The 72,089-nt window shown below is 39.6% G+C and overlaps 3 protein-coding genes across 5 annotated transcripts in view; all 3 read right to left on the reverse strand.

The window, feature by feature from the left end:
- Positions 1-39,199: 39,199 nt before the first annotated feature.
- LOC138910752 (uncharacterized) lies at positions 39,200-40,194 on the reverse strand. The gene is made up of 2 exons (XM_070201921.1): positions 39,682-40,194; positions 39,200-39,496 (listed from the first exon to the last, which is right to left on the reverse strand). The coding sequence occupies exons 1-2, from the start codon at positions 40,192-40,194 to the stop codon at positions 39,200-39,202; spliced, it is 810 nt and encodes a 269-aa protein (XP_070058022.1).
- A 371-nt stretch (positions 40,195-40,565) lies between these two features.
- Positions 40,566-41,165, reverse strand: LOC138910753 (uncharacterized). The gene is made up of 2 exons (XM_070201923.1): positions 40,941-41,165; positions 40,566-40,886 (listed from the first exon to the last, which is right to left on the reverse strand). Exons 1-2 carry the CDS (start codon positions 41,163-41,165, stop codon positions 40,566-40,568), a joined length of 546 nt encoding a protein of 181 aa, XP_070058024.1.
- Positions 41,166-59,112: 17,947 nt separating this feature from the next.
- LOC104117022 (uncharacterized) overlaps positions 59,113-72,089 on the reverse strand; it is an 18,000-nt gene continuing 5,023 nt past the window's right edge. For 2 of the 3 annotated variants that reach the window (XM_009628000.4, XM_009628002.4), the window contains 9 exons: positions 65,093-65,178; positions 64,920-64,970; positions 62,934-62,981; positions 62,643-62,763; positions 62,368-62,548; positions 60,416-60,553; positions 60,216-60,328; positions 59,607-59,678; positions 59,113-59,455 (listed from right to left, as the gene is read on the reverse strand). In XM_009628000.4, the coding sequence (XP_009626295.1) occupies positions 59,331-59,455; positions 59,607-59,678; positions 60,216-60,328; positions 60,416-60,553; positions 62,368-62,548; positions 62,643-62,763; positions 62,934-62,981; positions 64,920-64,970; positions 65,093-65,178 (935 nt within the window). In that variant the 3' untranslated portion in view covers positions 59,113-59,330. The remainder of the gene's footprint in view (positions 59,456-59,606; positions 59,679-60,215; positions 60,329-60,415; positions 60,554-62,367; positions 62,549-62,642; positions 62,764-62,933; positions 62,982-64,919; positions 64,971-65,092; positions 65,179-72,089) is intronic. The other variant, XM_070191938.1, reaches the window with a different exon arrangement.

Raw genomic sequence — 72,089 nt, forward strand, 5'->3', positions numbered from 1 at the left:
GTCATCCTAACTTGACAATCAAATGGATCCTGAAGACTATGTGAAATTAGACCTATAATGATGTGCCAACTACCTATCCATAAATGATAGGCAATTGGTATACAAAAACATGATAAAATGAGCCTAGGTCGACTATACAAAAATGCACAAGTGAACCTAAATCTACTATGTGGTTGAGTTGAAAGTGCATGGTCTATATACAATAAGACCTACATCTACAGTAGAATATCCCCATGGAGAATGACAAAATGCTAATGGTTGCATGGGGAACTATGATGACCTGATAGGTCATCTTATATTTTAGAACCTAATTCTGCGTTCTGAGGTCTCAAAAACCTCATCGTAGCCTTCCTCAACTTACATGCGTAGTTCGAGTATTCTTCCGAAAGGCTTGTATGTTAAAAACTAATCAAAATGAGAATTTTTGCCTTAAAAATTAATTTGATTTGACTTCGATCAACGTTTTGAGTAAACAGACCCGGATCCGTGTTTTGATGGTCCTGGTAGGTCCGTATCGTAATTTGAGACTTGGGCGTATGCCCGGAATCGAATTCTGAGATCCCTAGCTCGAGATATGGAATTTTGATTAAAAAAAATTAAAAGTTTGAAACTTTAATGATTTTAATAATTGACTGATATTTGATCTTGTTGATAGCGGGTCCGTATTTTGGTTTCGAAGCCCGGTACAGGTCCATTATTATATTTATGACTTGTCTGTGAAATTTGATGAAAAACGGAGTTGGTTGGACGTGATTCGGACGTCCGGTTGTGAAAATAGAAGTTTCAAAGTGTTCTTGAAAATTTCATTTGATTTGGTGTTCAATTCGTAGTTCTAGTCGTTATTTTGGCGATTTGATCGCGCGAGCAAGTTCGTATGATATTTTTGGACTTGTGTGCACTTTTGGTTTAGAGCCCCGAGGGCTCGGGCGAGGTCTGGATCACAAATGCGAGCTCGCATCTGCAAAGAGGCCATCGCATTTGCGATAATTGGGCTGGGGGTGGACCTTCGCATCTGTGAAGTTTTGGGTCGCATCTACGACCCTCTTTTATCCGCATCTGCAAACATTTGTTCGCATCTGCGATGACAGGAGGCGTAGGGCAGTTTCGCATTTGCGAAGCATTTGTCGCACTTGTGGGGCTCGTATTTGCGAACCCCAGGTCGCAGGTGCGACGCCAGAACTGTTCAAATGATTTGAAAAATGGGATTTTCACTCATTCTTCAAATTTTCAAAACAAGAAAACCCTAGGGGCGATTTTTCCAAGACTCTTTCTTCTCCAAATCATTGATAAGTGATTTTGACCCATTTTCTTTAATCCTTCATTACATTTCAGAAGTTTTTAACCTAAAATCTAGATTTTTCATGGTGGAAATTTGGGGGTTTGGGTAAAGTTAGAGATTTTTGTGATATTGGGATTTAGACCTCAAATTGGGGTCGAACTCCAAAATAAATTCCGTAACCGGGCTTAGGGGTGAATGGGTAATCGGGTTTTGGTCCGAATTTCGGTTTGGACCAAGCAAGCCTGGGAGTTGACTTTTGTTGTCTTTTTCAATAATGACCTAAATTGAATTCTTTACAATCTTGGGTAGTTCCTACGGCTTAAATTGAATTGTTTGATTGGTAATTGCTATATTTTGTTGGTTCTGAGGCTTGCGTGAAAGGAAAAGTCGTGGTTGAGCTTTGAGTTTGGTCTTCGGAGCGAGGTAAGTATCGTGGTTAACCTTGACTTGAGGGAATATGACTTGTTTGTCTATTTGCTACATGTTTAAATGTTAGGGAACAACGTATATGTGAGGTGACGAGTACTTATGCATTGTAGTCGGGTTAAAGCATGCGGGCGGGGGCTTGGTTTCTTGCAATTATAGCTTCCTTGTTTCATGTTATCCATGCTTAGACTAGTATTGTTATATTGATCGTTCTTATCATGTTTACGGATCTTATGGTGATAATTGAGTATTGATTCCGAAGTTGAGGTTTATATTGTGGAACCAAATGATGAGGTAAGGCTTGTACTTGTTATTTTATATCCATGTTGTTATTTGTTTATTGCATTATGGTAAGGGAGAGTGTTAATGCACGAAGGGTGATGCTGTGCCATATTATGAGTGTTAATGCACGAAGGGTGATGTCGTGCCATATTGTGAGTGTCAATGCACGAAGGGTGATCCTGTGCCATATTGTGAGAGTTAATACACGAAGGGTGATGTCGTGTCGTATCTATTAATTTATATTGTGAGGCTGAGAGTAAAAGCACTAAGGGTGATGCCGTGCAATTTTCTTCATTGTGTTTAGTTGTTTTTCACTTGTTAAAAGTATGTCGACTGTTCTGGTTATCATTTTCGATGTATCTCCTATATCATATGCCCCTTTAGCATGTCCCCCTCCCAATAGTACATGTTTAGCTGTTATTGTTATTTTCTTGTACATATATTGTTATCTGCACAGGTTTGTTATATGGGTGTCTTGTCATAGTCTTGTCACTACTTCGTCGAGATTAGGCTCGACACTTACCAGTACATGGGGTCGGTTATACTGATATTACACTATGTACTTCCTGTGCAGACTTTGGTATTGGTCCCAGCTGATCGAGAGGCATAGTAGCTCGGACTGGTTCATCGGAGACTCAAGGTAGATCTGTTGATGTTCGCAGTGTTTGAAGTCCCCGCCTATCTTTTCAGTTTTCTTTTTACTGTTTCTTTCGTTCAAACAGTTGTATTTCTTTCAGACTTTTACTTGTAAAATCCTAGAAGTTCGTGAGTTGTGACTCCAGATCTGGGTAGTAATTTATATATTGAGGTTGTTATAAATTTCCGCACTTATTTTAAGTCGTTATAGCTTAGTTGCTGTTATTTACTGAAATGTATAAGAATTGGCTTGATAAATTCTTTAACGTTGGCTTGCCTAGCAAGTGAAATGTTAGGCGTCATCACGGTCCCGACGGTAGAAATTCTGGGTTGTGACAGGAACTATCTTTAACTTTGCTTTGCCAATGAGGCTAGAGAAAGCCAAGTTGAAGATTATTATCAAAAGAGCCCATGTATATTATTGAGGTTGCTGCTTCTGCATGATGTTCTTGACAGAAGATATTGAGCAGTTGTTGGTTGCTTTTATCCATGAGGCAGTGAAACAGATAGGTTAAGATGGTAGATTCTGGGTGCTGAGGCAGATCCCTTTGTGAAGAGGCTGCTACAGTATGTGAGTTTCTGCATCTGAGGGCTGATGAAAAAGCAGTGCAGGGTAGCTAGATGTGTCCTGTTGGGTACCTATTAAATGTATGCACAAGTGTGTGATTTAGGAACTGATATGCCTTGAGTCTTTGACATGCTCTCAGTAGATTGAGCACAAATTGTGCTAATACCACACTCTGAGAACATCTCAATGGTAAGGACATATCACTCAATATGGTACATGCAAAAATAAAAAAATTGGTTAGCTGTTTTGAAGCTGAAGCTATTGGAACTATGTTGAGGTTCCAGTTGATGATGGATCAAATGTTAGTGTCATACAGCATGTACTGGTTCTGTATCAGTGAATTGCAGAGGATTGCAGTGTTCTACATGTTGGGATTCCTGTTGTACAGTCTGAGTTGAGGAAGTCCATCTCCAAGTGTTGCCCTATTGTTTCCTCCTTGTAATGAAAATGAGCATGAAAAGGCAAAAGTTAACTGGGGGGAGCTATGAGTTGTAGGGTATGAGGAAGTCTATTTGAGGTAGTCAAACTAGGACCTGCTTTAAGACATTAATATGCCCTTAGTAGAATGAGTACATATTGTATTGATACCACACACTGAGGGTATGTCAATTGGTTAAGTAAGGCATATATATAAGTACCTGCAAAAAGAGAACAAAGTTAGTGTAATAGCAACTTTTTGTGCTTCTTGTTTTGCAGCAATGATTCTCTCCTCTCATTTCCTTTTGAAGGTTGAGAGTTGAGTGTAAGGCCATTCTCAGTTTCTTGTGGCTTCTGAGAATTGTATGTGTGCTTGATCTCAGGATCTTGTGGGTTCTGGGATCTGTGTGCTTGTTGGTTGAGTGTGGTGTGTGGGGGTAAGGATGGTTGTTACTAAGGCTGTAGGGTAATTGAAATGGACTGGTGGTTAGAGGTTGGGTGGATGGCTATGTCTTGTTGGTGTCAAACTGGGTGAGTGACTTCCAGTTGTAGGTGAGGAATGTGGGCAGTCGTTTGCATTGGTTGATCATTGGTGCAGTAGATTGGAGGTATAGATAACTGGTGAAGTGTGTTGGAGATTGAGAGGACTTCTGTGTTAGTATTATGATAAGGTGTTTGGTTTCATGGCTATAGATGCTCTGATTATCCTTTAGTAGATTGCGCAACACAGTTGTTGATACCACACTCTGAAGGACCACCAGAGGACTTTTCAAGGGCCTGGTATTACCTGCAAAACAAAAACCAAGGTTAGTATACCAAGCTGCACCAGTGTTCTCCTCTAGAGGGATTTGAGCAAGGTGTTTGTTCTGCTTGTGATCATATGGGGCCATAGGTGTGGATAATTAGACAATTAGGTCTGCTCCCCTTGTTTCTCTGATTTTACCCATATTCATGAGAAGATTGTGATGGTGCAGTGATTCTGCTTGTTTTCCTGTGTCTGAAAGCTGGAGTGCTGATGGAGTCTTGTAAGATCTGTCCTCTGATGTGGTTAAGTAGAGCTGATGGGAAGTAGAAATGTGTCATTGCTGGTAGCTCGTGACTTAACTTGGATAAGGAATCAGTTGGGCAGTTAGCTTCTCTATACACATGTGAGGATCCGAATTCCTCACACTGTGAGCTGAGTTCCTTAAGTTTCTGCACTTTCATCCTGAGTCTAGGGGGATTCATTTTTGATTAGCCACTGGATAAGAAGAGTTGAATCTACCTCAAGGTAGACTTTGTAAAATCCATTGTCCAAACACCATTGCACTCCTATGATGGTTGGTTCTATTTCAGCAAGATTGTCAGTACCTTCTCCAAGGGGGGTAGCAATGGCATGGATGAACTCACTGGTATAATCTCTGATGATAACCCCTACCCCTATTCTGCCTGGATTACTTAGAGCACTCCCATCGCTATTGACCTTCACAGAAGGTGATTCAGGTCTTTGCCAGATGACTTGAGTGACAGAGGTGTGGTGTTTAATATGTTCCACTATTGGATATAGTTCATTCCAGTTGAAGGGCCAGGATATATAAGGCAAACAGGTCCTCATCAGCATTGAAACATTTGAGTTGATAGATAACAAGACCCTGACCATGGATGATGCCTTTCCTCCATATTTTTTACTGCATCTGTTCTTCCAAAGGTTCCAACAGATAATAATGGGCATGGTGTCGAGGATTAACTTTTGGACTTCATTATGACTTTTTTGCATCCACCAGGTCATCAAGAGCATCTTGAGAGTCTTGTTGTCAGTTTGTATTCATGTTATGCCACCATATTTTCTCCAAACATAGTTGGCAAAAGAACCTCTGCCGAAAATGTGATCCACAGTTTTATTGGCAGGTCTAGTGCAGCAAACACATCTGGTTACAGTAGGGTTGCTAAATAAAAGAACCCTCTCATCAGTTGGCAATTTATTTCTAAGAGCTCTCCACAGGTAGAAGGACCACTTAAAAGGTATTTTCTTGTGCCAGGTCATTCTGTTGGAGAAGTTAGGTTGCTTCTTCTTTCTGATGAGTTCCCAAGCAGAGGCACAAGTGAATTTACCATTAATAGTTGGTGTCCAAATGGCTTCATCTAAGGTATGAGGTTCGTAATGAATAGGGGTTTGAATGATGTCTTGGATCTTGTGGTATGTGGCATTTTTATTTAGTTTCTGAAGATCCCATTGACCCTCCCTCCAAAAATAGGAAACAGGGGTGTTACAAGGCCTGCCTCCACCAAATTTATGGTCAACCAAAGGTCCTATTCCTAACCAATTATCCCACCAGAACAGATTATTTCCTTAGTGAAATCTCCATTGAATAGCTTGCTCAGCCTCCTTTTTGTTAATCATCATCTTGTTCCATGCTTGTGACTGGCTAGAGTCCCATTTGTTGGATATGGGATTGGACCTTTGACAGTATTTGGCTCTAAAGAAAATACTCCATAGAGACTGAAAGGTCCTGAGGTGCCACCATTGTTTGAGCTCCATTGATTTGCAGACATCCTCAATTGTTCTGAATCCCAGACCACCCTATTTCATTGTATAGGCCAGGTTCTGCCAAGAAGCCCAATTATACTTCAATTTGTCCTTTTCCAGACCCCAGAAGAAGTTTGCTGCCAATTTCTCAATCTGCTTCATAACAGTTTTTGGAGGAGACACTACAGATAAGAGGTGGATTGGTATTGATTGCATCACATGTTTTATCAGAGTAGCCCTGCCACCCAGGATAGCATTTTTCCATGCTAGCCTTTGATTCTACCTACAATCTTAGCTGTGAGATTATTGTAGTGAATGATCCTCTTCCTACCTATATACAAAGGGCATCCCATGTAAGTTAGAGGAGATTTCCTCTTTGAGAAACTTTTTTCTGCTCTAATCCTTCTGATAGCAGACTGGAAAGCTCTAGGTGAAGTCATGAAATAACTCTTATCCTTGTTAATTTTTTTTCCTGAACTTTCTTCATAGCTGTTCAAGATATTCATAATTTTTTGAAGTGATACTCTACCTCTTGAGGTAAATATGGTAATGTCATTTTCAAAACTGAGGTGATTAATCTGTGGTCCTCTCTTTTGCATATAGAAGCCATTAAAAAATTGATCATAGTTGAGGTAATTGAGTATCCTGGAAAGTAGTTCAGCTCCAATAATGAACAGGGAAGGAGCTAGTGGGTCTCCTTGTTTTAGGACCCTAGTAGATTGATAGAAGCCACACCTGGTGCCATTACTCATGACTGAATACCAATTATTGGACAGAGTTCTCCAGATCATGTCAATGATTCTTTCAAAGAATCCCATTCTTCTAAGCATGATACATGTGAATCTCCATGTGACTCTATCATAGGCTTTGGTCCCAACATTGGTCCCAATGTTAGGCTTTTTGATGCCATGCATAATTTGCTGTGCGAGCATGATGTTTTCATAAATGTTTCTCCCTTTAATAAAGTCTATCTGACTGGCTAAGATGATTCTGGGAAGAATTGGGGCCAATCTAGTACTAATGATCTTGGAGATGATCTTGTTGATGAAATTACTGAGGTTGATTGGTCTAAATTTTGTAAGGGAGTTAGGAAATTCCACTTTTGGAAGTAGGACAAGACATGAACTTGTCATGTATATGGGCATGGTGTTTCTTCCATAGAAAGCCAATACAACCTTCATCAAATCAAACTTGATGATCTCCCAACAAGCCTTGTAAAACTTACCATTCATACCATCAGGGCATGCAGCACTTGTAGGATTCATGGATTAGACTATTTTTTTTAGTTCATTCATTATAGGTTCTGTGGAAAGGGCATTGCTATCTTTAGGGGTGATCATGGTTGGGATGCATGAGAGTATATCTTCTCTGATAGTACCTCCTGGATCAGAAAAGAGTTCTTGAAAATAGTCACACGCTACTTGGCCTATAGCCTTATCACCCTGTACCCAATTTTCTTTTTCATCCTTGATCTTGCGAATGTATAACTTTCTTCTTCTACCCCTCATTAGGCTTTGAAAGTATCTGAAATTTTCATCCCCTTCTTTGAACCATTGTAAGTGAGTTTTCTACTTGAAGACTGACTCTTCCAGTTTCATGTACTTGAGATATTGAGCTTTGAGTTCCTGAAGTGTAATTTTGTCATTCTCTGAATTACTCTATGCCCATGTCTCCTCTGCATCTTTGACTTGCTGTTCAAACGGTTTGGCTTTCTGAAAAATATCTCTATATTCCTATCTGGAACATATGCTCAAAGCATTGCTAAGTGCTTTGAGTTTCTAATGGAAGACCTATATAGGATTGCCTATAACTTCTCTGGTCCATATCTCCTCCACTAGTGGAATAAATTTCTCATTGTCCACCCAGCAGTTGAGGAATTTCAAGTATATCTAGCCCATTTCTTGCCTTACATTGATCTCCATCAGGAGAGGGTTATGATCAGAACCTACTGAAGCTAGATGAGAAACAGTAGTGGCAGGGAAAGCAATCAACCATTGGTCATTCACTAGACCCTTATCGAGTCTCTTTTAGACTATAGAATTTGGTCCCCTTCCATTTGACCAGGTGTATTTGTGACCATAGTAGCCAAGATCCACCAGACCACTATCTTCAATCATGCTCAAAAAATCCAAGCTTTTACTCATCTGATAAGGAATACCTCTAATTTTCTCCTCTACAGATGCTATAACATTGAAATCCCCTATGACACACCAAGGGATGGTGTATATAGAAGATTTATCCCATAAGGGTCTCCTCAACACTGATTTGCATTTGGCATAGATAAATATGAGGTTAAAAGTGTTTCCATCCTCCGCATGTTTCATCTCCATAGATATTTGTTGTTCATCAGAATCTAGAACCTTAGTTGTGAATTCTTTATCCCAGAATACCCAAATTTTGTCATTGACATTGGAAGTTGCTTGGTGCATAAAGACCTGAAGTCTAAAGTAGTTGATGTAAGTGTTATTCAAGAAGGGTTCAAGGATAGCAATGAGAGATAGTTGGTGAAGTTGCTTTAGGATTCTGAGTCTTTCAATAACTCATGAGGTCTTAATACCTCTTGCATTCCATATAAGTGTACTAATCATTGAGGTTTTGATGGGGTTGTGGATTTTGGTAGTATATTGGTAGCTACAGTTGTTTTACTTCTGGTAACTCTTGGTGAGGGTCCCATTCTGATGATAGGTTTTGTGTCATGATGAGTTCCTATTTATCAGATGATCCATTTACAGCTTCAATGAGAAGTTCACAAAGGTGATCATTGTGATCATTTTCTTCTTCCGGCCATTCCACAGGTTCATCCTCAGATTGGATGGGTCTGTATTCATCATCTTCGAGGTATCTTATAGAACAATCAATGTTGAGAATCTCTTCTCCATAAATCTCTTTTTTTGGACATCAGAATCCTGCATTTGATTTTGCTCAGCTGATGTCATTTTTCATTTTTCCTTCTCATTGCTCTTCTTTTCTTCTGACTTGGATAATTTTTGGGTTTTGGTATCTGAATGGAGAAATCAGAAGCAGCTTTTGCCTTGCCTTTAGCCAGTTGTTTAATGATAGCTGACTGATCTTCCTCAGAGCTACTGATTTCCATATTAGTCTCCTCACCTGAATGAGTATCTAGAGGGTGATTGGAGGTATCAGTGAAGGTATGGTCCATCTTGTGCTGGTTTAGATTAGGTGCATGTACACTTTCATGTATAGCATGAGGAATCCCACCCCCTTTTGGGTCCCCCATCCTAGCAGAGCTAAGTTCTTCCTGACAGTTCCCCTTTACTCCTTCCATTTCAACAGTAGAAGTCAATGTAGGATGAAGACTCCTCTCATGTGTAGTTGTAGGAGCACTAATAGAGGATTGTTTTTGCATTGTGGTTGTTTCTTTAGTTTGTTGTTGTGTCTCTTTGGTTGATTGTGCTTGTGTTTCAACTTGTGAGGTTTCACTAACCTTTTATGATCCTATAGCTATCTTTGGTATGGATGTCTGGTGTCATTTTTTATTGTTTTGCCCTTTGAATTGTATCTTCCTCTGTGTTTGCCATCCTTCCTTTTAATTGATTGTGATATACTATTGATGTTCATTTCCTTGTGGGTTCTCATCAGTTTTGTTTTCCTTAGTCTGACTGGTGGTTGGCCCTCCTTGTTTCTATGGTCTTGCTGGATGTTGTTGGTGTTTAGCTTTGGCCTCCTTGCTTTGGTTCTCCTTCTGAGTGACTTGATTCTAAGCTGATGGTTAATTTTTATGATTTTCCCGGTGGCCTTCAGCTGCATTCTGGTCTTTTTCTTCTTATTTACCTCATCTTTCATCCTGATAGGGCAATCATGTGAGTTGTGATCCATATGTTTGCAATAGAGGCAGTACTCGAGGATATTTTCATATTGTACTTTAAGCCACCTTCCATCATCATTCTCGTCTTCATCAAATCCTAACCAGACATGATGGGGTCTTGGCTTTGTCAAGTCAATTTGCATCTTAATCTTAGACACACTTCCTCTGGTTTTTTGAAAAGAAGCCAAGTCCAAGTGAAGAGCCTTTCCTAGTGGAGATAGTAAAACTGTCAAGAGATCCATATAATAGAAGTCCCAAGATAGTTCTAGCACCACCACCCATGAAGGGACAATTGGTGAATCTTCATTGGGGTTGAAGGTGGGAGTCCATGCTTCTAGTTTCATCATTTTCCCCTGTATATACATGAACTGTCTAGTCCATACTGTGACATGATCATACTCATTGACCAAATCTATGTAGACTGTTCTAGCATTGTAATGTGCTATATTGACCCCTCATTTTAGCTCAGTTTGTGCCACAAAGCTTCTTCGAATGATCTCCACTCTTGGCATTGTGTTAGACAATTTTCCAACAACTGTGAACCTACATCTTGCTACTAGTTTTACCATGTAGTCATGTCTGTGAAAGATGACTGCATGTTGGCCTTGCTTTGTGGTGAATTTGGGTAGTGTGTATTTGATCGGTTCTAACTCAGCTTCATGCCTCGCTCTTAATTTGGTAACATATGAGTGTTTAACTATGGGTGGATATGGTGCAGGAGAGTTAGGTGGTTGTTTTGGTTTGATGTTGAGATCCTTAGGTTGGTTACCAATGTTGACATTATTCGGTGTCTGATTAGGTGTAGATTGTTGGTTTGTGGGCTTGGTGTAGGTAGGTTTGTCAAAGTTGGATGAAATCTTTGGTAGGGTATTTTTGTTGCTGACTATTTGGATATTGGATTTTGCCTGAATTGGGAGGGTAGCTTGAATGCCTTTGTCTTTTAATTGTTGTGGACATATAGGAGAACTTCCATGGTGATTGTGTATGGTCTGTGCACCTTGGTTTAGAGCTGTGGAGTCAGGTTGTTGTGTGACAGCATGAATACCTACTGCAATGGAATTGCCTAAGTGTGTGGCCTTTTCTTGCTCAACTTCCATGACAGTAGGGAGTTTTTGCATCATTCCAATATGAGGTTCATCAATTTCGATCATTTGGAGTGCCGCAGGATTATTGGAGAGATCAGTGGATTCAGTTTTCTGGATGACTTGTTCTGAAGCTTTGGCCATTTGTTCCTCTTGGTGCCTTAAGACATCGGCAGTGCCTGTGACAGTCTGAATTTGGTTAAAATTGCTAGTGTCATTTCGTCGAACATTTGGAGTGCTAAGTTTAGTTGTATCATTCTGTAGCAAAATTGACACATTTGAATCGGGCTCCTGCCCACATGAGGTGGTCATTATGTTCTCCTCAACAAGACAAAGAGACATGCATTGAGTTGGCTTGGTTGAATTTCTATTTTCCTCCGACCGTAGGTCACCAGATGCATGTTCCACTTCCACGGTGGAGTGGTCCAAAATCTCTTCTGTAGCTTTTGACGGTTTTTGGGAAGATGATTCTATAATTGGTATCACCCGATTTGCCCAATTTGGTGTAGTGGCTTTCCATCACCGGGTGGAGGAGATGTGGCCATTTCCGGTGCTACAATTTAGGGGAATTTTTAACCTAGTTTGAGAGAGAAGGGGCATTGGTAGTACTTAAGGGGGCGGACTATATGGTAGACTACTTAAGATGTGATTTCGAGACTTTTACCCACTTTTTCATATTTTGAGCCATAAACCTCAGATTTTGGAGATTGTTTATGAGACTTTCACCCGCTACTTGGAGGTAAGGATTTCTACACTATTTTTGGTAATATATCTTGTTTCCTTGTGGATTATTACACATAGATTATAGTGTTTGAAAGAGAAATTTGGGGGTTTTGTCTATAATTTTGGAGAGTGTAAATTGGGGATTTGGGAGTCAATTTGGGACTCGATTTTGGAATCTAATCACATATTTGGACTAGTAGAGTTATTGGTAGTTGGGATCTACCCCTTAACTTAGGTTTTGACCGTGTGAGCCCGGGTTGACATTTATTGACTTTTAGGAATTTGATTAAAGATTCGAGCTTTATTATTTGGAATTGATTTCTATGACTTTGTTTGACATTATTGGGTTGTATTTGACTAGATTCGAGAGTTTGGAGTCAGATTTCGATGATTTGGCTATCACGACCAAAACCGAAGGGGCCACGGCAGGCACCCGGTGTCTAACTCAACCGAGTACTAATGTAACGTATCTTTCGTATTATACTATCATAAGTAAATGAGCAGGAAAGGCCATCATGAGATAACCATAATAAAATATAAGAGAATGCTTGATATAGGACGACCCAACTTGGAATACAAAGTTATACATGTGACATATGGGCCTATAAGACCAAATGATAACTTGTACACTCAAAACATAGGCCGACAAGGCCATACAATCTTTCATATGTCTGACATCTGTCTACAAGCCCCTAATAGAACATTAATGTCATAAAGGTCAGGATAGGTCCCTGCCATAGCAATCAATACATGTCCAAAGCATATTGACCAAATAGGCAACTCCGGATCAAGTGGAGTGCACCAACACCTTCTGCTGAGCGGATTGCCTACTAGGAGGACTGTCAACCTGTCTATCAGGACCTGCGGGCATGAAACGCATTATCCCCATGCAAACGGGACATCAGTACGAATAAAGTACCGAGTATGTAAGACATGAAAAGCAGTATATAAAAGATGTGAAAGAAACATGGAGTAAAGGACTCAACCTGAAAGTCTAAATAGCCCTGTGAATTATGAAATATTTATAATAACATGCATATGCATATAAATGTCATATCATACATGGGTATATGCGTACATAAAATCATCAAGCCTCTGAGGGCATCCCATCATATCATCTTGGCCTCAGTGGGCAAAATCATCAATGTATACCAGGTAATCAGGTGGTGGTGCGTATATAAAGTCATAACCTTTCCCCATACCCTATATAAATATAATAGACGCATATATAATGCCATATGGTCATGGATCAATGTGCATGTATAAATGAATGCAATGCATAATGAAGTAAGTCAATAAGATCTCTCGGAATGTCATAAGATCAATATGCCTTTAGATAAACTTATCAACTTACGTATTTTATGAGACCCATGAACAGATGATATAATAATATGACACATGGGGAATCAAGAACATAGTCACCCCTAGTACTTCTATGAATAGAGTCATTTATAAAAGTTGTGCGTTTGCTTGTTTCGTTTGTATCATATGGATCATGCCAAAAGGAAAGAAGGGATAGTCTTAACATACCTTTGTCGTTTACTTAACCTCATGGAGTTAGTTCAAACCGTTAGTACTTCAATCTACAACAACGATATGGAAGCATTGTTAAGCTTACGAAAGCTAGAGTTCAACACAAATGAGCAACTAGCTCGTCTACGAGTAATTGGACAGCACCTCCCCTTATTCTTTTCCTTTCCTTAAATTAAACAACAAGACCAGCATGCCCAAAATGTCAATAAACATATTACATCAATATCCCACCTTAAAATCCATTGCAATACATCACTAAAATAGTCCACACAATCACACACAACAACCTAGTGCTACTTTGCACTTTTCCATCCCTAAAATTTAGCTAGATCTTGAATACAATTCAATACTGACAACCACAATATACTCAGGTTATACAAACTAATGTTTAAGCCACAACACAACATAAAAACGAACTCATAGCAATCCACAAATTACAGCAACTCAAAATTGATTTTCAGATTATTACTTCATCAATTCTTACTCTCACAACTTAGTTAAGGCACCAATAAGCTTAAAAACAACATTTCCAAGCCAATATTCACATGTAACAGCCATATAATAACATAAAACTACTCCAAACAGTCCATAACACCTCAACAACTTCAACTCAATTTCCAGCCTCTACTTCACAAGTCCTTCACCAAACAACCTAGCTAGAACTTAGATAAACTTAAATAAATGAAAAAGATATGATTTTCTTAGCTAGATAAGATCTTGTAGGGATGAAACAATGGTAGTATCTTTCCCTTGATGAGCGTTAACTTGCATAACTTCAGATCCTTCAAGATTGGAGATTACCCTTTAACTTTAATTGAAAGAAGAACAAGATTCTCGGCAACTTCTTGAGGGTTTTGGAGTAGATAAATTTGGGACAGAATTTTGTGGCTCTATTTATGTTTATACTACTTGGAAATTATGAGGATAGGTGTCTTGATTCAACCCCTGAATAGGACATCTTGTCTAACCTACACATGTCCATTTAGGTAGATTAATTTGGGCCTTCCCTTTTTGCAAGTAGGTGACACACCTACTTATCACCTGCTTGATTACTTAATAAGTGTCACATGCTTCCCTTATTCACTTATACATGTGTCTTATTCTCGTTTAATAATCATGACATGTGTTAAGTAGAGCAAGCTAGTAGGATGGGTAAGAAAGTAGCTCAAGCAAGTATCCCCGTAAGCAAGCAGCTCAATTTTATGTATACATTATCTCATTTGTCTTTTTCCAAGTCTCATTCATCTTAAATTATTTAAGACTTCAATAAACCTTCCTTAGCCTTGTAGAAGGATTTCATCATTTTTTATCTTACATTAGATAATCTTATAATGACAGTGACGACTAAAGTACGGGGTGTAACATTGGCGAGTTTTGATTGATTTGTATCTACCGGGTAGAGGTAAGTCTCTTGGCTAACCTTGTTAAGAGGGAAACCACCTAGGATTGACGTGATTGCTTTGTGTTTGAGTTATTGGGATGGTGTATATGCGGGGTGGCGAGTGCATATGCACGTACCAAGTTTATATTACGTCCGGGATAGAATTAAGATACTTTATGCCTTGTTTTGATTATGTGCTCATATTGATTCATGATTTGTTTGGCTTATATGACTACGTTGATCTCTTATTCATGTTAGAGATCATGTGTAGACTTATGATTATTTATGAAGGCATGGGAGCTTATTCTTGACATGTTGAATTGTTTGAATCATCCGTAGTCATATAGAAATTCCATTAGCACATATACGTATGATTATTATTAAGTCCTTTAGCATATTTTATTTATAGTTCTATACATATGCATACGTATTACATTTGGATACTTATTTTGGACTGAGATTGTGGCACGAGAGGTAAAGTCGTGAAGATGAAATATATTTATGGCACACAGGACATGATGAATGGATATTTGATTATGAGTGAGCTATCAAGATCCTTTTTATGCTTGGATAAGGATTCATCTCTCCATAGTCGGGTGATAACCCATGTTACTTTTGACCGTGTGAGCATGGTCGATACATGAATTGTGTATCGGGTCGATACATGAATGTTTTATGGAGTTTGGTGATACATGGATAGTGTACATGGTACATGAATTTTGTACTAGTTATGGTGAGTGATAGAGTCTTGAGCATGCATAAACATCCCTGACTCATTTAGAAGCATTCATATAAATGATGACTATTGCATTTCACTTATATATGCTAGTTGGGTGCCTCGACTCCGTTGATTGAAGCATGTCATCTTTAAATACCATATCTGAGGAGTATACTTATCATCTCTTAAATTGGAAAAGGCATGTTGTATATCTTTCGATTGCCTTACATCTTTGATATTTGTTGTTCATGAGATTAATTACTGTTCAGACCTAATATATGTTATTTATATCTGTGTTACAAGTATCCAGATGCATATAGATATGGTTGCTTATCGGACGAATAATTATGCTTAACGGTTTGGCTTATCGGTTATCGCATTATAAATGTAGTAATCTGCTAGCCATCCAATAAGATAACGGATGGATTGCTATCGGATTAACGATTATCGGGCGGTTTATCGACTAAACTAAATAAAAAATATTTGAATAGTCCTAGTACACAAAACAATCTCTGGAACAAAATCTTTGAATACTCAATGAAGATATCTCAATCACTACACCCAAATGAAGATGCAGCCTTAATTATCAAGCCAAATAATAGGAATGGAGCAGAGAAGAAAGGATTGTGATCACTTTCCAAAGTGTACACGTTCTATGGAGGCCATTCTTTTATCATAGCATCTTGTTGCTCTAGCTTCACAACTCGATCATATGCTATTCTAATGTATATTCGAGGCACTTTCTCTGCACATGACAATAAATCCCACAGTATATTACGTACATGTTGGATATGAGACTATCTCAATCACTGCACCCAAATGAAGCATCAGCCTTAATTATCAAGCCAAATAACAGGAATGGAGCAGAGAAGAAAGGACTGTGATCACCTTCCATTAGCCATTTTTTTTATCATAGCATCTTGCTGCACTTTCTCTATTCTAATGTATATGTTGTTCTCATATCCAGCATGTACATAGTTGTCACGACCCAAAACCTAACCCGTCGTGATGGCACCTATTGTGATACTAGGCAAGTCGATATTTCCAAAACACTTTCAACATCTAACATAAATGAATTAATATATTTAAAATAACCGGAGTCTTTCATTAAAAAAATGAGGTAAAACCCAAAGCATAAGTGCGGAAAAATAGCCCGACATCGGGGTGTCACTGAGTGCATGAGCATCTATACTAGGAGCAGTCTAGTACAACATCTAAGGAATAAGAACTAAAATGAGAATAAGATAATGAAGGAAAGCCAAGGTCTGCGAACACCATGCAGCTACCTCGATAGTCTCCGAAATCAGCTGCTCAAATATCAACACCCGCTACGACCGGGAACACCTGGATCTGTACACGAAGTGCAGGGTGTAACGTGAGTACAGCCAACTCAGTAAGTAACAAAAATAAATAAGGAACTGAGAAGGTAGTGACGAGCTAAACAATTACAATTCAATTTCAATAATTCCAGCTTTAATACAGTTAAAGTGAAGGTAATCCGGATATAGAATCTTTTAGAAATCTCACAACAATGACAGATTGCAACTAAGTGCATCAACAAATGAAAAACAAGTACAACCCCTTAAGGCAACAGTCACTCAACTCGTCACAACAGTTCAATCACTCGGCTTTCAGCCCTCAATACTCACACTCAATAGGTACCTGCACTCAATGGGGGTGTGCCGACTCCGGGGGGGCTCCTTTCAGCCCAAGCGCTATATCCGCACGGATAACTCACATGCTATAGTATCAATATATTGATTCGTGGGGACAACTCACGTGCTGCACAGACAACTCACGTGCCATAGTATCAATACCTCACACACAGGCCCTCGGCCTCACTCAGTCATCAACCTCTCTAGTCTCTCGGGCTCTCGAAAATCACAAAGATCGGCCCAAACAAAGATAACATAATGTATTAACAAGAATCAAGAAGAGAATGAGATATGATACGCAAGTAAAACCATGACTGAGTACAAGACAGCAATTAGCAAATAATTCAACAAGTACGCGACCTCTGCGGGTCCCAATGGTACAATCACATAGCCTAAGCATGATTTTTAACATGATTTGCAGTCAAATTTCTATATCACGGGGATAGCATATAGCTAGCAACAAGTTATTCAACTTTACAGTTTCACGGAATGGACCAAGTCCCAATTCCTACGGTGCATGCCCACACGCCCGTCGCCTAGCATGTGCGTCACCTCCAAAATACTCACATGATCCAATAATCGGGGGTTTCATACCCTCAAGACCAGATTTAAAATTGTTGCTCACCTCAAACCGCACAAAATCCTACTCCGCAATGCCTTTGCCCCTCAAATAAATCTCCAAATGCCCCATATCTAGCCACAAGCAGTACGATATAATTAATATAGGATAAAGAATCAATTCCACAAGAAAAACATGAAATTATAAGCCAAAATCCGAAATAGGCTCAAACCGGGCCACCGGGCCCACATCTCGAAATTCAATAAAAGTAATAAAAACCAAAAGCCCATTAACTCACGAGTCTCACCATACTAAATTCATCAATATCCGACATCATTTGGTCCTCCAAATCCCCAAAATCCACTCCCTAATTCTCAAGCCCTAAACCCACAAATTTCACTTCAAAATCTCGCTAATTAGGTGGGGAAATTAGTGGGGAATCAAGATTTCTGATAAAAAACGAGTACAAGAAGCTTACCTCAATAATCCTCTTGAAAATCTTCTCCAAAATCGCCTAAGTCTGAGTCTCAAATGGTGAAATAAGGCTAAAATCGCGAACCCTTGCTTTTAAACCTTCTGCCCAGATTTTCCGCATCTGCGGACACAGTGCCGCACCTGCGATGCCGCACCTGGGGAATTTCCCTCGCAGGTGCGGAAATGACTTAAGGGACTCGGTCCGCATCTGCGAGCAAGTGGTCGCACCTGCGTGTGCGCACCCGCGGACAAACGTCCGCTTCTGTGATCTTTCCCTCCAGCTCACTCTCTGCATCTGCGGAGCTTCATGCGCATCTACGGGCTTGCAGATGCGGAAATTCCCTCGCACCTGCGACCCCTGACCATCTCCTCAATTCCCGCTTCTGTGCTCCTTCGTCTGCACGTACGAGTACGCACCTGCGGTCTCCCCACCGTAGGTGCGAAACCACAAGATATCAAAAGGCTTCAGCCATTTGCCTAAGTCCAAATTCAACCCGTTAAGCATCTGAAACACACCCGAGGCCCCCGGGACCTCAACCAAACATACCAACAAGTCCTAAAATACCATACGAACTTAGTTGAGCCTTCAAAACATGTCAAACAACAACAAAAACACGAATCACCCTCCAATCCAAACTTAATGAACTTCAAAATTTCTAAATTCTACAAACGATACCGAATCATACCATAACACGTCCGATTGATCTCAAATTTTGCACACAAGTCATATTCAACATTATGGACCTACTCCAACTTCTGGAATTGAAATCCAACCCAGATATCAAAAAGTCAACTCCCCGATCAAACTTCCCAAAAATTTGACTTTCGCCATTTCAAGCCTAAATTAGCTATAGACCTCAAATTCACAGTCTGGACACGCTCCTAAGTCCAAAATCACCCAACGAAGCTAACGGAACCAACGGAACTCCATTCCGGAGTCGTCTTCACATAGTTTCGATTATGGTCAAAATCCTAAGACTTAAGCTTCCGTTTTAGGGACTAAGTGTCCCAAAATACTTCAAAACCAAAAACAAGACCTCCCGGTAAGTCACATAAGCAGAAACAGATACGGGGAAAGTAGTAAATAGGGGATCGGGGCTAGTACACTTAAAACGACCGGTTGGGTCGTTACATCCTCCCTCTCTTAAAATAATCATTCGTCCTCGAACGAGCATAGAGACATACCTGAAGTGGTGAAAAGATGAGGATAACGGCTGCGCATATAATGACCGGTCTCCCAAGTCACCTCCTCGGTCGGCTGATCCCTCCACTAAACCTTCACATAAGCAATATTCTTCGACCTTAGCTTTCGAACCTGCCTATCCAAGATCGCCACCGGCTCCTCAACATAAGATAAATCCTTGTCTAACTGGACTAAGCTGAAATCCAACATGTGAGATGGATCGTCGTGATACTTCTGGAGCATAGAAACATGGAATACTGGATGAACTCCTGCTAGACTGGGAGGCAAGGCAAGCTCATAAGCAACCTCCCCAACACGTCGCAATACCTAAAATGGGCCGATAAACCTCGGGCTCAGCTTGCCCTTGTTTTCGAACCTCATAACACCCTTGATGGGTGACACTCGGAGTAAGACCCGCTCTCCAACCATGAATGGAACATCGCGAACCTGTCGATCTGCATAACTTTTCTATCTGGACTGGGCTGTGCATAGTCTATCCTGAATCAGCTTAACTTTTCCAGAGCATCCTAAACCAAGTCTGTACCCAATAATCTAGCCTCGCCCGTGTCGAACCAACCCACTGGAAACCTACAGAGCCTCATATGGTGTCATCTGGATGCTCGACTAGTAACTGTTGTTGTAAGCAAACTCTGCTAGAGGCAAGAACTGATCCCACAAACCCCCAAACTCCATCACACACTCACGGAGCATATCCTCTAATATCTGAATTGTGCGCTCGGACTGTCCGTCCGTCTGAGGGTGAAATGTTGTGCTCAACTCCACTCGAGTCCCCAACTCGTGTTGTAAAGCCCTCTAGAACCGTGATGTAAACTGTGTACCCCAGTCAGAAATGATAGATACTGGTACACCATGAAGCCTGACGATCTCGCGGATATACACTCGAGCCAACTGCTCAGAAGAATAGGTAGTCTTCACAGGAATGAAATGAGCTGACTTGGTCAGCCAGTCCACAATCACCCAAACTGCATCAAACTTCCCTGAGTCCATGGAAGCCCAACAATGAAATCCATAGTGATCCACTCTCATTTTCACTCCGGAATCTCTAACTTCTGAAGCAACCCAACTGGTCGTTGATGCTCAAACTTCACCTGCTGGCAATTTAGACACCGAGCTACATACTCCAATATGTCCTTCTTCATTCTCCTCCACTAGTAATGATGTCTCAAGTCCTGATACATCTTCACCGCACCCGGATGAATAGAATACCGCAAACTGTGAGCCTCCTGGAGAATCAACTCACACAAACAATCTACGCTGGGCACACATAGCCTGCCCTACATTCTCAATGCACCATCATCCCCAATAGTGACCTCCTTAGCATCACCGTGTTGGACTGTGTACTTAAGGACAAGCAGATGGGTGTCATCATACTGACGCTCCCTGATACGATCATAAAGAGAAGACAGAGAGACCACACAAGCCAATAGTCGACTCGGCTCAGAAATATCCAATCTAACAAACTGGATAGCTAAGTCCTGAACATCCAATGCCAATGGCCTCTCTACTGCAGGAATATATGCTAAGCTCCCCAACTCTCCGCCCTGCGACTCAAGGCATCGGCCACCACATTGGCCTTCCCGGTATGGTACAAAATGGTGATATAAGTCCTTAAGAAGATCCAACCACCTCTGCTGATGCAAGTTAAGATCCTTCTGTTTGAACAGATGCTGCAAACTCCGATGATCAGTGTAAATCTCACAATGGACCCCGTACAAATAGTGCCGCCAAATCTTCAAAGCGTGAACAATAACTTCTAACTCAAGGTTGTGGACAGGATAGTTCTTCTCACAAGGCTTCAACTGGCGCGAAGCATAAGCAATCACTCTACCCTCCTACATTAGAACACACCCAATGACGATCCGTGAGGCATCACAATACACTGTGTAAGAACTAGAAGCTGGTGGTAGAACTAGAACTGGAGTCGTGGTCAAAGCAGTCTTGAGCTTCTGGAAGCTCTCCTCGCACTCCTCCGACCACCTGAAAGGAGCACCCTTTTGGGTCAATTTAGTCAAGGGCGATGCAATGGATGAGAAGCCCTCCATAAAGCGACGGTAATAACCAGCCAAAGCGAGAAAGCTCCGAATCTCTGTGGCTGAGGACGGTCTGGGCCAACTCTGAACTGCCTCTATCTTCTTCGGGTCTACCTGAATACCCTTACTAGACACCACATGTCCCAAGAACGCCACTGAACTGAGCCAAAACTCACACTTGGAGAACTTTGCATAAAGCTTCTCCTCCCTCAACCGCTGTAACACAATCCGTAGATGCTGGGCATGCTCCTCCTGGCTACGAGGGTACACCAGGATGTCATCAATGAATACAATAACGAACGAGTCAAGATAAGTATGAAACACATTGTTCATCATATGAATGAACGTTGTTGGGGTGTTGGTCAGCCCAAAAGACATCACAAGGAACTCATAATGGCCATAACGGGTCTTGAAAGTTGTCTTAAGAATATCTGAGTCCCAAATCTTCAGCTGGTGATACCCTGACCTCAAATCAATCTTGGAGAACACCCTCGCTCCCTGAAGCTGGTTAAACAGACCATTAATACGCGGCAATGGATACTTGTTCTTGATTGTGACCTTGTTCAACTATCTGTAATCAATGCACATTCTCATAGTACCACCCTTCTTCTTCACAAATAGAACTGCTGCACCCCAAGGTGACACACTAGGCTGAATAAACCCCTTATCAAGGAGTTCTTGAAGCTGCTCCCTCAACTCCTTCAACTCAGTCGGTGCCAGACGGTACGGTGGAATAGAAATGGGTTGAGTGCCCGACACCAAATCAATACCGAAATCAATATCCCTATCGGGCGGCATGCCCGACAGGTCTATAGGAAACACATCCAGGAAATCTAGCACCACCGGAATAGAATCAATAGCAGGGGTCTCTGCACTAATATCCCTCACAAAGGCCAGATAAGATAGACACCCCTTCTCAACCATCCTCTGAGCCTTCAAGTATGAAATAACTCTACTAGGAACATAGTCTATGGAGCCGCTCCACTCAACCCTCGGCAATCCCGGCATCGCCAACATCACGGTCTTAGCGTGACAATCTAGAACAGCATGACATGGAGACAACCAATCCCTACCCAAAATCACGTCAAAATCGACCATACTAACCAGCAAGAGATCCACTCTAGTCTCCAGACTCCCAATAGTCACAACACATGATCGATATACACGGTCCACAATGATAGTATCGCCCACTGGAGTGGATACATGAACAGATGAAACTAGAGACTCACGGGGCATATCTAGATAATGAGCAAAATACGAGGACACATATGAATAAATGGAACCATGGTCAAATAACACAGAGGCATCTCTATGGCAAACTGAGACAATACCTGTAATCACAGCATTCGAAGCAATGGCATCTGGTCTGGTAGGAAGAGCATAGAAATGGGCCTGGCCGACCCCTGATCGGCCTCCCCCTCTAGGGCGACCCCTAGCTGACTGAGCCCCACCCCTAGCTGGCTGGGTGGGTGGTGAAGCTGCTGGTGCTGGTGCCATCGGCTGAGAACTCTACTGTGGAGTCTCACCCAACAACCTAGGGCAATCCCTCTTAATATGAACAAAATCTTCGCACTCGAAACAACCCCTCCTCTGACGGAACAGCTGCTCCTGATACCCTGAAGAACTACCCGTGGACACCTGAGCTGATGAGGCAGGGTGAGAACTCTGTGCTGGTAGTACACTAAATGAAGACTGGCCCTGCTGATAGTTGTGTGCACCATGGCCAGATAATGCACCACAGTGAACTGGGCGAGCCGTCTGAGCATGTCTGAAAAGACGACCCCTACCGTGGTGGAACTGCCCCCCAGAAGGAACACCGCTGAATCCATCCTGTCCACGAGCCCTCTTGGCCTCCCTCTCAACCCGCTCCTGGCTGCAAACCATCTCAATCTGACGAGCAATGTTGACAACCTCGTCGAAAGTAGCACCAGACACTCTCTCTCTCTTGTCATAAGCAATCACAAATAAAAAGTGAGGCCATCTATGAACCTCCTGATCCTCTCTCTGTATGTGGGAACCAACCAGATAGCATGACGGGCCAACTCTGAAAATCTCATCTCATACTGTGTCATGGATATATCACCCTGATGAAGCTGCTTGAACTGTCTGCGCAGCTCCTCTCTGCGTGACTGAGGCACGAATTTCTCCAGGAATAGACCGGAGAACTGCTACCAGGTAAGGGGTGTTGCGTCGACCAGCCTACGCCTCTTGTAAGCCTCCCACCAATAGAAGGCAGCCCCAGAGAACTGAAAAGTAGTGAACGAGACCCCACTGGTCTCTAGAATACCTGTTGTACGGAGTATCCTCTGACACCTATCCAAGAAGCCTTGTACATCCTCTCCCTCGGTACCACTGAAAGATAGAGGCCGGAGTCTCCCAAACCTCTCCAATCTATGCTGTTCATCATCAGGCATGACAGGAACTACATAGTCCTGAGTAGCTGCATCCGGATGGGCTGGTGGTTCCCCTTGTGTCTGGAGTCTAGGCATCTCCCCCGGCCTAAGAAGTGGCTGTTGCGGTCGGAACAGAGACCGCCTGAGCAAGACTGATACACGCGGTCAGAATCTGAGTTAAGGCCTCCTAAAGGCCTGGAATCATAATGGGCACGGGTGGTGCCTGAGCTGATCCCACAGGCGCATCCACAACTGGAGCCTGCTCCTAAACTGGGGCAACTGGCGGATCTGCAGGTGCTGCCCTGGTTGCGGTGAGAGCTGTACCTCTGCCCCTACCGCGGCCTCTACCGCGACCTCGGCCTCTCGCGGCCCTAACTGGTGGTACCGGCGGCTTTCCATCCTGTCCCGTAGTACGCGTCCTCATCATCTGTGAGAGAATTAGAACAACAGAAATTTAGTTACCAGAATCAAAAGATTCGCACGACAAGAATTCAAGAATGTGAAATTTCCTAAGGGTTCGGCAGCCTCTCGAAGATAAGTACAGACATCTCCGTACCGATCCGGAAGACTCTACTAAACCTGCTCATGACTTGTGAGACCTATGTAACCTAGGCTCAGATACCAACTTGTCACGACCCAAAACCTAACCCGTCATGATGGCGCTTATCGTGATACTAGGAAAGCCGACATCTCCAAAACACTTTCAACATTTAACAGAAATGAATTAATATATTTAAAATAACTGGAGTCTTTCATAAAGAAAACGGGGGAAAACCCAAAGCATAAGAGCTAAAAAATAACCTGACATCGGGGTCTCACTGAGTACGTGAGCATGTATACTAGGAGCAGTCTAATACAACATCTAAGGAATAAGAACTGAAATGAGAATAAAATAATGCAGGAGATCCAAGGCATGCGAACGCCATACAGCTACCTCGATAGTCTCCTGAATCAGCTGCTCAAATATCAACACCCGCTACAACCGAAAACACCTGGATCGGCACATGAAGTGCAGGGTGTAACATGAGTACAACCAACTCAGTAAGTAATAAAAATAAATAAGGAACTAAGAAGGTAGTGATGAGCTATATAATTACAATTCATTTTCAATAATTCCAGCAAAGAATAGACATGCTTTCACATCCGGCAGTTTAAGTCAACTCAGTTTAATACAGTTAAAGTGCAGGTAATCTAGATATAGAATCTTTCAGAAATTTCACAACAATGACAGATAGAAACTAAGTGCATCAACAAATGAAAAACAAGTACAACCCCTCAAGGCAACAGTCACTAAACTCGTCACAATAGTTCAATCACTCAGCTCTCAGCCCTCAGTACTCACACTCAATAGGTACCTGCACTCACTGGGGGTGTGCAGACTGAGGAGGGGCTCCTTTCAGCCCAAGCACTATATCCGCACGGACAACTCACGTGCTATAGTATCAATATGTGGATCCGCACGGACAACTCACGTGTTGTACGGAAAACTCATGTGCCATAGTATCAATACCTCATAGACATGCCCTCGGCCTCACTCAGTCATCAACCTCTCTAGTCTCTCGGGCTCTCAAAAATCACAAAGATCGGCCCAAACAAAGATAACATAATGTATCAACTAGAATCAAGAAGAGATTGAGATATGATGCGCAAGTAAAACCATGACTGAGTACAAGACAGCATTTAGCAAATAATTCAACAAGTACGCGACCTCCGCGGGTCCCAAAAGTACCATCACATAGCCTAAGCATGATTTCTAACATGATTTGCAGTCAAATTTCTATAACACAGGGATAGCATATAGCTAGCAACAAGTTATTCAACTTTACAGTTTCACGGAATGGACCAAGTCCCAATTCCTACGGTGCATGCCCACACGCTTGTCACCTAGCATGTGCGTCACCTCCAAAATACTTACATGATCCAATAATCGGGGGTTTCATACCCTCAGGACCAGATTTAAAACTGTTACTCACCTCAAACCATGCAAAATCCTACTCCGCAATGCCTTTGTCCCTCGAATAAATCTCCAAACGCCCTGTATCTAGCCACAAGCATTACGATATAATTAATATAGGCTAAAAGAATCAATTTAACAAGAAACATACAAAATTATAAGCCAAAATCCGAAATTATCTCAAACCGGGCCCCGGGCCGACGTCTCGAAATCCGATAAAAGTCATAAAGCCCGAAAGCCCATTCAGTCACAGTCTCACCATACTAAATTCATCAAAATCTGACATCATTTGGTCCTCCAAATCCCCAAAATCCACTCTCCAATTCTCAAGCCTTAAACCCCCAAATTTCACTTCAAAATCTCGCTAATTAGGTGGGGAAATCAGTTGGGAATCAAGATTTGTGATCAAAAACGAGTACAAAAAGCTTACCTCAATAATCCCCTTGAAAAGCTTCTCCAATTTCGCCTAAGTCCGAGTCTCAAATGGTGAAATAAAGCTAACATCGCGAACCCTTGCTTTTAAACTTTCTGCCCAGATTTTCCGCATATGCGGACACACTGCCGCACCTGCGACGCCGCACCTGCGGAATTTCTCTCGCAGGTGCAGAAATGACTTAAGGGACTGGGTCCGCATCTGCGAGCAAGTGGTCGCACTTGCGTGTACGCACCTGCGGGCAAATGTCTGCTTCTGCGATCTTTCCCTCCAGCTCACTCTCCGCATTTGCGGAGCTTCACGCGCATCTGCGGGCTTGCAGATGCGGAAATTCCCTCCCACCTGTGACCCCTGGCCATCTCCTGAATTCCTGCTTCTGTGCTCATTCGTCTGCACATGCGGGTACGCACTTGCGGTCTCCCCACCGCAGGTGCGAAACCACCAGATATCATAAGGCTTCAGCCATTTTCCTAAGTCCAAATTCAACCCATTAATCATCTGAAACACACCTGAGGCCCCCGGGACCTCAACCAAACATACTAACAAGTCCAAAAATACCATAAGAACTTAGTCGAGTCTTCAAAACACGTCAAATAACAACAAAAACACGAATCGCTCTCCAATCCAAACTTAATGAACTTCGAAATTTTCAAATTCTACAAACGATGCCGAATCATACCAAAACACGTCCGATTGACCTCAAATTTTGCACACAAGTCATATTCAACATTACGGACCTACTCCAACTTCCGGAATTAGAATCCTACCCCAATATCAAAATGTCAACCCCCCGGTCAAACTTTCCAAAAATTCAACTTTCGCCATTTCAAGCGTAAATTAGCTACAGACCTCAAATTCACAGTCCGGACACGCTCCTAAGTCCAAAATCACCCAACGGAGCCAACGGAACTGACGGAACTCCATTCCGGAGTCGTCTTCACACAGTTCTGACTATGATCAAATCTTAAGACTTAAGCTTTTATTTTAGGGACTAAGTGTCCCAAAACACTCTGAAACCAAAAACAAGATCTCCTGGCAAGTCACATAAGCAGAAACAGATACGGGGAAAGCAGTAAATATGGGATCGGGGCTAGTACATTCAAAATGACTGGTCGGGTCATTACAATAGTATACTTTGGGATTTATTACTCTAGAATAATTTTTTGAATACTCAATGAAGGTAAAAGTGTAAATATATAAATTCTTAATGGGTTAACATTTTATCCGATAATAAAATTGAGTAATCCACCCCCAAACGTTAAGCCATTAATTATAAAATCTCAATTCGTTTACCATACATTACCTCGATAACCCGATACCAATAAGACAATAAGCCATCGGTTCGGTTAGGTTAATGGTTACGGTTCGGTTTTGAGCAGCCCTACATATAGCCTCGCTACTAATTCTTCAATGTTAGACTTGATACTTACTGATTACCGATTGTGGTGTACTCATACTATGCTCATGCACATCTTTTTGGTGTAGATCCTCATATGGGTACTAGCAAAGCCTCTCCTTGAGCCTAGGTGGTCGCTTAGAGACTTATGGTGAGATGCACTCCATGGATTTATTTTGTAGTTCTCGAGTCCCTATCTTTTATTATTTCTTATATATTTTGTTATCTCAAACAGTATTGATCATGTATTCAGACTTATATTTTTTGGTAGTTGCTCGTGTATTTGTGCCACCTAGTCCTTGGAAGTTATACTATTTTGGTCGTGTTCGAACCATGTGATGATTGTATCAGATGTTATGCTCGTTTGAGACTATTTATGTCTTTATTTATGTTGTGACTCTATTAACTAAAAGAATATGGACTATTTTCTCTTGATTGTGATTCAAATTGCTTAGCAAGTATGGCTAGGCTCTATCACGTCCTAAGGTGGAATTTTTGGTCGTGACACTTCTTATTCAAGGCATATGCTACCACATTCGCCTTACCCGAATGAAACAAGATAGTGATATCATAATCCTTCAACAAGAAATGCAAATCCTTCTACTTTAACAGATGTTGAAGACTTCGATGATTAGTGTAGACCTCACAAGACAAACCATAAAAGTAATGCCTCTAAATATTGAGCGCATGCATAATTGTTGCTAACTCTAAATCATGAATCGGATAATTCTTCTCATGGGGATACAACTGGCGCGACGCGTAGGCAATCACCCTACTATCCTGCATCAATACACAACCAAAGCCAACGTGTGAAGCATCACAATAGAAGGGATGCATCCCCGATACTGAGGGCAATACAAAAACTGGAGTTGTAGTCAAAGCAGTCTAGAGCTTCTAAAAGCTCTCCTTGCTCACATCAGACCATCTGAACGGTGTGCCCTTCTGAGTCAACTTGGTCAATGGAGATGCAATAGATAAAAATTCCTCTACAAAATGATGATAGTAGTCTACCAAACTCAAGAAACTCCTTATTTCTATAGCAGTAGTAGGTGTAGGCAAACTTTGAACCACCTCAATCTTCTTAGTATCAACCTTAATACTATCTCTAGACATAACATGACCCAAGAATACAACTGAATCCAACCAGAACATACTTTTGAATACTTAGCATACAACTTATGATCCTTCAAAGTCTGAAGTCGTACTCTCAAGTATTACACATGCTCCTCTCTATTACGAGAATAAACCAAGATGACATCAATAAAGACAATGACAAAAGAATCCATATATGGATGAAACATACTATTCATCAAATGAATGAATGTTGTTGGAGCATTAGTCAAATCAAAAGACATCGCCAAGAACTCATAATGTCTATAACGATTCCTGAAAGTCGTCTTAGGGATACCTGAAGCTCTAATCTTCAACTGATGATAGCCCGACCTCAAAACAATCTTCGAGAAGACTCTAGTACCCTGAAGCAGATCAAATAAATCACCAATTTGAGGCAGTGGATATTTATTCTTGACAGTAACATTGTTTAGCTGCTTTAATCAATGCATATTTCCATAGAACAATCCATCTTCTGCATAAACAACACCGACGCGGCCCAATGAGACACACTCGGTCTATTGAATCCCTTATCAAGCAACTTTTGCAACTGCTCCTTCAACTCGTTCAACTCAGCTGGAGTCATGTGATATGGTGGAATAGATATGGGTTGCGTTCCCGGCACCAAGTCAATACCAATATTAGTATCCCTATCGGGCGGCATACCCGGCAAGTTCATAGGAAACACCTCTAGAAACTCCCTCACTACCGATACCGAATCCATGGAAGGAACCTCTGTTGCATTTCACTTATATATGCTAGTTGGGAGCCTCGACTCCGTTGAGTGAAGCATGTCATCTTTAAATGCCATATCTGAGCAGCGTTATGAATATATCTTGAATTGGAAAACCATGCTTTACAACTTTCGACTGATTTTATATCCTAAATACCCGGTGATCATGAGACTATTCACGGTTTTAGTTCTAAGCTATGTTATTTATATGTATGTTGTAAGTATCTTGATTTCTTTAGCCTCGTCACTACTTCGTCGATGTTATATTTGATACTTACTTGGTACCAATTGTGATGTACACATACTATGTTTCCGCACATCTTTTGTGCAGATCCTTAGGTAGGTGCTAGTGGGGCCTCTTGTTGAGCCTTTTGATCACGTCCAATCCGCACTCCAATTAAGGGAATATGAAACGGTCATTACAATATTAAACCCAACGCGAGTCGGGGTCGAATCCACAAGGAGTTTAGATTGGGTGTTAAGGTAAATACTTAAGAGAGCAACTCGAAATAATTAAATTAACTTTCAAACAAAAGTGTGTATGTTTACCAAACAACTACTAATGATTTTGACTAAGCTAGCAAACAAGTGATAATTAAAATATTTTTGAGGTTTTATCAAATAGAGAAAAGCCTAGGGTTGTAACCTTGACCTAGGTATAAACCTAATGGGTAGAGTAAATTTATACTTTCATAGTAGATCCTGGTTGTTATGACTCTCAATACTCAAGTACTCATTCAATACATCTCGGTTAAAGAGTGATTATTCCCAAATTAGCTCTCTAAATTCCAAATGGGTATCAATAAAAGCAATTGAATATGAGTGCAAGTTAGATTATCTCTATCTCTATTTCAAATCATTTAATTAAACTAATCAATACTTCAACTAGTTCAATTTCTTGTTAGCCAAGTTTTCCTAAACTAAATTCATCTTTTTCAAATAAGAACAAAGTCAAATAGGCATGAATCAATTAATTCTAACTTTAAAGCATAAACAAGGCTAAATAATGCTAAACCAATCAATAGAAGCATTAATAGTAAACACCCGTAAGTTTTACATACTAGGGTTGGATCACAACCCTATAAAAAACTAACTACTCATGCTAATAAACATAGAAAGACGAAAAGAAGAAGAAATTAAGGACATAACACTAAAATAAAAGGAAAAAGTAATTGATCCTCTCTAATTGTAACTCAAAATTTCTCCAAATAGCTAAATATAATGACCTAGCGGCTGCTACAATGAAACGATGTCCTAAAAAAGTCATAAGTCCTATTTATAAGGCTCCCGAATTCTCTGACAAAAATGCCTTTCATAGGGTTCTGCGGTCGCACTTCAGTTTTGCGGGCACACTTTAGCTTCTGCGGCCGCACTTGAATTTGTGTGGGACATATTTGAGGAGGATTCAGACTTGTTCGATTGCACATTCTCTAATCTTTCAAGTTTGTTAGTGCAAACCTATTTTTCGGATCAAGTGCGACCGCACATTTTAGTCTGCGGACCACACTTCTGCCAATAATCTCTTAAGCTTCAGTTCTTCTTCTGTGGCCACATTTCATCTTCTGCAGACTGCATTTGCTTTTGCAGTCGCAGATAGAATTCTTCGGACCACATTTCTCTTTGCACTTTTCCTCTTTGTTGAAATTTGATAGAACACCCCCTTTTGTGTTATATTTCATCATTGATCTTACATTCACCAGCACGCCTGCAATTCAACTATCTTTATTAGATTAAGTGACAAATATTAGCACATTCAGACTAAAAACTATAGTAAGAAGATACTAATAAGTGGTTAAATCCACACTTATTACCTTGGTGTTAGATCAGAGACTTAGGGAGAGCTGCAACTCATGGATTCATTTCGCAATGCACGAGTCCTTGTCTTTATTTATCTCTTGTCTATTTTCTTTCTCTTAGACAGTTTCGATTATGTATTTAGACTTGTAATAATCAGTAGTTTCTCTTATACTTATGCAACCTAATTCTTGGGGGTTGTATTGTTTGGGTTGTGTTCGAACTATGCTATGATTGTATCAGATATTATACTATTTTGATATTATTCCTGTCTTTATTTATGATATAACTCTATTAATTAAAAGAATCTGGACTGTATTTTGTTGATTGTGAGTTGGCTAGGTGCAATCACGGTCTAAGGTGAGATTTTGGATAGTGACAATAACCTCAGTATCCACATATCCTCGCCATCTCGCATATACGTCACCCCCAAAACACTTAACTTTTAGCATATCAATCAATGCAAGGAAAAATTCCCTCAAGTCGAGGTTGAGCAAGAAACCTACCTTTTTCGGGCTAGTCTTCAACCCCAAATCACACTTATTCCTTTGTTCTTGACCTTTAATTGCCCAAAACCTTGCCAAATATCGATCACAGAGGAAGCAATTCCAACAATAAAGCTTCGATCTTTGAAGAAATTAAAAAAACAAACTCAGAAAAAAAAAGTCAATGCGGGCCCACATGGTCAAAATCTGCAACCAAGACCAAATTTCGGTGACCCATTACTCCACGAGTATAAATATATCCAAATCCGAGTCCAAATCGATGTTCAAAACCTCAAAATACACTCTCTTAGGTTTCAAGTAAAAAATCCCATTTGCTATTCTATAAATCCTTAATTTATGTGTAACATGGGTAATCATGATATATAATCAAAACCAAGTTAGAATCACTTACCCTCATGATTTGAGTGAAATCCCTCTCCAAAATCGCCTCAAACCGAGTTCCCTAGCTCCAAAAATGGCAAAATAAGCTTGCCTAATATAAAATACAAATCTAGTCGCTAAAAGTACCTAATCTGGTAGCTAAAAGTGCATAACATAAACCAGCATTATTTTGCACTTCAAAACATGCTCCGGGTGGTCCGAGCTCACCCGATCCCCCAAGGTCTCAAAACACATACGGTATCACCACATCTATGAATCAAAAGCCAAACCACATATAGAAACTTTCTTTAGTCATAACGCCCTTATTCATTCAAAAGAGCATCTAAATCACCCTTAGACACTTCGGATCACTATCAAACTTTGCACATAAGTCCTAATTATATACATTGACCTACTCATAGGATTGGAACATCAATCAGAGCCCAATAAGATCAAAGTTAATTCTTGATCAAACTTATGATTCTTAAGTTCTTCAAATTGCCAACTTTCGACAAATGGTGTCGAATCCTTCTAGGTATATCCAAAACCCTCTAAACATATGTACAAGTTCAAAATAATCATAAGAACCTATTGAAACCATCAAAATCCGATTCCGAGTCCGTTTACCCAAAAGTCAAACTTTAGTCAACTCTTCCAACTTAAAGCTTCCATTTAGGAACTGAGTGTTCCAAATCACTCCCAAACCTCTTAGGACTAAAATCACCCATACCCGCAAGTTACAGAACATCAAATAGACATACGGGAAGTCTAAAACCAAGTAACGAGGCTCTATAACTCAAAACAATCGGTTGGATCATTTTATTCTCCTTCATTTAAACATACATTCGTCCTCGAAGGTACCAAGAGTCATTTCAACGTCGCCAACTAGATGTATAAACTCATCATACACATTCCCAAGGGAGATCTCATGTCACCTCCATCCATATAAATCCATTAACATATCGTGAATGTAGATTCCTCCTTCAACCTTAGCTTATAAGCCTTTAAACCCAACTTCAATACCTGAAACTTCCTCCAAGACTCGATTCATATATATGTTCATTGTATCAATCCCAATAACCTGTATTGAGTCATAAATGTACTTCCAAGATATAACCACATGATATATCTCATAACGCGTATATCCATAGCAATATTGTTTGACCGTAATAACTACTCATTGCCAAATCTGGTACCAATAATCCCAGCTCAAATAGATCCTTGCCCCAACCCCTCCAACACCTCTAATAATGAAATAAACCTATAGAAACTCATAACCACCTATCATATCAACAAGTCATGGATTCCTCTCGTGTAGCAAGAACCATTGCCTGTTCTAGGTTGCCTAAACGTATTTTTCTTCCAAATATAACTTACCCAAATTTGATTGGGCTAATTCTTGGCCTGTGAGCTTCATCTCACGTAGTACAAGATTTAAGATCAACAAGTCATGCATAACTCCACGTGGAACCTCAACTGACATAGTTTGTGCACCATACAAGTAATAACCCAAATAAAACAAATTTGTGAAAAAGCAACTTATCACCCAATGACTCCTCGAGACTATGGTGTTCTTTCTCAACGAGTCTGTGAGTATCTATACAACTTACTCTAGCTGTCCATTATGTAACAATTAAGCAAACTCAATCCAACTCAATCTGTGCACACAAACCATATGTCGTAACTACCAAAATCACATGGTGAGATATCACTTTATTATATCCGACAGTAGAAAATATCCTATATAAATATCACCCTTCTGAATGACATATTCATATGACATCTTGCGCTATATAAGAAAATTTGACTCGCCATAGAATCTGCATCCTTAGCAGTCTTGCCAGTAGACACTCAAACTAACTCCATATTCTTTTGAAGTGTGTAATAAGCATTCCATAAGCTCATAAGGACCCATTTCGACTTTGAAACATGGACACACAAGTAATTTCCAAACCATTGATATCAACTGGGAATATATACATGCAACTTGTTACCAACCCAATTATCAGAAAACTACATTTCAAATCTTTTTCCTTTATATTCCTCAATCAGTGTTTGCCACCCGTGATCTGCTATAGCCTCGTGGATACCAATGCATCGACTATACAAATCTTTGAGTCTCTAAAGTTCTTATTTAGCTTGCTCATAATCCCAACCTACAAAAATAATATCAATAATCCCTTGAACCCTATTTCTTAAACCAAGATCTCTAGAAGGGTAATCTTATTATACTCAGGAAGAACACAACACATCGAATACCGCGAACCTCGAGCTCTATCAAGCACAAATATTCTCAAGTCATCCATCCAAGGCCCATACAACACATCTCCATTGTCCGCAATAAAAGACATAGTCCCATGTCCAATCACTATACCTCAAAAGTGCAGGATTCCTCATCCTAGTAATCTTCTACATGCCCTCTCAAACACAACCATTAAGTTATTCTTGCAAGCATATAGAAATATGCATTTCCATTAATCCTTCCATGTTAGGCAACTAAAATCTGAACCTCAACGACTAACCATCACACAATTATTGTAGAGCTTAGTCGAATTGTCCATAGACCCCATCAACAAGCATCCTCTACGACATATTCCCTTCCTTGGTGATACAAAAATCAATACTACTATACTTCTTGAGTAACTCAAATCATCCATGTTATCTCTGATCCTATTCCTTCTGCCCAAAGATGAATTGTGACTTTGCAAAGCAATCCAAAACATAAACGGCTCACCCATCCATCATGATGCCATACCTAAGTACGAGAAATCCATTATCAACTCTGAATCACAAGTAGTGTAATCCTCCTCATAAGTACTCCATATCCTCACAGCATACAACTTGGCTCAACCCATGAATCAATCACCACCATGCAACAAACTATCCAAGCATGTAGGCAACATTAATTTTAAAGTCATGGTCAAAGTTATCTCAAGCTCTTAGAAGCTCACTTACACATAATCAAGCCATTGGAATCGAGTAAAATCCAACCAAGTCACACAGACCACCAAACCCAAAAGTTCTTTCACAAAAGCATCTGCAATGCACAATCATACTAAGAGACAGATCATTTCCATTACTATGTTGACCTAAGTCACTTTGATACAGACCCAACCCAACTTCTTCATATTATTCTTGACCTGCCATCAAGGCATCACTTTTTTTTCCAATACACAATGGTCTTTAAGAGAAAACCCATACCAAGTGATCGATCCTAATATAGAACTACATAATTTCACTATCCATAAGACATTTTATTTGCATTCTATAGCCAAAAGTACTTCAAGCCAAAATGTTCTCTCTAACAAGATCCCCCCCCACCCAAATGAAATCTAAAATTGTTCCTTCATCTCTCGAATGTTGCATTGTAGAATCAAAGATGGTACATAAGTACTACAAGTCCCTATCATAATCCAATGCCAATATCAAATTCTTAACCCAACAAAATATCTGGTAAATCTTTAACTATCACATCCTGGAACTTGAACCCACTAGAACCATTCTTGAAATCCACCTATTCTGCGCTAGTCCTTGATGCATAGCCAAACATGCTGAACAGCTTGTGCTCGATAGCACAAGATTCTCTAAAAGAATCCACCTCGTCCTTAAGAAATCGAGGGAACCCTTTCTCCGTGCATATTATACCCGCAAAGAATATCAAACCTAAGTAATTCAACAGTCTCCACATATAACAAAGTGCAGTACATCACACATCCAGCAGTTTCCTTGCCCAAGTCATCCTCGATGTCACCCTTCCCAAGTCATAACTAATCCACAAGCGTACTTCAGTCCAGGAACTATAACATGACATGTCCATATCATCTTATCGTCGATGGTAGACTCCCCCACTTAGCTCAACCCCATAATCACATTATCCGAGAACCTATAATAACTTTTTCTCCTTAACTACCATGAACTCGTTGTGTTACTCAATTGAATTTGTCATATGCTCATATGGTACTAATAATATATCTTCCAAATGCATACTCATTGTCACGACCCAAAATACCGCCGAAGCCATGATGGCGCCTAACACTGCTTGATAGAGAAGCCAACAACAAATATGCGGATAAACTTCAACAACTGAAATAAATGATTTTAAATAGCAGAATAGCATAAATAATTGAAGTCCAATGACAATACAACTGAAACCACACAAAATGTGGTGTCACCGAGTGCATGATCTCTATAGCATACTAACTACAATGTCTGAACAAAATACAGTAATGTCTGGAAGACTAAATAGTAATAACATAAGATAAAGGAAGGGACTTTAAGGCCTACGAATGGAACAGCAGTGCTACCTCGAATCTCAAAGAAAATCCAGATAATAGCTCTCTAGCAACCACTACTACTAGCGACACCTGGATCTGCACATGAAATACAAATTGTAGTATGAGTACAACCGACCTCGTGAACTTAGTAAGTGTCACGCCCCAAACTCGGGGAGCGTGACCGGCGCTCAACCGAGTGAACCCGGTCAAGCAAGCCTATTAGATATTCTACTACCCAAACTCATCCATGAATAAAGAGAATACATAATTTTGTTAATTAGACAATAAGGTGATCATGTCTATAATACCAATTCATTACCAATAGTTTTATCATTTTAGAGTCTCAAATGGAACAAGTAATACAACCACAACATAACATAGTTTGACTTTTCCAACACCAATACACAACCCACACTACGTCTATGGAGCCTCTATTGATAAAGAAGAGTACTATGATAATGCCGGCAACAAGGCCTCGGCTATACCTTAAACACAATACACAAGGAACAAAAGATACAGGACCCCGGAATGAAGTGGGGCTCACTAAGTCAGTTGGGAAGAGGGTGTACCGCTATCACTGATCAGTGTCTCCTGTTGTGGAACCACCTGCATCCATTAAAGATGCAGCGCCCCCGGCAAAAGGAACGTTAGTACATATGGAATAGTACTAGTATGAATGACAAAACATCCTCTCAATAGAATGATAATTACATGAGCAAGTACAATCATAATATCAGTGGAAGCCTCAAACAACAATAAAACCTCAAATTAGGATCAAGACAATATTCAAATAAGTTTCCATATTTTAAGTTGAAAGGTCTTTAATACCAATATGCCACTGTTCACGATACCAATATTCACAATACCAATACCACCGTACTTTTAGTAAGGAGTCTGATCACGACCCGATCGGCTAGGCCATCTCATTAGAGACATCAACCACAATAATAATTTCTAGCACAATCACCACCATGTGTGCGGCATGGCATTCGATCACGACCCGATCGGCTAGGCTGTCTCATTCAAGACATCAACTTTTTTATACCAATCATCTCATTTCATACTTCTTTCACATCTTTTCATTTCATTGGCACTAGTGGCCACAATTATAAAATTATTCTTGGAACGTTGGTCGTATTTAGTATTCCATGCTCATTTTTTTTATTTTCAAACATCATCATCATCCTCAATAACAAAGCATTACAAATCAAAGTTTTTAGTACACATGTGAGAAATTAAGAGTCTTAAGCACCTAGAGATTTTTTTCACAAGATTTGGCATAATAGCTACTTGAAGTCACATCATTACTAATGCACAGCTCATACTTTAAACATATTCTCAATTGATAACATAACATGATAAAAGCATTTTGGGATACATATTGAACATATATCTTTCAGCACAAGCTTATTCGGAATAGTCACTTTCATAATGAACAATTCGGGACTTACATAAATCACATGAATACCGTGGGATTCAATTCTAGGAGAGGAGTTAGCCAACATACCTCAATTGAGCTTCCTTAAACTCTAAAATATTCAGGAATTCTTAGCAACTTTAATCTATTTTAGAAATATAACAAATTGAACCAAGATTAGGAGGATGATCATGGTTCTAGCTCATTTGAGCATTTTATCAAACGCTAAGTGTGCATTAAGGTTTCAAGGTCCTTTTATGGAGGATTCCATCATCCCACAACCCATTCTTTACCATTTTTAGCTCACAATCTTCCTACACCCTTTGATAACACAACAACAACAACAACAACAACATACTCAGTATAATACCATGGGTGGTGTCTGGGGAGGGTAGTGAGTACGCAGACCTTACCCCTACCTGGAGAGGTAGAGAGGCTGTTTCCGATAGACCCTCGGCTCAAGAAAAGGTGGAAAGGAAGAATAGAGGAGAAGAAGAGGAGGGAAAAGGGGGGAGAAAGGCGATAAGCAAAGAGAAGAAAAAGTAGCATCAAATAGTAGCCACCAGGGAGCAACAATATCCAGTAAAAGAGGAGAAAAGGTATCATCAAATAGTAACAATCAGAGAGCAACAATCCCACTAGCAATATACAAAAACAAAGGAAGTGGTTGCAAAGTACCAGATACAATAAAAACCTATAAGGAAGTAACTTTCAACCCACAGCAAGAATATTACTAGTGCTACTGGTGAACCTGTGAAAAACTCGCAACTACCTGTCAACCCACCACCTTAATCCTCGACCTCTACACTTTTCTATCGCTAGTCATGTCCTCGGTTAGGTAAAGCACCGATATGTCCTGCCTAATCACCTCTCCCCAATACTTCTTAGGCCTACCCCTGCCCTTCCTCAAGCCCGCCATAGTCAACCTCTCACACCTTCTGACCGGGGCATCTATATCTCTCCTCTTCACATGCCCAAACCATCGCAGCCTCGATTCCCGTAACTTAGCTTCCACGGGTGCCACTCCCACCTTGTCCCTAATAACTTCATTCCTGATCTTGTCTTTCCTAGTATGACCACACATCCATCTCAACATCCTCATTTCTGAGACTTCTTGACGGGCCAACACTCAGCTCTATACAACATAGTTGGTCTAACCACCACCCTGTATAATTTTCCCTTAAGTCTAGGTGGTACATTCTTATCACATAAAACCCCCAAATCTAGCTTTCATCTCATCCAACCCGCTCCAGTGTAGTGAGTAACATCCTTGTCAATTTTCCCGTTGCCTTGGATTATAGACCCAAGATACTTGAAAATATCTCTTGTGTGAATGACTTGAGTATCAATCTTAACTTCTACTTCTTCTGCATGCCTCTCCTCACTAAACTTGCACTCCAAGTATTCAAATTTCGACCTATTCAACTTGAAACCTTTGGATTCTAACGTCTGTCTCCAAACTTCCAACATAGCGTTAACACCCCCTTGCGTCCCGTCAATTAGTACTATGTCATCAACAAATAACATGCATCATGGCACCCTCCCTTGTATGTGATGTGTCAAGACATCTAATGCTAGTGCAAGCAAAAACGAGCTAAGGGTTGATCCCTGATGTAGCCCCATCTCCACTGGGAAATGTTCCGAGTCTCCTCCCGCAGTCCTCGCCCGAGTCTTAGCGCCATCGTACATGTCCTTAATCACCCTAATGTACGCTACCGAGATTCCGCTAACCTCCAAACACCTCCATAGCACCTCCCTCAGGACTCTATCATAAGCCTTCTCAAGGTCAATGAACACCATGTGCAAGTCCTTTTTCCTCTCCCTATACTGCTCCACCAATCATCTCACAAGGTGAATGGCTTCTGTGGTTGACCGTCCCGGCATAAATCCGAACTGGTTCTCCAATATAGATACACCTGTCCTCACTCTCTTCTCCACCACCCTCTTCCAAACGTTCATAGTGTGACTCAGCAGCTTGATACCCCTATAATTGTTGCAGTTCTGGATATTACCTTTGTTTTGTACAACGGAATCATCAAACTCCACCTCCAATCTTCGGGCATCTTCTTCGTCTTGAAAATGACGTTAAACGAGCTAGTAAGCCAATCCATGCCTACCCTACCCGCTTCTTTCCAAAATTTCACTGGGATCTCGTCAGGCCCAGTCGCCTTACCCCTGCTCATCTTCCGTATAGCCACATCAACCTCCTCACAACTAATACGCCTACAAAACCCAAAATCTCTCCGACTCTCTGAGTTTTCCAACTCACCCAGCACTATGTTCCTATCCCCTTCCTCGTTCAAGAGTCTATGGAAGTACTCCTGCCATCTACGTCTGATACATGCCTCTTCCACCAATACCTTATCGTCTTCGTCTTTGATGCACCTCACTCGATTCAGGTCCCGAGCCTTCCTCTCCCTAATTTTGGCTAACTTGTACAGCTTCCTATCCCCTCTTTTGCCCTCAAGATCCTCATACAATCTTTCAAAAGCTGCAGTCTTGGCCGTCGTAACTGCGAGCTTCATCTCTCTTCTTGCCTTCTTATAGCACCCCCTACATGACCTTCGATCTTCCTCGTCCGTGCTCCCCACTAGCTTCAGATACGCCGCTTTCTTAGCTTCCACTTTTCCTTAGACCTCCTCATTCTACCACCAGTCCCCTTTGTGGCCACCCAAGTAACACTTCAAGACCCCTAGCACCTCCCTAGTAGCTTACCTAATGCAGTTTGTTTTCATGATCCACATATTACTCGCGTTTCCACTGCTCCTCCAGGCCCTCATAGCCAACTATTTCTCCCCCAACTCTTGAGCCTTTCCCTTAGTCAAAGCTCCCCACTTGATCTTAGGTTGTCCGTACACCGCTCTCTTCTTCTGTACTCCCTTAACCTCCAAATCCATTATAGAAGCCTATGTTGCGTCGACAGACACTCCCTCGGGATAACCTTGCAATCCTTACACATACCCTTATCACCTCTCCTGAGGAGAAGATAATCAATCTGAGTCTTGGCAACCCTACTCCGGAAAGTGACCAGGTGATCCTCCCTCTTCTGAAAACCCGTGTTAGCTAGCACCAAATCAAAAGCTTTAGCAAACTCCAACAATGAAGTACCGCCCTCGTTCCTAGCCCCAAAATAGAACCCGCCATGCACCTCATCATAACCCCTAGCCGTCTCCCCAACATGACTACTAAAGTCACCCCCTATGAAAATCTTCTCAGACTGCAGGATACCACGCACAACTACGTCTAAATCCTAACAAAAGCGCCTTTTGACCTCCTCGCTCAGTTCCGATTGAGGCGCGTAAGCACTAATCACGTTAAAAGTGAACCCATTAACCACTAGCTTAATAATCAACAGCCTATCATTCACCCTTCTAACATCCACCACTAACTCCCTAAGGTCCCTATCAACTAAAATGCCTACCTTGTTCTTACCTCCAACAACCCTCGAATACCATAGCTTATACCCATTAACATCCCGAGCCTTCGTACCCCCCATCTAGTCTCCTGGACACATGCTATATTAATCTTTCTCTTCTAGAGAATCTTCCCCAACTCTATCGACTTACCCGTCAGTGTCCCTATGTTCCAGGATTCAATTCTCAACCTTATGTAATCCTTACCCCCCTTGACACCCTTGCCCCTCGCCCCCCTGATCCACCTGAGGACATGACCTTACACTGCCATCGCTCAGAATAGCCACTACACCAGCAAAAATATAGGGATATAGACTAAGCCTAGACTACTACAAATGCAGATGAGCAGGCGAAGCGTAAAACAAGCAAAGCCTAAATATAAGCTGAAATGTAATATAACTAGGGCATGCAAAAAATAGGAATGAAATAGGAATGATACAACTAATGGCAGATAAATGTAGGCAAGCCGAAGGAAATACAATACTCAAGGATAAAAGGCAATCGACAAAATAATAACAAATAGCAAATTCTAAGCAAGAACGATAGAACCTGGAGTCCCAACGGGTGCCGAGAGAGGTGTTGTCCACAGTAGCTATGTTCTGGAAGCTCCCGGGCGCGTTGCCCGAGGGCTGGCAGAAAATCCTCACCTTGCAAAATCCATGTTGCCGCTGCTAGGTCTAGGAATCCGACCAACAGCACTAAAGAGGAGGTGCAGACAGTAATGGGGGTGTCGCCAAAGCTGCCTACGCCGCTAGGCTAGGGCAATGACGGGAAGAAAGAAAGAAAGAATAAGAGGAAAAGTGCAAGATAAAGAGAATAGGTGAAGAAAGAAGTAGAAGAAACGGGAAAGATACAGAGAACAGGGAGAAGGAAGAAAAAGCAGAAACGGGAAAGCTAGAGAGGCAGAGATAGAGTCAGATCGGGAAAATCAGAGGAGAGAGGAGGGGGAAAAGAAGCAGAAGATTAAAGCAGAGGAAGAAAGAGGCGAAGAGAGAGGAAAAGGAGATAGGGGTGGGGGGCTTACCTGGGTCCGGTGGTGTCAGGTTGTACGCCGGCGACTGGCTGTGTTGGGCGGTGGTGGGGAGTTGGGTCAAAGAGACGTTAGAATTGTCTTGCTAATTATCCATTTTTAGATAAATTTTGAAATTTTGGGCTAGGGTGTAGAATCTTACCTCTAGGATGAAGACCTAGTGAGTTTTCCTTGTTAATCTTCAAAGATTTGAGCAAGAATCGAAAGACAATTTGTTGAAGATCACTTTCCCACTCTATGGCACTCTCTCACTCTCAAAATATCATGTTTTAGCTCAAAACTTACTTAACCCCTCTCTCTACCCGGCCTTGGGATTATTTAATGGGCTTCTATGTGCACGGCCTTACACCTGGGCAAGTGGCCGTGCATCTGGCCGCGCACACAAGGCAGAAACTACCAAATATGCGCGGTCGCGCATCTGGCTGCCCATATGACATAGGTCCAATAAAATGGCCATACCATTCTGTATAAATATCCAAATGACAAATGGTTTGATGCGTTGGAAACTAGACTCAAAGGGCTTTAATTGTATAGGTAGATCACCTCCTAAGTCTTTATAGTTTGGTAGAAGCATGCATTTGAAGTCGGATCTTGTAAGAATTTAGACATCCTTTCCACTTAATATGTCCAACTTGTTCCACACAAATTCTTGCCATTCACAAAACTCCTTAGTATGTTACAACACACCTTAAACACATATTTTCATTTCAAAATGATGTGGTCCTATTCTATAGGTCCCCTTTAATGCTCGAATACATTATTCCCAAATACAGTTGGCGCATTAGGAAATTTTAATGAGGCCTTACAGTAAGTAGCAAGCCTAATCCCGGTGAAAGTAGTGACGAGGTTGGCAAAGTCTGATGCTCACTTTCAATAGTCAACAACAACAATGATAGAATAATAATGACACATAAGAAAACACAGCACAGATAATAACGGTTCAACTCTAACACAATAAGTGAAGAAATAAGCATGTTTTTTAGGTATATCAGTCAAGGCATTAACCTTTCCATAGAAATCACCTAGACAAGTATTTATCAAGATAAACAGTGATTTCAAGCTATAAACATCAAATAGAGACAACAAAGGTCAATTAGCATGAGAAAATTATGAACCTACGCCTGCATGTCAAATAAACCTACCAAAATCAACAGCATCACAGTTCAATCATCAAGCAAACACAATCTCAGCACAGTCATAGTGCCTGGCATAAGTACCCCTCAATTATGCTCTTAGCACTCTCATGGTGCTTGGTACAATACCTTGAATCATCACACACACACATCATTGTATGGGTGCCTGACATAAGTCTCTTTCTAGGCACATATCGTGTGCCTGCACTCACAAGGCCCAAAGTAACATGGGTTATCACCTAACTCTGGAGGGACGGATCCTAGCCCAGGAGCTGATCGGATCAAAAATTCACCATCAACATCACTAGGCCCAATATAGGGGCCTGACACAAGCATCACCTCGCTATCAATACACAGCTCTATGGCCCAAGATTAGCAATCAATCCGCTCATTATGGCTTTATGGACCAAAACTAATCATGAATCCTCTCAAGTCTTAATATGTCAACATCTCATAGTACCGTGATCAAAATACCGCACGGAATATACTGACATGCCACAATTAAGCTCAAACATGTGTCATACACACAACATTAACTATATATAAGATAACATATAAAGAGTGCATAGAGACAAAGATATAACATTCGAATATAATATCATGACTAAAAGATATGACTATTGTTAAGGCAAATAGCTAAACAAAGCAAAAATAGCCATATCATGTCTCAAATAGATAAGTCGATAACTAGACATGATTTCTAACATGAATAATAGCTCACATAGTTATACAAGTGGAGGAAACACGGTATCATGGCGACATGATAGAGAAACAAGGCATATAGTAGCCTAAAGTCTACCCAGATCATGAATAACCACGGTGCACGCATATGTGAGGTGATATGTGATCGTCACCTCAGATATGCATCACCCCCCAACATATAGCAAACATCATAGCATACGGGGAAATACCCTCAAGCCACCCCTAGGCAAGATACTTACCTCGAACAAGCAAGAATCAATACTCCAAGAATTCCTTGCCTTTCAAATTGGCCTGTGAATGGGTCAAATCTAGTCAAAAACAACTCAATAACGTAAGATGGGGCTATAGAAATCAATTCCAAACAATAAAGCTTCAATCCTTATTCAATTCCCAAAAGGTCAATAAAAGTCAACCCGGACCCACATGGTCAAAACCCGAGTCAAGGGGTAGATTCTGACTACCCATAACCTCACGATCCAAATATATGATTAGATTCCAAAACTGAGTTCAAATCGTCTCCCAAATCCCAATTTACACTCTCCAAATATCTCTTTCAAATTCTATAATCTATGTGTAATAATGGGAAAACAAGATATATTATCAAAATCAAGTATGAATCACTTACTCTCTTACCTTGTGTAAAAATCTCCCCACTCAAAGTCTAGGGTTAAAAATTGTCACGACCCCAAATCCCACCAAAGCCGTGATGGTACCTAATACTGCTTGCTAGGAAAATCAACATTCAATATACAGAAATAAACTTCAATAATAATAAGAAATAGTCTCAAAAATGAAATAAAATAAATAAGTAAAGTTAAGATGTCAATATAAATGAATCCACCCCAAGATCTGGTGTCACCAAGTGCATGAGCTCTATAGAATATTGAATACAAGATCTGAATAAAATACAATACTTTCTGGAAGACTGAACAGTAAGAGAATAAGATAAAAGACAGGACTCCAAGTCCTGCGAACGACACAACAGTGCTACCTAGAGATGTCCAAGCTAAACCAGATATAGCTCTTTGGTAACTACCGCTATCAGCAATATCTGGATCTGCACATGAAGTGCAGAGTGTGGTATGAGTACAACCGGCCCCATATACTCAATAAGTAGCACGCCTAACCTTGGGCTGAAAGCAGTGACGAGCTTGGCAAGGTCGATGCTCACTTTCCATAGCCAGCAATAGCAATAACAACAGAATAATAATATATAAAGAAAAGATGCTCAAATAATATCAGGCTTGCTAAACACAAGAAAATTAGACATGCTTTTCAAATATAACAGTCAAGGCATGAAACTCCACATAATTCACTTAGACAGATATCTGACAAGATAAAACTGCAATATAAAGCTCTAGACATCAAGTAGAGACATCAAATACCAATTAGCACAAGGAATAATACAACTATATGCTTGCATGTCAATTATACATGCCAAATCAACAAAGAATCACAGTTTAAATATCAAGTATACAAAATCTCAGCACATTGAGAGTGCCTGGCACACAGTGCCCCTCAATCATAGTCTCAGCACTGTCACGGTGCCTGGCAAGATGCCCATGGATCCTCACACAGACACATATATACACTCCCAGCACTGTACGGGTGCATGACATAAGTTCCTCGACTAGCACATAACGTGTGCCTATACTCACAAGGCCCAAAGTAGCATGGATTATCATCTGACTCCGGAGGGGCAGATCCTAGCCCAAGCGCAGATCGTATCAAAGTCAACGATCATCATAACTTAGCCCAAATGGCATGGCACACGCTTCACCTCAAAATCAGTACCACTCAGCCCAATAGGGGGACTGGAGTATGTGTCACCTCAATATCAATATTAATATGGCTCTATGGCCCCAGATCAGTCATTAATCCGCTCAGATCTCAATATGCCAATATCTCGCAGTATCAAAATTAATATGTCGTACGGAATAATGCCAATGTGCCACAAATCCACTCAAAACCATGTCACATAAGTAAGGACACTAGCAACATGTAAGATAACACATAAGAAGTATACAAAGATGGTGATATAATATGCAGATATAATATCATGACAGAAAAGTATGACTACGGCTAAAACAAATAGTTCAACATAACAAAAATAGCCCTATCATGCCTCAAGAAATAAGCAAATAGCCTAAAAATAATTTCTAGCATGAATAATAGCCCACGTAGTCATACTAGTGGAGAAAACATGATAGCAAATAAGCATGATAGCAAAATAAAGCATCTAATGGCCTAAGAACTACCTGGATCATGAATAACCAAGATGTGCTCATATACTCTCTTCAGCTTGCATATACGTCACCCCCAACACTTAACAAATATCACTTTCAACATGGATATAACCCTCAAACCAAGCTTAGGGAAAATACTTACCTCATCTGGGCTTGTCTTCAGTCTCGAATCGCCTCAAAACCTTGATTTAGCCCTCTAATCGCGCAAATCCAAGCCAAACATCATCTAAGGAAGTCAACAATGCCATAGGAAGTAATCACAATCCATAAAGCTTTGATCTTTGAAGAAATTCACAAAAGTCAATAAAAGTCAACCCGCGCCCACATGCTCGAATCCGAAACCAATACTAAAATTCAATGACCCCTAACCTGCCGAGTCCAAATATGTAATTAGTTTTCAAAACCGAGTCTAAATCGGTACTTAAATCCCCAAAATACACTCTTGAGTGTAAGCAAAACTCCCAAATTTCCTTTAAAAACTCCAAATTTTAGGTGTACAAATCTATGGGTAATCAAGATAAAAAGTCAAATCCAAGTGAAAATTGCTTACCTTCAATGTAGTAGTAAAATTGCTCTTCAAAATCTCTGCTTCTCGAAGTCTAGGGCTCTAAGAGCAAAGTCCCAAAAATAGCAAATTAAATAGACTGCCCCAGTTGTAAACTACCGAACATGACCTCAAGCCCAAGTTTTCAAGGAACAAAACAACCCATCCCCTTAAGCTTTCATGACGAACGCGACATGCACCAAGTGAACGCGAAGACCAACTGGCCTCTCAACTGCGCTAACACGAGAGACCAAGCGCGAACACAAAAGGTTGTTGTCCAGCCTTCTCCAATACTTCGCGAACGCGAAGTTACCTTTGCGAATGTGATGAAGCATCCTAGAACACTCTACGCAAACACAACACATTGATCGCGAACGTAAAGCACATCAGAACAGCACCAGAAATCAGCAATGCAACTGTAAGGCCCTGTTAAAATTTCCTAATGATTTAAGATTTTAAAGTGCGCCAGCGGTATTTGAGGATAACGCATTCGAGTATTAAAAGAGACCTATAGGATAGGAACACATCATTTTGAAATGAAAATATATGTTTAAGGTGTGTTGGAACATACTAAGGAGTTTTGTGAATGGAAAGAATTTGTGTGGAACAAGTTGGATACATTAAGTGAAAAGGATGTCTCAATTCGCACAACATCCTACTTCAAACGCATGCTGCTACAAATACATAAAGACTTATGAGGTGATCAACCTATCAAATTAAATCTCTTTAAGTCTAGTTTTCAACGCATTAAACCGTTCATCATTTAGATATTTCTACAGAAAGTTATGGCCATTTTACCCGACATATGCCATATTTGCGCCGAGATGCGCGGCCGCACATATTAGAGGGTATTCTGCCTCAGGTGCGCGACCAGATGTGTGGTCACTTGCCCATGTGCGCGACCAGATGTGTGGTCACTTGCCCATGTGCGCGACCGCACACGTAGGAGCCCATTAAATACCCCCAAGGCCGGGTAGAAAGAGGGGCTAAGTCATTTCTTCAAGACTAGGTCTTTCTCTCCATCACCCATCCGGCCAAGGCTTCCAGTATACACCTAAGGTGAGTTTTTAAGTGTGTTTTAATGATGATTTCACTTCTCGATCACTAGTTACAACAAGGTATTGATTGTATTCCATAGAATTTCTTCAAAATCTCAAGAACACCCCAAAAGTTATCTTTCAAGATTTGGTCTATAATAGGTATGTCTACTACCTCTAACTAATTCATGGTGATTATTTACATATGAAATATGTTTTAGGACTTATGGGATGGTGATTGGAAGCCACAAATGCCTAACCTAGATTGTGGTGGTATTGTAGAGATTGTAAAATGAATTAATTGATAATATTTATGGGTTGGGAGTGAATTGTTGGGCATGCATGTGCTAATGGAAGTTGTGGATGGCCTAGAGATGATTGCGAGGTGAATCATTGGTGTGAAAGGTGGTTGTTAGGTGAAGAAATTCTATTGGAGGAGGTTGTATAAAGATATGCACACTAGATGTTTGATAAAAAGTCTAAATGACTTAAAGTATAGAAATCTTGCTAATATTGGTGCAGTTGTGTTGCATTGTTGTAGATTGAAGTTGTTTAGTGTGGTGGAATATCGTAGTATTATTAAGGGGCGAATTTCAGGTATGTTGGCTAAACTACTCTTTTAGAAATGAATTCCATGATCTTTCCGTAAGTTTCAAGTATTGTTGGCTCAAGTTCCTAATTCCCATGTTCCGAGTTGTTCCAAATAAATTCAATTATCCCGAGTAAGCAAAGTGTCAAAAGATGTACGTATTCAAAATGTGTTCTGAATGTTCCTATCACATTATGTTATCCTTTGGGAATGTGTTCAAGAATGATATGTGTATTAAAATGTTATGGCTTTGAGTCGTGTTTCAAATGAAAGCTAGTATGCCAACTTGTGTGATAAAAATTCGATATGCTTAAGACTCTTAATTACTCATATGTGTACCTGAAGTCTTGATTAGAAATGCCTTATTGTTATAATCTATAAAGATGCTCGAAAGCAAAAGAAGTGAGTTGAAGATATAAAGTATGGCCATTGTGCCAAGAATGAAAGTTATACTTGTGGCTAGAGGTGCCAATGAAATGAGATGAGGTGAGAAAGGTTATAAAATGAGCCTTGATTAAACTGTTCCAAAATTACTTCAAAAGTAGATTTGTCTAAAAGCTTATGTCCTCAAGTCATGCCCCAATGTGGCTGTTTTAACTAATGCTATGCTTTATGAGTATTTTTAATATGTTTTGCGTTCTTACATATTCGTGAGTGAAAATTGTGTATTGCCCTTTTTGGGAAAAGTAATTCAAGAATAAATGGTGTGTTACTTATTTATGATTTTAACTTGTGCTTCAATTGCCAATCATTTTACTCCATTTCTTGTAAAGAAATCCATTGTGTTTAAAGTCTTCATTACTAATGAACCTAAAGTTGTGATTTTTGGGATATTCTATTTGTTGATATTTATGATGATGATGATCCATGAAATGAAAGAAATAAAAGGGTGAAATATGAAATACGGCCATCGTGCCATGAATGATGAATCATATGTATGGCCAAGAGAGCCAATGAAATAATGATGTTGTAAGTGGTTGAAAGTACCAATGAGGCTATATACGGTATGAAAAGTTATGAGGTAAATGCATTTGTATTGATGTTTCCTTTATATGCAAATCAAAAATATTTTTGGGAGTATTGATAGTCACCGAGGAAGGGTAGGTTGAAATAACCTAACCCTGAAACTACACGTGCCGGTGTAGGAGTGGATTGTGATTATTCCCCTTATTTGGGGTGAGATTGATGTGATAAAATTTATCCCTTTATTTGGGATGAGATTGATGTGATAAAATTATTCCCCTTAATTGGGATGAGATGATTGATAGAAAAGGATGATGTCAATCCACACAGCATTGTGGTGAGATGGCCTAGCCGATCGGGTCGCGATCGGACACCTTGTCGCACACATGATAGTGATTGTGCTGGAAATTGTAATTAAAATTGTGATTGTGGTTGATGTGTCAGATGAGATGGCCTAGCCGATCGGGTCGTGATCGGACTCCGTACTAAAAGTGCGGTGGTATTGGTATTGTGAATGATGGTATTATGAACGATGGTATTGTGAACAGTGGTATATCGGTGCTAAAGATCTCCCAACCAAAAATATATATTATTTTTGTATTTTGAAAATTGTTATATTTTAAATGGACATTTGGATATGGTTGATTGTGACTTGCTATTTCTATGGTTTTCCCTTTCTTATATTGGCATTCTATTTTGAAAGTGGACAGTTAGCTTTACATACTAGTACTATTCCATATGTACTAATGTCCCTTTTGCCGGGGGCACTGCATCTTCAATGGATGCAGGTGGTTCATCAGCGGGCAGCATTGGTCCTCGTTAGCAGTCACTCTCTATTCAGCAGGTTTTGGTGAGCCCTACTCTATTTCGGGCTTGATGTCATTTGAGTTGTACATTGTGTTTTAAGGTATAGCCGGGGCCTTATTGCCGGCACTTCCATACTACTCTTCTGTTATACTTAGAGGCTCCGTAGACAGGTTGTGGGTGGTGTTTGATATGGGGAATTAAACTAGAAATGTTGGTATTTGGAAAATATATTTTTTATTATATCTATAAACTTGTAATAATTTAGAAATTATGAATAAAGCTACTAATGGAAATGAAATGGGAGTTGTTAATGAAATCTTTTTAGTTCTTGATTAATTGAGTGCATCTCCTCTTTATTCATGGATGAGTTTGGGTAGAAGGAATCTAACAGGCTTGCTCGGTCGGGTTCACTCGGTTGAGCGTCGATCGCGCTCAGCAACACAATCAAAATGGTACGAAATCACCCTGAATCACACCTGAGCCCCACAGGACCCCATCCAATCATGCCACAAGTCTAAATACATTATCTAAACTTATCCAAAGTCTCGAAATGGCACAAATAGCATCAAAACCAATAATTGAAAGTCGATATCGTTCTCTTAACTTCAAGAACTTGCAACCAAGCGTCCGATTCACGTCTAACCAATCTGGATTCCAACCAAACCTTGCACACAAGTCCCAAATAACAAAATGAACATATTCCAACTTCTGGAAAAATAATCTGAACCTGATACCATCAAAGTCAACTCTTGGTCAAACTTGTGCACGCTCCAATTCTTCAAATTGCCAACTTTCGCCAAATCGGGCCTAAACCTTCTAGGAACATCCAAATTCAAATTCAAACATACGCCCAAGTTCCAAATCACCACGCGTGCATATTGAAAGCATCAAATCCTGATTCTAAACTTCGGCATCCCACTAATCCCCGAATCGACCCTGCTAGTTGGCTTTGTTGCTATCTAGGCATAGCAGGCCGTTTACTCAAAAGTTAAACATTGGTCAACTCTTCCAACTTAAAGCTTCCGAATTAAAAAATACTCTTCCAAATCAACTCTGAACTGCTCAAAGGTTAAACCATACACCTGAGTCATAATGCATAATGTTAAGCTACTCCAAGTCTCAATTACTATCTTAAAAATTAAAGTTTATAGTGATCATTACATTGTTCAAGTGAGCCACCAAGTTGCCTCGAGCTAGCTTGATTGAGTCTGAGCTAGAGCGAGCAAGCTTCAACCAGGTTGAGTTGACCGGACAAAAACTTTGACCAATACTGAGTAGAGTTGGGCCTAGCTTTGATCTAAATATTGTCGAGCTGAAATACAAACGAGTCGAGCCCCCAGCTAGTCCGGCTCTTTGCCTAGGCCTAGTTATTACCGCCACAACCAGCGAGAGACTCGTAAAGGCTCATGTTCGGATATCAACAAAATTGTCTTGTAATATTCAAAACTATAGACAAACTTAGATTGTAAAAGTTATGTATTGCATGAGCTTGAAAGTTGATTTTTGGCTTATAATCTTGTTTGTTCAATTTGGTTATGGTCTTGAGCTGTTGATTAGGATATGTTGAGAGTGGGTTGGTTGAGTTAAGTTCGAAGTTGACCTGATTAGTTTTGGAGCACTGAAAGAATGAAAATATATCGTAGCTAACGCTATATAACATTAGAATTGACGCTATAGCTACGTATCAGGATCACACTCTTAAGTAATTAATAAAGCAACAAAGACAAGAAATAACCCGAATCAACATGGATGGGATTGATGTTGGGAAGCGTGTCAGGCTAATAGAAGGGAAGAAATATTTAAAAGAGAAAAGCAATAAATTGCATAAGACAAGACAAGAGAAAATTTACGTGGTTCGGCAATTTTTGCCTACTCCACGGCCACACAAAGAATAGCTCTTTATTAATTGAAGATAGAAAGAAGAAGTTAAGGGATGATTTGTAAATGAAAATACATACCCCTTTTATAGGTATTTGAATGCCCTGCCGACGTAAGCGCTTACATCATAAGAATGCCGATGTAAGCGCATACATCATAAGTTCATCTTTTTTTTACTTTTCTTTCTTTTGTTTTGTCTGCTTTTCTTTCTTTCACATACAACAACAGGTTTGCTACTATCAATCTCCCCCTCAAACCTATGTTACATCAAGAAAGAAATTAAAAAAATATTTTCTATTGTCTGGTGGTGCCTTCACGCTATCAGTATTGAAGGCTAACTGAGGCAATGCACAGCCTCAGTTTGTCAACACTGACAACTTTGGTCAACATGTCTGACGGGTTCTTTGATCCTGGTATCTTATGCATGGAAAGGGTTTCTTCACTTATCAACTCTCGATTATGATGATACCTCAACCGAATATGCTTCGATCTTGCATGAAACACTGGATTCTTAGCAAGATGAATTGCACTCTCGCTATCGCTGAAAAGCTTACAATTGTCCTGCTTTTTACCTAGCTCTTTAAGAAAATTCTTGAGCCAAATCATCTCTTTTCCAACTTCTGAGATTTCCATGTACTCTACTTCAGTGGTAGATAGAGCAACACTTTTCTGAAGTCTGGACATCCAGCTAACAGCAGTACCACCCAAGGTGAACACGTAGCATGTGGTACTTTTTCAACTATCAAGATCGTCGCCTAAATTTGCATTAGCAAAACCTTGTAAGATAATATTGCTCATTTTAAAACAAAGTGACATACCTGAGGTGCCTTTGAGATATCGCAATATCTATTTTACACCTTCCCAATGCTCCTTTCCTGGATTTGATATGTATCTATTGACAACTCCAACTGCATGGGCTATGTCAGGTCTAGTGCAAACCATAGCATATATCAAACTTCCAACTGCTGAAGCATATGGAACTTTGGATATGTACTTCCTTTCTTCATCTGTCTTAGGTGATTGGTCCTTCGACAGATTAAGATGGCTTCCGAGTGGAGTGCTTCTGGTCTTTGCATCATGAAGACTGAAACTGCTTAGTACCTTATGTATGTACTTTTCTTGAGACAATTTTAAAGTTTCTTCAGACCTGTTTCTGCTAATCCTCATCCCAAGCATTTGCTTAGCTGGTCCTAAATCTTTCATTTCAAATTCCTCCGCCAGTTGTTGCTTAACCATGTTGATCTCATTTATGCTAGATCCTGCAATTAGCATATCATCAACGTACAATAATAAAATGATATAGGATTTATCAAGATTTTTGGTATAACAGCAATGGTCCATCTCACATCGTGTGAAACCATTATTATGCATGAATCCATCAAATTTCTTGTGCCATTGTCGGGGTGCTTGTTTCAAACCATACAAACTCTTCTTCAACTTACACATAAGGTTTTCTTTACCAGAAACTTGAAAACCTTCAGGTTGCTTCATGTAGATGTCTTTTTCAAGGTCACCATGCAAGAAAGCAGTTTTAACATCTAGCTGCTCCAAATGCAAATTTTATGCAACTACGATACTTAGCACCAACTTGATAGTAGTTAATTTGACTACAGGAGAGAAGATCTAGTTGTAGTCAATCCCTTCCTTCTGCTGAAAACCTTTTACTACTAATCGTGCTTTGTATCTCTTCTTACCATCATGCTCTTCCTTGACCCTGTACACCCACTTGTTTTGCAATGCCTTCTTTCCTTTTGGTAACTCTGTAAGTATCCATGTTTTATTCTTTTGAAGAGAATTCATCTTTTCCTTCATGGCTAGCTTCCACTTATGAGAGCTTATCACCTGCATTGCTTCGACAAAATGCTCTGGTTCTCCAGCATCAGTCAGAAGTAAATAGTGGAGAGAGAGAGTTAACATATCTGAAGCATTCTTAACTCTTTTAGATCTCCTTAATGTAGGTTCAGGATTAACTGATCCCTAATTTGATTCAAGTCCTGACACCAGATCTGGTTCTCCATCTGATTCGATCTCTGGTTCTGGTTCTGGTTCTAATTCTGATCCAGATTCGGTTTCTGGTTCGGCATCTTCAATTTCAGATCCAGTTGTAGTCTCTCTAGCCACTTCATTTTTTGATATTTCTTCTAACTCAATTGTTTCAGATGTTTGTCTGCACTTTGGTTCTACTTCAGGCATGTCTTTGTACATCACATTTCCATTAAATATGACATTCTTGTGTCTTAGGATCTTTCTATTCTGATCATCCCAAAATCGATAACCAAAATTATCATCACCATAGCCAATAAAGAAACATTTCTTGGCTTTAGGATCAAGCTTATCTCTATTATTAGAGTTTACATACACATAAGCAACACAACCAAAAAATTTCAGATGTGAGAGAGTTACCTCCTTTCGTGTCCATACCTCCTCAGGAATTTCAAAATTCAGCGGTGCAGAGGGTCCCCTATTTATGAGGTAAGCTGTCGTGTTAACAGCCTCGGCCCAAAAATACTTTGGCAATCCAGAATGTATTCTCATACTTCTGGATCGTTCATTCAGGGTTCTGTTCATCCTCTTAGTAACGCCATTTTGTTCTGGTGTTCCAGGAATTGTCTTGATCATTCTAATCCCATTCTACGAGCAGAATGCTTTAAACTCTTGACTATCATACTTTCCTCCATTGCCAGACTTCAAACATTTTAACTTTAGACTTGTCTGATTTTCAACTTCAGCTTTCCATCTTTTAAAGGTAACAAACACATCAGATTTATTTGTAATAAACCCATACCTTTCTTGTGGAAGCATCAATGAATGTGACATAATAGTGTGAACCTCCCAGAGAAGTTACAGGATTTGGTCCCCACACATCTGTATGCACTAGTTTCAGCTTCTCTTTCTTTGGTGTTCTTCCCGCCTTTGAGAAACTAACTCTCTTTTGTTTTCCGTAAATGCAATCTTCGTACAAACCTAATTCAACATGCTTTAGGTTTGGCAATATTTCTTTGGATGCCAACAACTTCATTCCATTCTCACTCATATGCCCGAGCCTCCGGTGCCACAATATTTTATCACGGCCATGATCAAATGTTGCTATAGTATCTCTCTGTATTACAGTTGCATACAATGTTCCCTTCTTGAAGCCTCGTGCCACAACCAAATTTTCTTTGGTTATCTTCTAGGCGAATGTTGTTGTATATCCTTCACTGTCAATCTGACCTATAGATATTAGATTTTTCTTGAGGCCAGGAACATGTCGGACATTTTACAATTTCTATAGCGTGCCTTGTGAAGTTTTTATATGAACTTCACCTTTCCCGACAATGTCCAGAGGTTCACCGTCTGCTAGATAAACCTTCCCAAATTTTTCAGCAATATAATTATGCAATAATTCTTTGCATGATATAGAGTGAAAGGATGCACCTGAGTCCATAATCCAAGGTTCGACTGGACTGTTTGCACAACAAATTAGTGCATCACCGACTTGTTCAGCAATTGCATTTGCTGAATTATCATCCTTGTATTGATCGTTCTTCTTCTTCTTTGGCTCTCTACACTGACTACTGTAGTGACCCTTTTATCGCAATTCCAACGCGTAATATCTTTGCGATTTTTGGATTGCCCTTTTCTCCTTGACTTTGATCTGTCACGACCATGACTTTGTCCTCTTTAGCTGCTTCTCCCCCTGCTTTCGGTATTCAAAGCAGATCCTGGGGAATCACGTGATTCTCTCCGGCGAATATCTTCGCTTAGAACCAAGTCTCTAACATCATCCAATTTGAGTTTGGTACTTCCCGATGAACTGCTAACTGCAGTTACTGTTGCAGACCAACTCTCTGGTAGAGATGATAGTAGAATCAATGCCCTGACTTCCTCATCGAATGTTATATTGACAGAACTCAACTGAGTTAATATTACATTAAACTCATTGATATGTTCCGTAACAGATCCACCTTCTGTCATCTTTAAGTTGAACAATCGACGAATCAAATAGACTTTATTTGAAGCAGATGGCTTATCGTACATATTTGATTACGCCTTCATCAGGTCTGCAGTGGTCTTCTCGTTAATGATGTTAAAGGCCACATTTCGTGTTAGCGTCAAACGAATCACACAAAGAGCTTGGCGATCTAATAGATCCCAATCCCTTTTGGCCATATTCTCTGGTTTTACCTCGGTCAGAGGTAAGTGTAATTTTTTCTTGTACAAATAATCATCTATTTGCATTTTTCAGAATCCAAAATCTTTGTCATTGAACTTGTCAATCCTAACCTTCCTTTCTTTCGATGCCATTTTTCACAAAAATAATTTATGTGAATAGTGCCTGTGAATAGTAACAATGATCAATAATTTCGCACTATTCTTGTGAATAGTACCTGCACCGATACCGTACTTTTCTACCGGAATTACACTGTTTGTGCTCTGATATCAGTTGTTGGAAAACGTGTCAGGCTAATAGAAGGGAAAAAATATTTAAAAGAGAAAAATAATAAATTGTACAAGACAAGACAAGAGAAGATTTATGTGGTTCGGCAATTTTTACCTACTATACGGCCACACAAAGAATAGCTCTTTATTAATTGAAAAGAGAAAGAAGAAGTTGAGGGATGATTTGCAAATGAAAATGCATACCCCTTTTATAGGCATTTGAATGTCATGCCGACATAAGCGCTTACATCATAAGAATGTCGATGTAAGCGCATACATCATAAGAATGCCGATGTAAGCGCATATATCATAACTTTATCTCTTTTTGACTTTTCTTTCATTTGTTTTGTCTGCTTTTCTTTCTTTCACGTACAACAACATGTTTGTACTATCAATTGATTCTTCTTTTTTGCATTTTCCAAACCCATTATATGTTCACAAGACTAAACAAATTCTAAAAGCGGCATAGCAATTCTAGCACTTCTATTACTCGATTTCTTCTTACTATTGTTTTTTTCTTTGAACAACCCGATATTCGAAATTTATGGTCCTATTAATCCGAATTAGTACCACATAGGGACAATGAAAGTAAACATAATCCTTACCACGAATTTCTCCATTTCAAAATCTCAAACTCACTGTAAATCATACTAATGCTTATGCAATGACGGTTAAAAAGATTAGGAACCATCAAACACGGGGAGTCCCATTTCATACATTGCCCAATTCACAAAACCATTTGCAGGACAGACGAGATAAAGAAGCTTAACATATTTTACTCCTTTTGTTTTCAAATTGTAAGTGATGTTTTATTTCACCAACTATATTTAGTTACTGTATGGGGTGAAAATTCGGACCTGCTGAGTAGGTCGACAGGGATACGTCACATGTAAGTAGGGGTGGCAAAATGATTAAAAGAGCACAGTTAACCACTCATATTATTCACAAAAAAATGGATTAGATAATGAACTTTTTAAAAATGGGTTAAATATGGATAAGAACCATATTATCCATTTAGAAAATGGATAACCAATAGGTAACCAATGGATAACTAATGTGTTTAACTTTTATATTTGTAAAGCCTCAAATTGGGGGTTCCTCAAGTTTGGGAGACTAGAAATTCTCCCAAAAAGAGTTCATATTCAAGAAGTCATGGATAATATTGTTATCCATATTATCCCTCGGTTAACCCGTTTTTTATCCGTATTAAATATAGGTCGGATCGGATAATTTATCCGTTTTTCATTACCCGTTTTCGACCCGAACCATATCCAACCCGACCCGCCTGTTTGCCACTCCTATGTGTAAGTCAGGCCCCAGTAGAAATTCAGCACTGAAGCTATCATGGTGAGTGGCCCTGCCTGAGGCTCCAAGATCGTGGCAACCAGTGTCTCGAGGAAACGGTGCTGTCTCAAAGTGATTAAGGCCCTTGTTGACCGGTGACGAAATGGCACCAAGCCTAACTGATCTTTTACCTTTGACCTTGGCCCCAAAGCTGGAACGCATTCTCACCAACCATCTGACATCAACTATCATCGAGCTTTACCATCGTCAAGCTTTGTGCTAAACCAGAGACGCACTGTCAAAAGATCTTATCACGAAAAGGGCTCTTACTTGTTTTATATAGATAGCTTCTCAATGAAGCTAAGGCAGATCCATTACAACAGAAAACGACTCTCTCTCTCTCTCCCTCTCCCTCCATATGATCCTTGAAAAAAGAGCACTAACCAATACAAAAGTTGAATATTCTATCTCGTTGGTATCTTTGGCGATTATCTGATTTTCATAGATTGCTCTTTTTTTATCTCAAACTTCTGTATGGTTTCAAGGATATAACCAGCTAACAAACGAAGAGTTTTGGATCATCTTCGATTCACTTGCCTTTAACCCCCTTTTTATCAAAGCTACTGTTGAAGCGAATAAGCGATTTCCCAGTATACAATTACTTTTTCTAAAATGCGAAAAATAACAAACTAACTATTATTTGTGTGATTTTAAATGTCCAAACTTACCTTTCATAAGGATTTAGTTATCTTTCAATTTTGCTGCATAGTTGATCTTCGATAACCATAACCATAACATGACAGACAACATGGATTATAGGAATCATGGAAGATTTACAGTGTGCTGAAAACAATTATTGATCATTGTCTGACAAGATGGGATACAAACAACACCACCTCAGTATAATCCCAATACTGGGGTTTGGGAAGGGTAGTGTGTACGCAGACCTTACCCCTACTCTGGGGTAGAGAGGCTGTTTCCGATAGACCCTCGGCTCCTTCCCTCCAAAAACTCTCCACCTTGCTCTTGGGGTGACTCGAATTCACAACCTCTTGGTTGGAAGTGGATAGTGTTCACCACTAGAGCAACAATGTGAAATATCCCCTTGATTTATATTGTTACTTTCTCTTTAGTCAACTAAATTATGTGTTTCTTGACTTCGTTGCTTAAACTACCTACTTTCCTTGCTTCATTATATATAATTGTGTTTGACTAGATACATACTTAAAAAACTAAAAAACTTTTAACACATGCCAAAAATACCCTTAAAACTTGTGATCTTAAACATATTATAACATTTTCATGGTTATAGGAGCACGTCTTTAAGGGTAAATAAATAAGTATAAATTAAAATTTTCAAATATAAAAATGTCTTTTTTTTGGAACATACTATCATATAAAATTGGAGTAAACTTTCATGCAATTTTAAGTCATATTGTTTGCTACTTCGCTTTCTTAAAGACCCCTGTATAATCTCTGACAAGCTTAAGCTTGTATAGTTGCACAAAATACCTTTAGACCTAGAACATAAGAGAGTTTCTTAAGAAATGAAGGCATGAAAATGAGACAGTTTCTTCAATATTACAGCTGCTCCGGCATTTGGCCAGACTAAATTATGTGGTCAATAAAGGACGGTACAAGTTCCTAACGGCATAACCAGCTGAGGCAAGCAAATTTTTAGACCTCCTAGTTGACGCCTGTTTGATGTTTTCTAGCCATGAAACAAACTCCAACATCCCTGCAAGGAGAGACATTAGGTGTATGTTCATATGTGGAGCGCGAATCTGGATTAGTCAGCTGATGAGTTTTAAGATATCGAATGGTTAAACTAAAAAAAGAAAAGGTTTCATGTGTGAATACATAATAGGCATGTAACGATATATTCTTACCAAAGAGGAGTCTTAGTTGGATGTAGCGGAGGCCTGTCTTGAATCTAGAGAGCATGACTTCTATGGCGGAATCTGAATGTTTTTTATGCAATTTAAACCGAAATCCAAACAAAAGGCAGGAAGAGAGAACATCATAGGTCAATAATTAGTTAATAACAACAACAACAACCAAAAACCCTATGTAATCCCACAAGTGGGGTCTGGGGTAGTGCGTACGCAGGCCTTACCCCTACCTTGTGAGGGTAGAGAGGTTGTTTCCGATAGACCCTCGGCTTAAGAAACACAAACAGGAAGCAATAATTAGTTAATAACCTCCTTCAGAAAACCATTGAGCAATAAGATTCAAATTCACATGCGCACCAAATTGAAAATCCCTTCAGTAGGATCGTGCAAGTTAAGAAATCATAGCTTTCACTTTCTTCTTTATTTCCAAATATTTTAAATGACAAATTAAATAACTCAACATAATGTTATTCTAATTAATAGTTTGGAAATCAAAAAATTATTTTTGGAAGGTCTCAATTTGGAAGAAAGAGGACCCTTAATTTGAGATGGCTTGCTAAAAACTTGTCAAGACCTGAAGGATACTACAAGAAAGATGAAGCTTACCAGATGTAGAGTCAACCTTCAAAGAAAGACCATATAGTGCATATTCAGCATATGCTAGTAATCGGACTCGCAAGGGAGCACCCAACTTGCTGATCAGAGATCTTAGGAGCCCACTGAATTTAAGAGATTTTAGCATTACAAATCAAATATCATTATTCAAACGAGGAAAGGAGAAAGAAGGGAAACACAACCATCCTTACTCGGTACGCAATACTGTGAGAAAATCAGCAGGCAGAGATTCCATGAAGGAAGATATGTCCTCCATTTTAAGAGACTTCAATTCCTGCTTCAGGTTCTTCTTTTCTTCAGCGGACATTCCTCTCCCAAGTGCCGATTTACTGTTAGCACAAAAGTTGCCAGCAAGAGTTACATCAAGTTTACTTTGAATTACAATTATCATGAACGTGCAGGAGTATTACAATACCCCCCCCCCCCCTATTTTCCCTCCTAACAAAATAGCCCTCACCCACCTCTTTTAACTTCCTTCTTGCTATCTCTCCCTTTTCTTCCCAATCATGTATGTTGCGCAAGTACTCTAAGGAAAAGCAAGGTCAGGCCCTAGTAACTGACATTCTCAGGCGTCTGAGAGAACGAGACCTTAAAGGTCTAGGGTTTGTAGATAAGCGGGTTGGAACTGGTATGTAGAACAATTGTGGCCATGACATAATCCACTCAATGTTCAACCGGAGAAAATAGGTTGGGGCATAAGAGTTGAGTAACACCGTAACCCAACCTCCCCAACTAAGCAAGCATTCATAAATAATGATCAATAAAGCTATGAGATGTGAAAAATTAGCAATAAATTTCTTTATGAGTGTATCCATTGTAAACCTAATATTAAATAAATAAAAGTGTCTTGTCTAACAACTTGAACTATAAATTCGACTTGCACATAATTCAACATGACATCAAGCTAACCTTTGGCAAATCTGTTTTCACACTTGTAAGTCAATGTTAAAGTTTTGTGTGAACTCTAAAATGTGGTTATACGTGCAAGAGGATGTTGAGTTAAATAAATGGTTCATATCAATTGTACCAGGAAATCCAAAAAGGTTAATAAAGGAATTGGCTCACTCTACTCATAGTCTTACAAGTTTATGTTAGAGGCTGAACTTCTTTCACATGGTATCAAATCATGCAGTCTCATTCTTGGAAGAAATTCGGCTTGCACGTGAGGAGGCATCTTGTAAACCTATAAAAAATTGTATCCCATCTCTACAATTTATGCTTTACACAAACTTATCAACCCACTGTACCTTCAAAATTTAATCAAAAATTACACTTAAATTCAACTAAGAATGCATATATAAATTATGTAAATGGATCGACACCGTAATACTAACATCTCAAACTGGTCAATATCTAGTATCCACACCGTCAATTGAAGAACACTATTAAGTATGAATTTGATTTAAAATAAAATGAACCATATTTAAATAATGAACAAGCCAAAGACCATTTCCTATAAATCGTAAGCACAGCAAAGGTGGAGAACAACGATTGTGAAGAACAGTCTAATCTAAACTTGGTCAATATGAAGTCCCCCGCTTCATCGGGTTCCAATCATTACAAACAAGGATTCCTTTAATGCACCACATCTAAACAATTTAATCAGAGGAATTGAGAAGCATTTATGGCAACACTTCCTAAATCTCTTTTTCTCTAGTTTACAATTCAAATCTATAGATCCAAAGTGACTTGAAAAAAATGTGCTTCGACCCGTTTGCGGACCCTGTGCATAGCGGGAACTTAGTGCACCGCGCTACCCGTTATAGCTCAGATATATGCATCAACTATTCTCTTTTCCTCTACAACCTCATTTTCTGCTCTTATTTTCGTACAAAGTTCTGAATATAAAGAACAATTTGAAAGTGACAGATTGAAGTTCTAACAAAAGAACAATTTGAAACTGATGAATCCAAATAAAATATGTTCTTAGAAGAATTTTAATGGCTCGGAATTATTCCAATAAGTACCTAATAATTTAAAGCAATTTCCGATGGCTTTACATTACTCTCTTCAGGTGCTATTCGAAATCCTTTCCTAGATCAACTACTGAACGTTGCATTCCAAATCCATTTTACAATTAGTTTCAGTAGCTTCGAAATCCTTTGGTGCAATTAATTTGTTAAGTAAAGGAGTATACAAGTACCTGTCAATAGTTCTTCCTGTAAATATGACAGGAAAGTATCTTGAGTACTTTCCAACGCCAAAGTATTCTCCTATCTGCTGTATTTTGGTTGAGTCCATAACTACCAAAGCCTCCCAAAGCTGGCAATACTTCAATCTGAAATCCTCATCCAAGTGCTTACAAATCCCAAAATCTAACAGAACTGCAAATAAGCAGAATATCCAAGGGAATCTTTATTTGACAAAGGTGACCTTTTAAAGAGAATAGGTAGCTTAAAGAAAGGAATAGATGCATACCTAAAGAAAAGCCATTCTTCCCTTCAGGGGAGACTAATATATTACCAGGATGTAGATCTCCATGCAGAAAACCATGAATAAAAATCATTTCTGCAAACACTTCTGCCAAAACTTTTGCAACCTAATAACCCAAATGAGGAAAAAGGAAATAAGGAATCTCAGAAATGAAAAGCAGCTAAAGGCACTAACACTGTCCATAACTTTGAGAATGAGCTAAACCAGAATGATAAAGGCAAACATTCTTCAGTTTGAAACAAAAATAAGACTATTATCTTGCTAAATAAGACAAACCTTGACTGGGCTAATTCCTCTTTGCTTCAGAAAATCCAAGTCATCGACCTGAAAGCTAAGGAATTTCCTGTTAATAACACATATCAGCAAGGAGTCAAGAGTCGTACCTAACGTTCATTAAGTTGGATAGAATAGCATGAATGTGTCAAAAAATGGAGTTTACAAAACCAAAGAAGGGTAAACAATTTTCTCTAAAATTGATCAAGCTTATCTTTCAAAAAGTCCCCCTGCCCTATCTCAATTACCCTGTTATGTTTAGCGAGAGTCAAATCGACCAATTATCTCAAGGACTTGTTACATTTATTGTTTCACAGCGTGAAAGCTGAATGTATAATTTAAAAATTATACAAAATTATGATTAATCAAAATATTAGAATTTAAACACAAGACAAACGCCGACTCCTAATATAGTTGTTCTTCTTCTATTTAATTTTGACATGTCCCAAATACAAGAATCTGTCATTTGTGTCCAATTGGGCAATTACCATTTCATAGTTTATGATCACGATAAATCCTTTTAAGAGAATGGGTAATTGAAAAGTATGATTTACCGCTTCATGTGTTACTAAGTTCATTCAAGGCAAGTAATTAGCATTTTCTTATTAGTAAATACATAGAACTATTACCTAATAAGAGTAAATAATAATAAATATATAAATAAATAAATAATAATAATGTACATTTAAGTCCTAAAGTCATGAATATACTAAAAAAATCATCAACGTCGAGCATAATGGATCTATCAAGAAATTGCAAGCACATGAAATTCCCTAATTTAGAAATGAATGAATTATCTCGTTCCCCCCTACATTTTGTCCTTTTATCTGTTATTTCCACAGTGGACTCTACTAATCCTTCGTGGAAAAGTACGAGACATGGCATTTTGTTGTTCCTGAATGAGAGCAGTTGAGAGAGTGAAGTTATTTTATGTAAAAAAAACATCCATATGTCAGGTTGTTTATATTTATGCCACATTGACATAACATTATCTAATTCTTTCTCCCAACTAACTTTCATCTTAATTCATGGCAAAAGAGGATATTTGTTCCTGGCATTATCTGGTTCTTTATCGACATCGAGTCTTGTATTACACTCCGAGCAAATAAAAAAGGGCAAGCCGGTGCACTAAGCTCCCGCTGTGCGCGGAATCCGGAGAAGGGCCGGACCACAAGGGTCTATTGTACGCAGCCTTACCCTGCATTTCTGCAAAAGGCTGTTTCCACGGCTCGAACCAGTGACCTGCAGATCACATAGCAGCAACTTTACCAGTTATGCCAAGGCTCCCCTTCATCTCCGAGCAAATAGTGATCACTATTTTAGAGTGATGCCGATGAAAGTAAAGAACAGGTTCCAAGCCAAAATGCATTTCATTCTTGACAAGCCACAAGAGGAATCTATAAACTATGTTGCTTGGACTCTTCAATAATTCCGCCGGGTGCGTGTCGATCCTCCAAAACTAGTGCATTGTTGGAGGACCTGATACGGGTACAACAGCATTTTAGGACCGAGCAACATAGGCTATAAATCCTTCAAGCATTTCATGGACTAAAAAAAAGGTCTTTTTCAATATAATCCAGATCTTTTTATCATCCACTCCACTTTTCAGATCATATTTTGCGCCTTCCTTTCAGGAAATTTTGTGTATGGTTGTGAATACTGAAAATGTTTCCATATCTTTATGTATATGCCATATGGCTATGCTAAAACAAAAAGGCCACATCAGATATCCACAAGAATTTCCTCCCCATTAGGTCTAAAATAACAGCTCCTATATCATCTATTGTTATATAACTCAAACCGAGATGTGAGGGGAAAACTTTTGTTTAACATGCTTACAGAAATTTTTGCTTAACCAAGTAAATCAAAGAGCCCTATAGCCATTCATCCTGTCTATATAGAGCTAAACAGACATTTGAATTTATCCAAGATGCTAAGTTGACTTAAAAAAAAAACACAATTCCACCTGAAGCAGGCTGAAGGCTATACCTTATGGCCTTTGCAAAACTGCATCGTCAGAACCTGCTTTGTCGTTAAATCCTTCATATATATGAGATAATCACTTTAAGTTAAACAGTATCAAGAAATCTTCACTGCTAAATACTGCAAGCAAATAAAATGCAACCGCTGTAACTTTGACATAAAGTACAGAAATGCCATACCCAAAAGACATGGGGAACCTTAACCATGCAGTTGTTGTTAAAGTTTTTGCCAGTTTTCTCCAAGTTTTTAGCCTCTGCAATAAAATCTGTAGAGCAACCAAATCATGTGTAGCAAAGCCAATTTACTCAAACACAGGATAAAAAAAGCTATAAAAGCCTTATATCTCAAAATGTTACTGAATGAATGTAAATAGCCTTTGGTGTCGCGTACATAGCCAAGCAAATATATAGGGATACATAGAATATCTTGTGATTCTTTCCTTAATTAGAGTTCATGTATATGTATATAAACCTCTCACATATTGGATAATACATAAGTTATTCTGCCATTCCTCATCTATTACATGGTATCAGAGCCGCTAGGGCTCAGATCTCTGATCAAAGATTCGGAACCTTTCTTCGTTTTAAGAAAATTTATTCACTGTTTGTTTGGATCACCTCTAAGGAGTGACCAATTTGTTTTTACCACTACCATAGTAGGACACAAGAGGATTCCTGCTGGAAAAACCATCTCCAATGACTGGTTGGGAAGCAGGTGAGCCTCACGCGCAAGGGAGACTTTTGCGGGAGAAAACACAGCAGTGGCGCATGGAGGCGCGTGAGATGGCGGATTTCAGCCCACTCTACCTCTCCGACATTGCATTGTCAATTCCAGCAAAATTCTTTGGTGCTTTTGATCAAAGGACCACTGGCTGCTTCGAAATATCAGGGTCACGTCTGTTCTACCATTTTTGCTCTCTTCTTCATGGATCTATTACTCCAGTAGTTTGTTGTGGCTGCTCCTAGTCCATCTTTCGCTAAACAGCTCTTGTCTTCGCTGATGAGTTTGTTAAATTTTCTATATCAAGAATCAGTAAAGGAATTTAATGTTGCTCGAACTCGGGTGCGAGGTTCCGATATAGGTGCGGATATATAGGTGGGATTCTAGGCTCATAGATAATATCATATTCACTAAGTTCTATGGACATTTAGCTAATCTCACTAATAACTCATGTTTATGCAGTATATTCCTTAACGGAAAAGTACTTACAACATAAATGGAATGACTTTGAAAATAAGGTCGTAACTTTCTTGATGCCATTATCAATGCTAGTGCTAGTTTTTCTAAATGAAGATAATGTGTTTCAGCATCCAACAAAGATTTACTAATATAATAAATTGGAGATTGTTTAACTTTATCTTCTCGCACCAGTACCGCACTTACTGCTACCTCCAATACAGCTAAGTAGATGAGTAACCTTTCTCCGTCTCTTGGTTTCAATAACACATTTAAATTTAAGATCCGGGGGCATAGAGAAAGGTGTTGGGATTCGAATAAAAATAATTTTAAATTCTAAAAGTAGAGCTATAGTGTTATCCAAAATTATGAGAGATATTTTGGGGAGAACTTACAAGTAGGTTGTAGAGGGCAACCAATAATCAAATCTTTCATTCTCAGAATTTCTCAAACCATAGACATAGCAAGTAGCAGTTAGAGTTCTAGACATTCTCCAAGATGGGCAATATTTCTTTCATTCTTCTACAATTTACACAATAAAGTAGCAAACTAAATATTTAAAGGACATTAAAGTAGAAGAAATATAATTAAAATAATTAGACATAAAATGAAAGAAAACTAGCCTTTTATCCAAGAACAAGAATGACATTACTCTTGAAATAAGGAATGTAACTTGTAAAGTAAATGTGAAAAATAAAAGATAACTTAACAAAGTGAAAATAGAAATTTTAAAATTTAAGACATAAACATCGACTTACTTATCTCATAACTTAGTTATTCAAAATTATTCAATCACAAGACTACCAAACTGGCAAAACACAAATTAGAAATTCAGTCACATATTAGCTATTCATATTTAGTTATCACATGACAACCAAAAATACAATGCACAAAGTAGAACTTCACCCTTCACCAAGAAGTCAAGAACTATGAACATGTGAACTTAACTAAAAAACTGGGAAGGTATAGACTAGGGTGTCAATGATTCGGTTCAGCCGGTTATTTTATAAAATTTGTACCATACCAATTTTTCGGTTATTCTATTATGTATAACCAAAATTACACTTTTCGAAACCGTCCCAATCATGTCGGTTTCTCTTCGGTATCGATATGGTTCGGTAAATTTTCGGTAATTTTTTTTAATGTCATGTAAAAGTCACTAGTAAAAGTAGAATGCAATAACATACGTACTTTTATAGGACTTAGCAAAACTCGACATTTTTACAGTTTAAAAGGTGATGAATTAAGAAAATATGAAAGATGGCTGGAGTATAGATCCATCAACTATTCTACATCAGCGTAAAAGAAACTAAGCAAATACAAAAACAATATAAATCACACGAGTGGAAAAATAATAACTAAGTTGGGATTCAAGAATAAAGTCTATAGAAGATTAAATATTCAAAAAGATAAATCAAAAATCATACGAAAGGAAACATATTCAATACATTGTAGATTGCTACTCATAATCGCTACAATACCTTATGTCTTGCTAGTGAACATGCTGAAAATAATTTAGTTTCAATAGAAGTAGCATAATAGGTTTGGGAATTAGGATTTTGAGTTTAATTACTTGTTAGCTTGTAACTGTTTCATAATTCCAAGGCCCAAGAAAAATTTTAATGCTTTATTATTTTTAAACTTAATATATAAATATATTGTTCACATTGTAAATTTATTTGGTATGGTTCGGTATTTTCGGTTTATTTTCATAAAATAAAAAACCTACCCTAATTATCGGTACGGCTATAAATTTATATAAAAACCTACGGTTTTGTTAAAAGAACCCTAAAATTCGGTTTGGTACGGTACGGTTCGGTCGGTTTTTAAATATCCATCGACACCCCTAGGTATAGCCAAATTAGCTACTCATAGCTTTCTTACTCAATATCTTCAACTCCTTCCAAATCTTCAAATTCTTCTCCAAAGACCACTACTTCTAATTAAGGTTCATCTATTGATAGCTCAATTAAATCATTAATCGTCTCATCGATATCAAACTAAAGCAACATCAAATTGAAAATGAATAGAAATATTAAAAGTTTTGAAAAGGGAAAAGAATTATCATGCAAAATAAATTACTGAAAAAAATATCAAATAAAAAATGTTGAGATATCTAAATCCCAATACTTGTTTGTTCCAATTAAATATTTTTCCTTCTCGCGAGAGAGCAAGCGTAGATTATAATGCACAAACACCAAATTTTTGGCTCTTGAAGTTGCTAATTTATGAATTAAAGAGTATGTACTCTAATTCCTTTCACAAAAAAGAGGAAGAAACCAATTGCGAAAGGAACTTGTAAGCCAAGTTTTGTAATAGTGGAGCCGAGACACCTTGAATTACCCACGAAGAAAGAGACTCCTCGTACATCATAGCCTCAATCAGACTTGGCTCACTTAAATAACCACTCCCACCGTAAAATACTTCATATTCCAAAGAAACTTGCTTCATTTCATTTGAACTTTTAAAGTATCTTTGAAGTACTTGACCTTATCAATGAAATCTATCTATCTCCATTAGGAGCAAGCCTTCCAATTCCATTTTCACCTTGAAGCCGTGATTCATGATAATATTTTGGAATCAATGAGTGTGCAAAGAATGCAAAGGGGTGTTACTTTTGTTTCACCTAGCCACAAAGAATTTCTTCGATTGTATCAAAAATAATTCGTTGATCGGTAATACGATCCTTCTCATCGTGCTCAAAGATAATGTTCTTCACTTTCTTAATCATTGCGTCTCACATGTCATAAATAAGATGTGCTTTGGACAATCAAAATCGGTTCTTCTAAGCATAGATACAATAGTCTCCATAAACTTTAAGAAGTAGTCAATTACCCTATCATTTATCATTCCTTATAAGAGATGGATGATGAATGAAAAATAAAGGAATTGAAGCGAAAACACGAGAAATAGAATCTCTTATAATGAATGATGAATGATGGGATAGTATTGATTACTTTTTGAAATTTACATAACTTATTGTATCTATGCTTAGAAGTGTCGATCTTGATTGTCCAATGTTGCATTTTATTTATGACATGTATGATACAATGATTGAGGAAGTGAAGAAAATTATCTTTAAGAACGAGGAGAAGGATCTTATTACCGATCAATCGGATTTTTTTGATACAATTCAAGAAATTTTTGGCTAGGTGGATCAAAAGTAACTCCACTTTGCATTGTATGGCACACTCATTAGTTCCAAAATACTATCATGAATCAAGGCTTCAAGGTGAAAATGGAATTCGAAGGCTTACTCCTAATGATTATAGAGAGATTTCATTGATAGGGTCAAATACATCCAAAGATACTTCAAAAGTTCAAATGAAATGATGCAAGTTTCTTTAGAGTATAGAACTTTTGTAGTGCGAGTGGTTATTTTAGTGAGCCAGAGGCTATGATGTATGAGAAGTCTCTTTCTCAATGGGAAAATCAAGATATCTCGACCCTACTCTGCAAAATTGTCTTACAAGTTACTTTCCCGACAAGCTTCTTAATCTTGTTGTGAAAGGAATTAGAGTACTTATTCTTTGATATAAAAAATTAGCAACTTCAAGAGCCAAAGATTTAGTATCTGTATATTATAATCTACGCTTGCTCTCGCGCAAGAAGAAAAAATATATAAGTGGACCAAGAAAGTATTGGGATTTGCATACGTCTACATTTTCTTTATTGATATTTTCTTCAATAATTTATATTGTATAATAATTGTTTTCCCTTTTAAAAACCTTTTAGTATTGTCATTCATATTTAATTTAACAACATACCCAGTATTATCTCATACTGTGAGGTCTGGAGAGGGTAGTGTGTACGCAGACCTTACCCCTACCTTGTGAGGATAAAGAGGTTGTTTTTGATAGACCCTCGGCTCACGAAAACATAAGCACCACATTAATGAAAATATAGACAAGGGACAGCACCAAAAAGCCTTATAAAAAGCAGAATAAAAACAAGATAGTAAGGTGATCAACAATGAAAGAAAAAAACAGTTAGTCATAAAAACCTACTACCAACCGAAAGCGAGATTGCGTGCCAATACTACTGTTATGAACACTCTAGACTACCTACTCTACTACTCTAATCCTCGACCTCCATACCTTCCTATCAAGGGTCATGTCCTCGGTCAGCTGAAGCAGCGCCATGTCTTGCCTAATCACCTCTACCCACCTCTTATTTGGCCTACCTCTATCTCTCTGTAGGCCCTCCAATGTCAACCTCACACCTCCTCATCGAGGCGTCTGTGCTCCTCCTCACATGACCAAACCACCTAAGTCGCGCTTCCCGCATCTTGTCCACAATAGGAGCCACACCCACCTTGTCGCGAATAACCCCATTCCTAATCTTATCTAACCTGGTGTGCCTGCACATCCATCTCAACATCTTCATCTCTGCTACCTTGACTGGCCAACACTCAGCCTCATACAACATCATCGGGCTGACCACCACTCTGTAGAACTTACCTTTAAGTTTCGGTGGCACCTTCTTGTCACACAAAACGCCGGAAGCGAGTCTCCATTTCATCCATCCCGCCCCAATACGATGTGTGACATCTTCATCAATCTCCCCATCCCCCTGAATAATAGACCCAAGGTACTTAAAACTTCTTCTCCTAGGGATGACCTGCGAGTCCAGCCTCACCTCACCTTCCCTTCCTTGAGTCTCACCGCTGAACTTACACTCCAAGTATTGTGTATTGGCCCTGCTCAACTTGAAACCTTTAGACTCCAGGGTCTGTCTCCATACCTCTAACTGCGCGTTCACACCGGCTCGCGTCTCGTCAATCAATACAATATCATCTGCAAATAGCATGCATCACGGCACCTCCCATTGGATGTGGCGCATCAGTACGTCCATCGCCAGGGCAAACAAAAAGGGTTGAGTGCCGACCCCTGATGCAACCCCATCATAACCGGAAAATGGTCTGAATCCCCACCCACCGTCCTCACTCGGGTCTTTGCTCCATCATACATGTCCTTAATCACCCTAACGTAGGCAACAGGTACACCTCTAGCCTCCAAACATCTCCACAAAACCTCCCTCGGAACTTTATCGTACATCTTTTCTAAGTCGATGAACACTATATGCAAGTCCTTCTTCCTCTCCCTATACTGCTCCATCAATCTCCTAACAAGATGGATGGCTTTTGTAGTCGAACGCCCCGGCATAAACCCGAACTGGTTCTCGGAGATAAACACACTCCTCACCCTTAGCCCTACCGCTCTCTCCCTAACTTTCATAGTATGGCTAAGCAGCTTGATACCCCGATAGTAGCCACTCTAAGCCCGCCTTGCCCGCACACTTCCAAAACTGGTATTTTGATTTCATCCGACCTGGTAGCTTTGCCCCTGCTCATCTTACGCATACCCCCCTCAACTTCATCAACTCTAATCCGCCTACAATACCCAAAGTCACAACGACTCCCGGAGAGTTCCAAATCACCCAGTACAATGCTCTTGTCCCCCTCGTCGTTCAAGAGACTATGTAAGTAGGTCTGCCATCTCCGACGGATAAGTCCCCCGTCCAACAAAACTTTACCTTCTTCGTCCTTGATGCACTTCACTTGGTCCAAGTCACGAGCCTTCCTTTCTCGCGCCTTGGCTAACTTGAACAACCTCTTATCCCCATCTCGGCCCTCGAGTTCCTCATACAAACGATTAAAAGTTGTAGTTTGGCCACCGTAACTGCTAGCTTTGCCTCTTTCTTAGCCAACTTATATTGCTCCCTATTCGCCCTCTTCTCCTCCTCGTCTACACTTTCCACTAGCTTCAGATACGCCGCTTTCTTGGTTTCCACTTTTCCTTGCACCTCTCCATTCCACCACCTGTCTCCCTTCAGATACACCGCTATTCATATTTAATTTGATGTTGCTTTATGTGCATAGGCCACTAGCAAAGGGTATTTAATGTTGAACATCCTTATTAAATTTTCTGGCTTCGCCACTGCTGACCACGTCAACCCCCGGTGATGTTTCTGACTAACTTCGACGAAGCAAAAGATCCC

Source organism: Nicotiana tomentosiformis, chromosome 1 (genome assembly GCF_000390325.3).
Source record: "Nicotiana tomentosiformis chromosome 1, ASM39032v3, whole genome shotgun sequence".
Classification (NCBI taxonomy): Eukaryota; Viridiplantae; Streptophyta; class Magnoliopsida; order Solanales; family Solanaceae; genus Nicotiana; species Nicotiana tomentosiformis.

Coding starts and splice junctions, on each gene's coding strand:
- LOC138910752 (XM_070201921.1), bottom strand. CDS start 40,194: ATGAAGCTCGCAGTTACGACGGCCAAGACTGCAGCTTTTGAAAGATTG. Junction 39,497..39,681: donor TTCCGTTGTACAAAACAAAG/GTAATATCCAGA, acceptor TTGGTGGAGCAG/TATAGGGAGAGGAAAAAGGA.
- LOC138910753 (XM_070201923.1), bottom strand. CDS start 41,165: ATGGGGGGTACGAAGGCTCGGGATGTTAATGGGTATAAGCTATGGTAT. Junction 40,887..40,940: donor AATCGGAACTGAGCGAGGAG/GTCAAAAGGCGC, acceptor GGTATCCTGCAG/TCTGAGAAGATTTTCATAGG.